Source organism: Ornithodoros turicata, chromosome 3 (assembly GCF_037126465.1).
Source record: "Ornithodoros turicata isolate Travis chromosome 3, ASM3712646v1, whole genome shotgun sequence".
In the NCBI taxonomy this organism is placed as follows: Eukaryota; Metazoa; Arthropoda; class Arachnida; order Ixodida; family Argasidae; genus Ornithodoros; species Ornithodoros turicata.
The window spans coordinates 50,300,511-50,372,599 of NC_088203.1; the positions used below are offsets into that span (position 1 = coordinate 50,300,511).

Below are 72,089 nucleotides of genomic sequence, written 5' to 3' on the forward strand. Positions count from 1 at the left end.
CAGAACGGCTACTAGGCACACGCTTCTCTGTTCCCTGCACGACGACAACGTCGACGATTTACGACTCTATCTACCGAGCATCGCTCCAGTAATCACGCGCGTCCTCGAAGCGTATCCTATGCCTTTTAAATTTTGTCTGTGCTCGAAAGCACTCATGATTAAGAGTAGTATATAGTCAGCTCAACTGGCCCACAACTCACACAGTGGCCTGGACGCCATTAATGAGCAATTAGAGAAATTTGGGACCCCCCACAGTAATTAGGATAATTCAGGGAGTCATTACACTAATTGGGGAGCATCTAGGACGTGTCCAGAGCACTGTGTGAGTTGTGGGCTAGTTGCCCTATTGAAAAATACTTCAGAAAATCTCATAGAAACATACATTCCTTCAGAATTTCTTACAGAAGCGTCTTCGTCTCTCAGAATTTCCCACAAAGGATGCAGATTCGAATACCTATCATCAGAGGCACACCAATGTGAAAACATCCTGTGGGATAATTCAGGCTCTGGCCTTGTGATTTCTATGAGAAAACAGCATGATTCAGAAACAGCGTTTATTCCAACTGCCAGCAAGTTCGTTAGTCTGCTTTGAAACGTTGAAGCGCATGGACGCAGCTACGCATCTCATGCAAATATCGCCAGGAATTCAGGATTTTCGTCGCTTTTGAGGTATATAGCACGTGTGTGTGTGTGGTATATAATCGTCCGTACTACGCATTCTCATGCTTTATGCGTCTTTACCCCTGTTCGCACGTATTCTGAGGAATGGAAGGTAGAATGCAGTGAGATGGTTATAGCAACTGTGCTTTGGGTAAACGGTATGTTACATATTTCTATGCCTATCTCTCACGCACACACATGTTGTTTTAACCGTGCTTTTTAAAATGCTGTTTCTTCTAGGTTAAACTCAGAAGAAGCAGCAGCGAGCGGAAATTAATTGAATTCGTACGTGGTCGTAACCCATTCTCGTCTCGAGAAAGTTGGATGATGCTTTTACGGAAGAAAGCCTACGCGTTCCCAATGTGCGAAACAAAAAGTTGTCATAATCACATAAAGAAATTTATTGGTCGTCATTTCAAGTACGTGTACAATGCGTTGGGTCATGCCTTTCTGAACTTATTGGCTGGGCCACAAATGTTCTGCAACATTCCTTACAGTGACGGCATGCGACTTACTCTCAGCAAGTAAGTATGGGATCCTTCAATTATCATACGTGGCAGTGCAGCTTTCTCAGGATGTTTCTTGCAGGGTGGCCCATTACACTTTCTCACAGGCTTTCTTGCGGGTCTCGAGGCCTGTAAGAAATCCTGTGAGAAAGCCTCACAGGCCACCCTGTAAGAAGCCCTGTAAGAAAGCTGCATTGCCCCTGCCTGTAAGAAATCCTCCCTGGAATCCTACAGGATTCCTGTAAGAAACTCTGAGAGAAATTTTGTAAGATTTAGTCTCATAACCTCATAGAAATTCCTTCAGCAGTCTGAGAGATTTCTTTTGTAAGATTTTCTGAAGTATTTTTCAATAGGGTGAGCTGATAAAAAATAAAAAATAGGTAGAAAATAAAATAAAAAATAGAGATAGAGTGGAGAGAAGGAGTTTAGTTGAAGACAGATGTCGCCATCTTGAAGAAAGCGGTCCCGAACGGCCGCTGACCATCGCTGGGCAACGGAGCACAAAGGCAGGCAGCAAAGTCTCACAGCTGTGGCACCAGTTCTGGACATCCTGTGACGGCAGCTGTGACGTCATCATGACATGTCTGGGCAGGTTAGGACAGCTCTGGACATGCGAGGAGAAAAACACTCGTAATACGGAGGCTGGGAAATCAAGAGTAAATATGCTAACAATCAATAGCTAAAAACAAAGAATTAGTTACACAACAAATGAGCCCACCACAACAGGAGCGCAGAACGATGCGACTGCTCCATCTGACAGCCAGGCAGAGAACTGACTCGTAATGGTTTTTCTCCTGTATAGAGCCCCGCAGCTGCACCCCCTAGTGGTTACTTTCTCAACTAATCTCACGACAAAGTTATGAAGAATCACACCAGCGCTACTCCCGTTCCCAAGGTAGAAGAAGATAGAAAATGGCGGTGATGCCCGGACAACAGCAACCAGCACCCGACGTGCACGGGCATGAAAATCGCAAACAAAGCGGGGACAAAGTTGGTGAAAGCATTAGTTACACAACAAATCAACCCACCACAACAGGAGCGCAGACCGATGCAACTGCTCTCTGCGACAGCCAGCCAGAAACTGAGCGAGCGCGGGGACTGGGGAGCAACTGAGCGCACGTCTGCTCTCCGCGACAGCCAGCGAACTGACTGGGACGCCGCTCTGCGGCGGCTACGCATGCGCGCGCGCCCTTAGCGCCCTCTACGGCGACCACCTGCGAGAGGCTAAGAGAGAAGAGCATTCCTGCGCCCCCTGCAGGCCGTTCTCATTGGTCGTAACGTCATCCTATTGTCTCACGGCTACCCTGTTTTTTTTCCACTAATGCTCCTTTGGACAAGGTCCACCTGAAACAATAGTGCCTCGGTATGACGTCATCATGCACCTGCGTGGCTCAAGGACGCGTGCGCTCTAGACAGGGGACCTATTTATTGAATCACTATCCCAAGATTATTTCCTTTATTCTTCTATAACGATTGCATAGGAAGCTATTGCAGAAGAGCACCATGTATGAAAGCTGGTCGTAGGAATTCCAAAGTCTTACTAAATGAGACTTGCAAAAGAACAAAATATCATAACACGTAACTCCATCAACGGCTAATAAGAGGACTAGGCACCCAACGAATCAACACAGAGTACGGGTAACAAGGAGCGCAGAACGATGTGTTTACTCCATCCGACAGCCATGCACGGAACTAAGTCGTAATGCTTTTTCTCCTCTATAAAGTCATGCATCTGTCCCTCTTGAGGTTGATTTCTGAACTAATTTAATCGCGAAATTATTAAGAATAGCACTATTCCCATTCAGGGCAGCACTATCGTCAAGGCAACAATGTTCCTTGTCAAAAAAGAAAAATACAAAGCGTCAACAAAGGAAAGCATGCATATCGGGGCATGTCAGAACACGTCAGGACAAATTGCACGACTGCCGGGCAACAGAGGAAAACAAACACTTGAACAGAGTGAAAAAGACACTCACCATCATCGGACACGTACACTACATTCCCTCATTGTAAATCCGCTCGTCACAAAATCCACCTGCATCGTCGAACACCATTCACCAGTGACGAACCACACATCCGCACCCCATCAGAGGCAGACAGAACCCCACCGAAGCTACGCTCTTCCACTGACGGCCAACGCAATTACCAGGAGCAGAATTTGTGTATCCACACCCGTCAGTGTCCAAGAGAGAAGTGAATCCTTGCGCCCTCTGCAGGCCGTTCTCATTGGTCGTGACGTCATCCTATTGTATCATGGCTACACTGTTTTTTTCCACTAATGCTCCTCTAGACAAGGTCAACCTGAAACAATAGTGTCGCGGTATGACGTCATCATGCAGGTGCGTGGCTCAAGGACGCTTACACTCTAGACAGGGGACCTGTTATTTATTCAATCACTGTCCCTAGATTATTTCCTTTATTCTACTATAATGATGGCATAGGGAACTATTGCAGAAAAACACCATAGATAAGAGGAGACTGTAGCATTTCATTCCCAAAGTATTACTGTACAGGAAAAAACAAAATAATGGTTCAGCAAGACATGTCCATCCCAGCCGAGAGGCATGCAGATAACTGAATAATAACGCTTTGTTCCTCCTGAATAAAGTCACACACCTGTCCCCCTCGCGGTTACTCTCTGAACTAAATGAATCGCTAAATTATTAAGAATAGCTCAAGTCCCATTCAAGGCAGCACTATCGTCATCGTCAAGAATATTCCTTGCACAAAAAGAAAAACTACATGTAGAAGGAAAGCATGTCAGAACAGGTCAGAGCATGTCAGCGCATGCTTGTCAGACAACAAGGGGGAAAAAGCGAAAAGAAACAAAGAAGAAAACCAGCATCAAACTATTTCTAAGCACATGCACTCCTCTTGTTCAAAAACTGTGCTCATCATAAATCCGTCCAGGACAATACACAACATTTTTTTATTGCTATACTTTTTTCCAGTAACGGTCAATGCATTGCTACAGACTGCGTGACGTCTTCACATCGTGTCTGAAGAAGACAGCGGCAAAGACTCCTATTATTTATTGAATCGCAAGATTATTTCCTTTGTCCTACTCTTAATGACATTCATTCTCTCATTAAAATTCAACAAAAAAGCACCCTGCATATTAACGATTTTCACCCCAAAGGCTCATCATGGTCATTAGAATTACAGTAAACTACCAGTGCTCTTTTAAAATAATAAGTGAGACCACTCAACATCACCTCCAGGCTTATGTAATACATGACCCTTTCTATGCTCATACATTCGTTGTCTGAGGCTACACCTGCGAGCAAAAAGGCGCGAAAGCCGGGTGGGCAAAGTTCCATTCGCGCATTGCGAGCAAAAAGGCGCGAAAGCCGGGGAGCAAAGTTCCATTCGCACACGCCAAAGCACAAGGCAGAACGCCTTTACGGGAACATGATGGCATTCCCACCATATTAATGATTTTCTACCTTGGATTGCAGTTTAGAAAAACTACTACAAAACTATAATTTTAGGAGCCCATTAAAATTCTACTTTCTATGGAAACTATAATTGCCCTATTACTTGGATCGCTATTAATGAAGCGCTTCTATTTTTTCTCTCTTCCCATTTCAGCCTTGTCATGCAGTGAAGCAGACTCACATCCAAAATAATTAATTTACACTGAGGGTGCTGTGCTTCAGGAATTCCTATCCTGCGCTCAGATGCAAGCATTTCTTCACGCATACCTTTAACAGTTGACTTCCTCAACATATCGAGCTCCTAACAACATCTAACAAACAATCAGAGAAACCCTCTCCGCTGCACCATGCGACTTTCTTCTGCATAAAATCGGTGATTTGAGGAAGAGAGCAGCGAAAAATTGCGCGCACTTGTGCTTGACTTAAAAAACCTGAAGCATATGCTAGTAAACTAAGAAAAAGACACTCATGTCTGGTATCTGATAGTGCCACATACACAGACGCATTGCTCTTGCGGAAAGAAAGCACAGGACAGGGATACACAAATTTCCTTAGGTGAGCAGGAAAAAGGCTTAAGACCTCAGGTCACCACACATCGCCACGCGGCTAGCACAACATGGCACCAACAAGATACTAGCAGCGGGAAGAACTGCAACACTGCTAAACAAGTCCAGACATGCCATGATGACGTCACAAATCAGGAAAAAGCACACACATGCACGCACAGAGGACAACGCATTAAACACACGGAGCGCTCAGGAATAATCGTAGCGTTGCCGCTCATCGCTACGAAGCTCAACGTCTAACACAAGACGACAGCAACAAGATATTAGCGAAGGGTAAAAATTGCAACACTACTGAACAAGTCCAGACATGCGACATCGCATACAAAACACTGCTCATCGGGGAAAAGGCCTAAGCCTGCGGCGGATCATCATAGAGCATACACAACTTCATTTTTCTATTTCGTGTAAACTAAACGCGGTCTGCTTGGAAAACGACGTACAAATTTTCTTAGGGAGCAGAGAAATATAGAAATTTCTACTCCGTGCTCAGATATCAGCATTTCTGCTAAAAAAACTGCAAAATTAAGCAGTGCTTACTTCGTCAAGATATTGAACACCCAACAAAATCAAACAAACAACCCAACCTCCAGTGATAGAACACTATTCAGCTCTTACGCAGGAGGCTTTCTTCTACATAAAAGTAGAAAAAATAAGAAAACAGCAGCAGAAAATTACGCGCACTTTTGCTCGCATAGCTATAAGAGAAAAAAAAAGAATAACGACGCACACGCTAATAAACTGTGACAAAGACACCCATTTCTGCTATCAGATAATTATTGTATAATGCTAAATACTCATTTGCATTGTCCCTGCGTGGAGGAAGCACAGGACAGGGATACACAATTTATCTTAAGCGAGCAGGGAAAGTCACTTATACTCGAACAGCTGAATACCATAAAGTCTGGACTTTTGCAAAGAAAATAAAGCTTGAACAGCGCTACGAACGTGACAGACACATACTAACAAACAAACAAACACTTCTATTCATTTCTATTGATAAAGGCGTAAACCACACTACAAGAACAAAGCACACTGCTTCAGGAAAGCGTATCAAATGCAACGCATCAGGACCGGCTCTCATAAAATAGCCTGCCCAAAACAAAGACTTCACCAGGTTCGCGAGGCAATTCCATTAAAAACACTCTCGGTCTATCCTACAGATAACAATGCAAGCGCTGCTACCCTTATTTTTTAAACCACTATTCCACGCAATAGTACATAAATGTATCACTCGTGTCACATGAAAAGGCACACACAAAGAACCTGCTTGGCTTGCCAAGTGGAATCCCTGGTTCAGAAAAGCGCGCGCGCCCGCGCGCACACACAGACACACACTCACATTTTCACACTCACAAACACAGTCTATTTTCACAACCACATAAATCCATATTATTCCTCAGGTCAATAATTATCCTACCATCGTCAAAAGATGGCTCACTCTTTTATGCGATCGCAAAGCGATAGGTCCTCGTTCCGGATGTAATAGGATATCGCCACTCGACCGACGCGAACCAAAAAAGAAAGAAAGGAATGCACGTTCGCTATACCTCCACGAAGAAAACGGTGCCGTGCTTTTACGCAGCGATCATCATACAGGAGTGAATTGTCTTCTTCGTTTTCCTTTTATTTTCTTGCACCCATTTATTTTGCAAGAATACTATAGAGACCCAACACAGCGGTGCGCTCCCATCAACACGCCTTGGGCTGACCTTACACACCCGAAGCCTTTTCTGAATACATTCTGCTGGCGCTGGAATAAAAAGATTTATCACCAGGGTACAACAATGTCAGCTCTGCTTCCGTTTAAGTGATAAAACAGTGCGCCCGAACCGCGCCGCACGCGTGCCGCACGCGGGCCCGTTCTCGAGGTTTGAACACGCGACGCGCGCGATTTCGCGGGCGAGCGCAACTCGGACCCGGCGGTTTGGATGCGCGACGCGCGCGATCCGTTACCGTTTCCCCGAGCAGGTGCACTGTTTTATCGCTTAAACGGCAACAGAGCTGACATTGTTGTACCCTGGCGATAAATCTCTTTATTCCAGCGCCAGCAGAATGGATTCAGAAAAGGCTTCGGGTGTGTAAGGTCAGCCCAAGGCGTGTTGATGGGAGCGCACCGCTCTGTTGGGTCTCTATAGTATTCTTGCAAAATATATGGGTGCAAGAAAATAAAAGGAAAACGAAGAAGACAATTCACTCCTGTATGATGATCGCTGCGTAGAAGCACGGCACCGTTTTCTTCGTGGAGGTATAGCGAACGTGCATTCCTTTCTTTCTTTTTTGGTTCGCGTCGGTCGAGTGGCGATATCCTATTACATCCGGAACGAGGACCTATCGCTTTGCGATCGCATACAAGAGTGAGCCATCTTTTGACGATGGTAGGATAATTATTGACCTGAGGAATAATATGGATTTATGTGGTTGTGAGAATAGACTGTGTTTGTGAGTGTGAAAATGTGAGTGTGTGTCTGTGTGTGCGCGCGCGCTTTTTTGAACCACGGATTCCACTTGGCAAGTAAGTTCTTTGTGTGTGCCTTTTCATGTGAGACGACTGATACATTTATGTACTATTGCGTGGAATAGTGGTTTAAAAAATAAGGGTAGCAGCGCTTGCATTGCTATCTGTAGGATAGACCGAGAGCGTTTTTAATGGAATTGCCTCGTGGACCTGGTGAAGTCTTTGTTTTGGGCAGGCTATTTTATGAGAGCCGGTCCTGATGCGTTGCATTTGATACGCTTTCCTGAAGCAGTGTGCTTTGTTCTTGTAGTGTGGTTTACGCCTTTATCAATAGAAATGAATAGAAGTGTTTGTTTGTTAGTATGTGTCTGTCACGTTCGTAGCGCTGTTCAAGCTTCATTTTCTTTGCAAAAATTCAGACTTTATGGTATTCAGCTGTTCGAGTAGAAGTGACTTTTCCTGCTCGCTTAAGATAAATTGTGTATCCCTGTCCTGTGCTTTCTCCACGCAGGGACAATACAAATGAGTATTTAGCATTATGCAATAATTATCTGATAGCAGAAATGGGTGTCTTTGTCACAGTTTATTAGCGTGTGCGTCGTTATTCTATTTTTTTTTCTCTTGTAGCTATGCAAGCAAAAGTGCGTGTAATTTTTCGCTGCTCTTTTCTTATTTTCTCTGCTTTTATGTAGAAGAAAGCCTCCTGCGTAAAAGCTGAACAGTGTTCTATCACTGGAAGGTGGGTTGTTTGTTTGATTTTGTTGGGCGTTCAATATCTTGACGAAGTAAGCAGTGCTTAATTTTGCAGTTTTTTGAGCAGAAATGCTGGTATCTGAGCACGGAGTAGAAATTTCTATATTTCTCTGCTCCCTAAGAAAATTTGTACGTTGTTTTCCAAGCAGACCGCGTTTAGTTTACGCGAAATAGAAAAATGAAGTGGTGTATGCACTATGATGATCCGCCGCAGGCTTAGGCCTTTTCCCCGATGAGCAGTGTTTTGTATGCGATGTCACATGTCTTGACTTGTTCAGTAGTGTTGCAATTTTTACCCTTCGCTAATATCTTGTTGCTGTCGTCTTGTGTTAGACGTCGAGCTTCGTAGCGATGTGCGGTAACGCTACGATTATTCCTGAGCGCTCAGTGTTTAATGCGTTGTCCTCTGTGCGTGCATGCGTGTGCTTTTTTCCTGATTTGTGACGTCATCATGGCATGTCTGGACTTGTTTAGCAGTGTTGCAGTTCTTCCCGCTGCTAGTATCTTGTTGGTGCCATGTTGTGCTAGCCGCGTGGCGATGTGTGGTGACCTGAGGTCTTAAGCCTTTTCCCTGCTCACCTAAGGAAATTTGTGTATCCCTGTCCTGTGCTTTCTTTACGCGAGGGCAATGCATCTGTGTATGTGGCACTATCAGATATCAGACATGAGTGTCTTTTTCTTAGTTTACTAGCATATGCTTCAGGTTTTTTAAGTCAAGCACAAGTGCGCGCAATTTTTCGCTGCTCTCTTCCTCAAATCACCGATTTTACGCAGAGGAAAGTCGCATGGTGCAGCTCAGAAGAGGGTTTCTCTGATTGTTTGTTAGATGTTGTTAGGAGCTCGGTATGTTGAGGAAGTCAGCTGTTAAAGGTGTCCGTGAAGAAATGCTTGCATCTGAGCGCAGGATAGGAATTCCTGAAGCACGGCACTCTCAGTGTAAATTAATTATTTTGGATGTGAGTCTGCTTCACTGCATGAAGGCTGAAATGGGAAGAGAGAAAAAATTTAAGCGCTTCATTAATGGCGATCCAAGTAATAGGGTAATTATAGTTTCCATAGAAAGTAGAATTTTAATGGGCCCCTAAAATTATAGTTTTGTAGTAGTTTTTCTAAACTGCAATGCAAGGTAGAAAATCATTAATACGGTGGGAATGCCATCATGTTCCCATAAAGGCGTTCTGTCTTGTGCTTTGGCGTGTGCGAATGGAACTTTGCTCCCCGGCTTTCGCGCCTTTTTGCTCGCAATGAGCGAATGGAACTTTGCCCACCCGGCTTTCGCGCCTTTTTGCTCGCAGGTGTAGCCTCAGACAACGAATGTATGAGCATAGAAAGGGTCATGTATTACATAAGGCTGGAGGTGATGTTGACTGGTCTCACTTATTATTTTAAAAGAGCAGTGGTAGTTTACTGTAATTCTAATGACCATGATGAGGCTTTGGGGTGAAAATCGTTAATATGCAGTGTGCTTTTTTGTTGAATTTTAACGAGAGAATGAATGTCATTAAGAGTAGTACAAAGGAAATAATCTTGCGATTTAATAAATAATAGGAGTCTTTGTCTTTGCCGCTGTCCTCTTCAGACAGGATGTGAAGACGTCACGCAGTCTGTTGCAATGCATTGACCGTTACTGGAAAAAAGTGTAGCAATAGAAAAATGGTGTCTATTGTCCTGGACGGATTTATGATGAGCACAGTTTTTGAATAAGAGGAGTGCATGTGCTTAGAAATAGTTTGATGCTGGTTTTCTTCTTTGTTCCTTTTCGCTTTTTCCCCCTTGCTGTCTGACAAACATGCGCTGACATGCTCTGACCTGTTCTGACATGCTTTCCTTCTACTAATTTTTTTTTCTTTTTGTACAAGGAATATTCTTGACGATGACGATAGTGCTGCCTTGAATGGGAGTTGAGCTATTCTTAATAATTTTGCGATTCATTTAGTTCAGAGAGTAACCGCGAGGGGGACAGGTGTGTGACTTTATTCACGAGGAACAAAGCGTTATTATTCAGTTAGCTGCATGGCTCTTGGCTGGTATGGGCATGTCTTGCTGAACCATTATTTTGTTTTTTCCTGTAGAGTAAGACTTTGGGAATGAAATGCTACAATATCCTCTTATCTATGGTGTTTTTCTGCAATAGTTCCCTATGCAATCATTATAGTAGAATAAAGGAAATAACCTAGGGATAGTGATTCAATAAATAACAGGTCCCCTGTCTAGAGTGTAAGCGTCTTTGAGCCACACACCTGCATGATGACGTCATACCGCGACACTATTGTTTCAGGTTGACTTTGTCTAGAGGAGCATTAGTGAAAAAAAACAGTGTAGCCCTGAGACAATAGGATGACGTCACGACCAATGAGAACGACCTGCAGGAGGCGCAAGGATTCACTTCTCTCTTGGACACTGACGGGTGTGGACACGCAAATTCTGCCCCTGGCAATTGTGTTGCCGTCAGTGGAAGAGCGTAGCTTCGGTGGGGTTATGTCTGCCTCTGATGGGGTGCGGATGTGTGGTTCGTCACTGGTGAATGGTGTTCGACGATGCAGGTGGATTTTGTGACGAGCGGATTTACAATGAGTGAACGTAGTGTACGTGTCCGATGATGGTGAGTGTCTTTTTCACTCTGTTCAAGTGTTTATTTTCCTCTGTTGTCCAGCAGTCGTGCAATTTGTCCTGACGTGTTCTGACATGCCCCGATATGCATGCTTTCCTTTGTTGACGCTTTGTATTTTTCCTTTTTTGACAAGGAACATCGTTGTCTTGACGATAGTGCTGCCCTGAATGGCAATAGTGCTATTCTTAATAATTTCGCGATTAAATTCGTTCAGAAATCTACCTCAAGGGGCACAGATGCATGACTTTATAGAGGAGAAAAAGCATTACGACTTAGTTCCGTGCCTGGCTGTCGGATGGAGTAGACGCATCATTCTGCGCTCCTTGTTACCTGTACTCTGTGTTGATTCGTTGGGTGCCTAGTCCTCTTATTAGCCGTTGATGGAGTTACGTGTTAGGATATGTTGTCCTTTTGCAAGTCTCATTTAGTAAGACTTTGGAATTCCTACGATCAGCTTTCATACATGGTGCTCTTCTGCAATAGCTTCCTATGCAATCGTTATAGAAGAATAAAGGAAATAATATTGGGATAGTGATTCAATAAATAATAGGTCCCCTGTCTAGAACGCACGCGTCCTTGAGCCACGCAGGTGCATGATGACGTCATACCGCGACACTATTGTTTCAGGGGGACCTTGTCCAAAGGAGCATTAGTGGAAAAAAAACAGGGTAGCCGTGAGACAATAGGATGACGTCACGACCAATGAGAACGGCCTGCAGGGGGCGCAGGAATGCTCTTCTCTCTTAGCCTCTCGCAGGTGGTCGCCATAGAGGGCGCTAAGAGCACGCACGCATGCGTAGCGGCTGCAGAGCGGCGTCCCAGTCAGTTGTTCGCTGGCTGTCGCGGAGAGCAGACGTGCGCTCGGTTGCTCCGCAGACCCCGCGCTTGCCCAGTTTCTGGCTGGCTGTCGCAGAAAGCAGTCGCATCGGTCTGCGCTCCTGTGCCTCGCTGTGGTGGGTTGATTTGTTGTGTAACTAATGCTTTCGCCAACTTTGTCCCCGCTTTGTTTGCGATTTTCATGCCCGTGCACGTCGGGTGCGGGTTGCTGTTCTCCGGGCATCCCCGCCATTTTCTATCTTCTTCTGCCTTGGGAACGGGAGTAGCGCTGGCGTGATTCTTAATAATTTTGTCGTGAGATTAGTTGAGAAAGTAACCACTAGGGGGTGCAGCTACGGAGCTTTATACAGGACAAAAAACCATTACGAATCAGTTCTCTGCCTGGCTGTTGGATGGAGCAGTCGCATCGTTCGACGCTCCTGTTGTGGTGGGCTCATTTGTTGTGTAACTAATTCTTTCTGTTTTTGCTAGTGATTGTTAGCATATTTACTCTTGAGTTCCCAGCCTCTGTATTACGAGTGTTTTTCTCCTCGCATGTCCAGAGCTGTCCTAACCTGCCCAGGCATGTCATGATGACGTCACAGCTGACGTTAGAGGATGTCCGGAACTGGTGCCACAGCTGTGAGACTTTGCGGCCTGCCTCTGTGCTCCGTTGCCCAGCGATGGTCAGCGGCTGTTCGGGACCGCTTTCTTTAAGATGGCGACATCTGTCTTCTACTAAACTCCTTCTCTCCACTCTATCTTTTAATTTTATTTTCTACCTATTTTTTTATTTTTTATCAGCTCAACTAGCCCACAACTTACACAGTGGTCTGGACAGGTCCTAGATGCTCCCCAATTAGTGTAATGACTCCCTGAATTATCCTAATTACTGTGGGGGGTCCCAAATTTCTCTAATTGCTCATTAATGGCGTCCAGGCCACTGTGTGAGTTGTGGGCCAGTTGACCTGACTATAAGTAGTAAGTACTGACCACGCTTATCCGGAAACGCTACAAGGCTTCTGGACGCCATTAATTAGCAATTAGAGCTAATTGGGACCCCCCACATTAATCAGCATCATCCAATGAGTCATCACACTAATTGGGGAGCGTCTAACTAGTGTCCAGACCACCTTGTGCGTTTCCGGATAAACGTGGTCATAAAAAATAAAAAAATAGATAGAGAGAGAGTGGAGAGAAGAAGTTTAGTTGAAGATCAACGACGCCATCTTGAAGAAAGCGGTCCGGAAAGGGCGCTGACCGTCGCTGGGCGACGGAGCACAGAGGCAGGTTGCAAAGCATTGCAGCTATGACCACCAGTTCCGGACATCCTGTGACGTCAGCTGTGACGTCATCACGGCATGTCTGGGCAAGTTAGGACAGCTCTGGGCATGCAAGGAGAAAAACACTTGTAATACAGAGGCTGGGAAAGCAAGAGTATGCAAACCATCAATAGCTAACAAGAAAAAACAATTAGTTACACAACAAATGAGCCCACCAGAACAGGAGCGCAGAACCATGCGACTGCTCCATCCGAGAGGCAGGCAGAGAACTGACTCGTAATGGTTTTTTTCTCCTGTATAAAGCCCCACAGCTGCACCCCCTAGCGGTTACTTTCTCAACTAACCTCACAACAAAATTATTAAGAACCACGCCAGCGCTACTCCCGGTCCCAAGGCAGAAGATGATAGAAAATGGCGGGAATGCCCGGACAACAGCAACCAGCACTGGCACGAAAATCGCAAACAAAGTGGGAACAAAGTTGGCGAAAGCATTAGTTGCACAACAAATCACCTCACCACAGTAGGAGCGCAGACCGATGCGACTGCTCTCGTCGACAGCCAGGGATCAAGTGACGACGGAGCGAACGACCCCACGTCTTGTCCCAACGAGAGCCAGAGGTGGACTGACGTAAGCGCCACTCTACGGGTGCTACGCATGCGCGCGCTCCTACCGCCCTCTGGGCGCTCCTACCGCCACCTGCGAGAGGCTAAGAGTGAAGAGCATTCCTGCGCCCCCTGCTGGCCGTTCTCATTGGTCGTGAGGCTAAGAGAGAAGAGCATTCCTGCGCCCCCTGCTGGCCGTTCTCATTGGTCGTGACGTCATCCTATCGTCTCAGGGCTACCCTGTTTTTTTCCACTAATGCTCCTTTGGTCAATCTACAATGAAGCCACAGTATGACGTCATCATGCACCTGCGTGGCTCAAGGACGCATACGCTCTAGACAGGGGACCTATTATTTATTGAATCACTATCCCATGATTATTTCCTTTATTCTTCTATAACGATTGAATAGGAAACTATTGCAGAAGAGCACCATGCATGAAAGCTGATCGTAGGAATTCCAAAGTCTTACTAAATGAGACTTGCAAAAGAACAAAATATCCTAACACGTAACTCCATCAACGACAAATAAGAGGACTAGGCACTCAACAAATCAACACAGAGTACGGGTAACCAGGAGCGCAGAACTCAGGGCAGCACTATCGTCAAGACAACAATGTTCATTGTCAAAAGAGAAAAAAATACTAAGCATCAACAAAGGAAAGCATGCATATTGGGGCATGTCAGGACACGTCAGGACAAATCATACGACTGCTGGGCAACAGAGGAAAACAAACACTTGAACAGAGTGAAAAAGTAACTCACCATCATTTTCCCGTTCACAGCATTCCCTCATTGGAAATCCGTTCGTCACAAAATCCACCTGCATCGTCGAACACCATTCACCAGTGACGAACCACACATCCGCACCCCATCAGAGGCAGACAGAACCCCACCGAAGCTACGCTCTTCCACTGACGGCCAACGCCGGGAGCAGAATTTGCGTGTCGAGACCCGTCAGTGTCCAAGAGAGATGTGAATCCTTGCGCCCCCTGCAGACCGTTCGCATTGGTCGTGACGTCATCCTATTGTCTCAGGGCTACCCTGTTTTTTTCCACTAATGCTCCTTTGGTCAATCTACAATGAAGCCACAGTATGACGTCATCATGCACCTGCGTGGCTCAAGGACGTGTACGCTCTAGACAGGGCAACTGTTATTTATTGAATCACTATCCCTAGATTATTTCCTTTATTCTACTATAATGATTGCGTAGGGAACTATTGCAGAAAAACACCATAGACAAGAGGAGATTGTAGCATTTCATTCCCAAAGCCTTACAGTACAGGGGAAAAAAAAAATGGTTCAGCAAGACATAAAGTCACACACCTGTCCCCCTCGCGGTTACTCTCTGAACTAAATGAATCGCAAAATTATTAAGAATAGCTCTACTCCCATTCAAGGTAGCACTGTCGTCAAGAATATGCCTTGTCCAAAAAGAAAAAAACTACATGTAGAAGGAAAGCATGTCAGAACAAGCCCAGGCATGGTCAGCACATGTTTGTCAGACAAGGGGGGAAAAGCGAAAAGAAACAAAGAAGGAAACCAGCATCAAACTATTTCTAAGCACACGCACTCCTCTTATTCAAAAATAGTGCTCATCGTAAATCTGCCCAGGACAATACACACTATTTTTCTATTGCCACACTTTTTTCCAGTAACGGTCAATGCATTACTACAGACTGTGTGACGTCATCACATCCTGTCTGAAGAAGAAGAAGACACCGGCAAAGACTCCTATTATTTATTGAATCGCAAGATTATTTCCTTTGTCCTACTCTCAATGACATTCATTCTCTCATTAAAATTCAACAAAAAAGCACCCTACATATTAACGATTTTCACCCCAAAGGCTCATCATGGTCATTAGAATTACAGTAAACTACCACTGCTTTTTTGAAATAATGATAAGTGAAACCACTCAACATCACCTCCAGGCTTATGTAATACATGACCTTTCTATGCTCGCACATTCGTTGTCTGAGGCTACACCTGCGAGCAAAAAAGGCGCGGAAGCCGGGTGGGCAAAGTTCCATTCGCGCATTGCGAGCATAAAGGCGGGAAAAGCCTGGGAGCAAAGTTCTATTCGCGCATTCCAAAGCACAAGACAGAACGCCTTTACGGGAACACGATAGCATTCCTATACTATATTAATGATTATTGCATTGCAGTTTAGAAAAACTACAACTAAACTATAATTTTAGGAGCCCATTAAAATTATACTTTCTATGGAAACTATAATTGCCCTATTACTTGGATCGCTACTAATGAAGCGCTCCAATTTGTTCTCTCTTCCCATTTCAGCCTTGTCATGCAGGGAAGCAGACTCATATCCAAAATAATTAATTTACACTGAGGGTGCCGTGCTTCAGGAATTCCTATCCTGCGCTCAGATGCAAGCATTTCTTCACGGATACCTTTAACAGCTGACTTCCTCAACATATCGAACACCCAACAAAATCAAACAAACAACCCCACTTCTACTGGTAGAACACTATTTAGCTTTTACGCAGGAGGCTTTCTTCTACATAAAAAGTAGAGAAAATAAGAAAAGAGCAGCAAAAAATTGCGTGCACTTTTGCTTGACTTAAAAAACCTGATGCATATGCCAATAAACCAAAAAAAAGACACTCATGTCTATTATCTGATAGTGCCACATACACAGACGCATTGCCCTTGCGTAAAGAAAGCACAGGACAGGGATACACAAATATCCTTAGGTGAGCAGGGAAAAGGCTTAAGACCTCAGGTCACCGCACATTGCCACGCGGCTAACACAACATGACACCAACAACATACTAGCGGCGGGAAGAACTGCAACACTGCTAAACAAGTCCAGACATGCCACGATGACGTCACAAATCAGGGGGAAAAAAGCACACGCATGCACGCACAGAGGACAACGCATTAAACACACGGAGCGCTCAGGAATAATCGTAGCGTTACCGCACATTGCTACGAAGCTCAACGTCTAACACAAGACGGCAGCAACAAGATATTAAAGGATAAAAATTGCAACACTACTGAAGTCCAGACATGCGACATCGCATACAAAACACTGCTCATCGGGGAAAAGGGCTAAGCCTGCGGCGGATCATCATAGAGCATACACAACTTCATTTTTCTATTTCGCGTAAACTAAACGCGGTCTGCTTGGAAAACGACGTACAAATTTTCTTAAGGAGCAGAGAAATAATATAATAATATATAAGATATATATAATAATATATATAATATATATATAATATATATAATAATAGAGATAATATAATAATATATATAATATAAAAGATTTATCGCGAGGGTACTACGATGTCAGCTCTGTTGCTGTTTAAGTGATAAAACAGTGCGCCCGAACCGCGAAGCGCACGCGCGGGCCCGGTCTCGCGGTTTGGACTCGCGACGCGCGCGATTCCCCGCGGCGCGAGCGCAACGCGGACCCGTTCTCGCGGTTTAGACGCGCGCGATTCCCCGAGTGAGCGAACTGTTTTATCACTTAAACAGCAACAGAGCTGACATCGTAGTACCCTCGCGATAAATCTTTTATTCCAGCGCCGGCAGAATGTATTCAGAAAAGGCTTCGGGTGTGTAAGGTCAGCCCAAGGCGTGTTGATAGGAGCGCGCTGCTCTGTTGGGTACCCAAGCTTGCAGCCAGCGATGATGGAATGATTATTTTATTTTATTTTATTTTGAGTCATTATCGGCTCACCTATTTAGTGAAGACCTATGAACACGGTTTGGTTTGGTTTAAAAATGATTAGAGCTACAGTGTGTAGCGAATGATGTTCACATTTACGCGTCTGTATAATGATCGCTGCGTAGAAGCACGGCACCGTTTTCTTCGTAGCGAACATGCATTCCTTTCTTTCTTTATTGGTTCGCGCCGGCCGAGTGGCGATATCCTATTACATCCGGAACGAGGACCGATTGTTTTGCGTAGGCATACATGTCTGTGCCGTCTTTTGGCGATGGCAGGATAATTATTGACCTGAGGAATAATATGGATTTATGTGTTTGTGAAAATAGACTTTGTGTTTGTGAGTGTGAAAATGTTAGTGTGTGTGTGTGCCTGTGTGTGTGTGCGCGCGCGCACGCGCTGGGACCCCACTTGACAGGTAAGTATTTGCCTTTTCGTGTGACACGAGTGATACATTTATGTACTATTGCGTGAAATAGTGGTTTTAAAAAATAAGGGCAGTCGCGTTTGCATTGCTTTCTGTAGGATAGGATGAGCGTTTTTAATGGAATTGCCTCGCGAACCTGGTGAAGTCTTTGTTTTGGGCAGGGTATTTTATGAGTGCCCGACGCCGATCCTGCTGTTGTTTGTTTGTTTGTTAGTATGTATCTGTCACGTTCGTAGCGCTGTTCAAGCGCTATCCGCCTAGCGATAAGCGGCGATTCTCCGATTATTCCTGAGCGGAACGACTTAAGCCTTTTCCCTGCTCACTTAAGGAAATTTGTGTATCCCTGTCCTGTGACACAAATGCGTGTAATTTTTCGCGGTTCTTTTCTTCTTTCACTGCTTTTACTCAGAATGTTGGTGAGGGGGGAAAAGTCAGCATCCAGGTAGAGCAGGAGAAAGCCGCTCGGCAGAGGAGAGTTCATCAGAATGGGATTTGTTTGTTTGTTTGTTTTTTGTTATATGTTGATGAGTGTCAGTATTCACTAGAGGTGTACGAATATTCGAAATTTCGGATATCGTTGGAATATTGTTGATATTCGAACCCTATTCGTATTCGAAAATTTGATAATCGAGAAATTCGAATATTCGAAAATTTCAAATAATAGAGCACAAGCGCCAGCATTCCCGCTAAAATGAACAGAATTCCAGGTATTGTGATTAATTTTGTGAAAATTCCACGTTTGGCACGTCCTTAGCGCGATTTCCAATTGGAATCTGACTTCATGTGCATCCAGCAAAACCGCAAGTTGGCTTCACAGCATGCTTCCGCGCATTGCATGCAGCCAACTTTAAGGCACAACGTCTGGTAGGCTACCTAGCCGATTTGATTTTTTTGCGTGCTTTCGTTATTTTTTAAAGATAATACAGACTCGAAGAAGTGTTTGTTTGTTTGTTAGTATGTGCCTGTCACGTTCGTAGCGCTGTTCAAGCTTTATTTGCTTTGCAAAAATTCAGACTTTATGGTATTAAGCTGTTCGAGTAGAAGTGACTTTCCCTGCTCGCTTAAGATAAATTGTGTATGTCTGTCCTGTGCTTTCTTCACGAAGGCACAATGCAAATGAGTATTTAGCATTATGCAATAATTATCTGATAGCAGAAATGGGTGTCTTTGTCACAGTTTATTAGCGTGTGTGTCGATATTTTATTTTATTTTTCTCTCTTATAGCTATGCGAGCAAAAGTGCGTGTAATTTTTCGCTGCTCTTTTCTTATTTTCTCTACTTTTATGTAGAAGAAAGCCTCCTGCGTAAAAGCTGAATAGTGTTCTATCAGTGGAAGTGGGGTTGTTTGTTTGATTTCGTTGGGTGTTCGATATCTTGACGAAGTAAGCAGTGCTTAATTTTGCAGGTTTTTGAGCAGAAATGCTGGTATCTGAGCACGGAGTAGATATATTTCTCTGCTCCTTAAGAGAATTTGTACGTCGTTTTCCAAGCAGACCGCGTTTAGTTTACGCGAAATAGAAAAATGAAGTTGTGTATGCTCTATGATGATCCGCCGCAGGCTTAGCCCTTTTCCCCGATGAGCTGTGTTTTGTATGCGATGTCGCATGTCTGGACTTGTTCAGTAGTGTTGCAATTTTTATCCTTCAATATCTTGTTGCTGCCGTCTTGTGTTAGACGTTGAGCTTCGTAGCAATGTGCGGTAACGCTACGATTATTCCTGAGCGCTCCGTGTGTTTAATGCGTTGTCCTCTGTGCGTGCATGCGTGTGCTTTTTTCCCCCCTGATTTGTGACGTCATCGTGGCATGTCTGGACTTGTTTAGCAGTGTTGCAGTTCTTCCCGCCGCTAGTATGTTGTTGGTGTCATGTTGTGCTAGCCGCGTGGCGATGTGAGGTGACCTGAGGTCTTAAGCCTTTTCCCTGCTCACCTAAGGAAATTTGTGTATCCCTGTCCTGTGCTTTCTTTACGCAAGGGCAATGCGGCTGTGTATGTGGCACTATCAGATACCAGACATGAGTGCCTTTTTCTCAGTTTATTGGCGTACGCTACGGTTTCTTGCAGTTACAGCTATTGGAGCGCAAATGCATGTAATTTTTCGCTGCTTTTTCTTATTTTCTCTACTTTTTATGTAGAACAAAGCCTCCTGCGTAAAAGCTGAATAGTGTTGTACCAGTGGAAGTGGGGTTGTTTGTTTGATTTTGTTCGATATCTTGACGAAGTAAGCAGTGCTTAATTTTGCAGATTTTTGAGCAGAAATGCTGGTATCTGAGCACGGAGTAGATATATTTCTCTGCTCCTTAAGAAAATTTGTACGTCGTTTTCCAAGCAGACCGCGTTTGGTTTACGCGAAATAGAAAAATGAAGTTGTGTATGCTCTATGATGATCCGCCGCGGGCTTAGGCCTTTTCCCCGATGAGCAGTGTTTTGTATGCGATGTCGCATGTCTGGACTTGTTCAGTAGTCTTGCAATTTTTATCCTTTAATATCTTGTTGCTGCCGTCTTGTGTTAGACGTTGAGCTTCGTAGCAATGTGCGGTAACGCTACGATTATTCCTGAGCGCTCCGTGTGTTTAATGCGTTGTCCTCTGTGCGTGCATGCGTGTGCTTTTTTTTCCCCTGATTTGTGACGTCATCGTGGCATGTCTGGACTTGTTTAGCAGTGTTGCAGTTCTTCCCGCCGCTAGTATGTTGTTGGTGTCATGTTGTGTTAGCCGCGTGGCGATGTGTGGTGACCTGAGGTCTTAAGCCTTTTCCCTGCTCACCTAAGGATATTTGTGTATCCCTGTCCTGTGCTTTCTTTACGCAAGGGCAATGCGTCTGTGTATGTGGCACTATCAGATAGCAAACATGAGTGTCTTTTTCTTGGTTTATTGGCATATGCTTCAGGTTTTTTAAGTCAAGCAAAAGTGCACGCAATTTTTTGCTGCTCTTTTCTTATTTTCTCTACTTTTTATGTAGAAGAAAGCCTCCTGCGTAAAAGCTAAATAGTGTTCTACCAGTGGAAGTGGGGTTGTTTGTTTGATTTTGTTGGGTGTTCGATATATTGAGGAAGTCAGCTGTTAAAGGTATGCGTGAAGAAATGCTTGCATCTGAGCGCAGGATAGGAATTCCTGAAGCACGGCACCCTCAGTGTAAATTAATTATTTTGGATATGAGTCTGCTTCCCTGCATGACAAGGCTGAAATGGGAAGAGAGAAAAAATTGGAGCGCTTCATTAGTAGCGATCCAAGTAATAGGGCAATTATAGTTTCCATAGAAAGTAGAATTTTAATGGGCTCCTAAAATTATAGTTTAGTTGTAGTTTTTCTAAACTGCAATGCAATAATCATAAATATAGTATAGGAATGCTATCGTGTTCCCGTAAAGGCGTTCTGTCTTGTGCTTTGGAATGCGCGAATAGAACTTTGCTCCCAGGCTTTTCCCGCCTTTATGCTCGCAATGCGCGAATGGAACTTTGCCCACCCGGCTTCCGCGCCTTTTTTGCTCGCAGGTGTAGCCTCAGACAACGAATGTGCGAGCATAGAAAGGGTCATGTATTACATAAGCCTGGAGGTGATGTTGAGTGGTTTCACTTATTATTATTTCAAAAGAGCAGTGGTAGTTTACTGTAATTCTAATGACCATGATGAGCCTTTGGGGTGAAAATTGTTAATATGTAGGGTGCTTTTTTGTTGAATTTTAATGAGAGAATGAATGTCATTAAGAGTAGGACAAAGGAAATAATCTTGCGATTCAATAAATAATAGGAGTCTTTGCCGGTGTCTTCTTCTTCTTCAGACAGGATGTGATGACGTCACACAGTCTGTAGTAATGCATTGACCGTTACTGGAAAAAAGTGTGGCAATAGAAAAATAGTGTGTATTGTCCTGGGCAGATTTATGATGAGCACTGTTTTTGAATAAGAGGAGTGCGTGTGCTTAGAAATAGTTTGATGCTGGTTTCCTTCTTTGTTTCTTTTCGCTTTTTCCCCCCTTGTCTGACAAACATGTGCTGACCATGCCTGGGCTTGTTCTGACATGCTTTCCTTCTACATGTAGTTTTTTTCTTTTTGTACAAGGCATATTCTTGACGATAGTGCTACCTTGAATGGGAGTAGAGCTATTCTTAATAATTTTGCGATTCATTTAGTTCAGAGAGTAACCGCGAAGGGGACAGGTGTGTGACTTTATGTCTTGCTGAACCATTTTTTTTTCCTGTACTGTAAGGCTTTGGGAATGAAATGCTACAATCTCCTCTTGTCTATGGTGTTTTTCTGCGATAGTTCCCTACGCAATCATTATAGTAGAATAAAGGAAATAATCTAGGGATAGTGATTCAATAAATAACAGTTGCCCTGTCTAGAGCGTACACGTCCTTGAGCCACGCAGGTGCATGATGACGTCATACTGTGGCTTCATTGTAGATTGACCAAAGGAGCATTAGTGGAAAAAAAGAGGGTAGCCCTGAGACAATAGGATGACGTCACGACCAATGAGAACGGTCTGCAGGGGGCGCAAGGATTCACTTCTCTCTTGGACACTGACGGGTCTCGACACGCAAATTCTGCTCCTGGCGTTGGCCGTCAGTGGAAGAGCGTAGCTTCGGTGGGGTTCTGTCTGCCTCTGATGGGGTGCGGATGTGTGGTTCGTCACTGGTGAATGGTGTTCGACGATGCAGGTGGATTTTGTGACGAGCGGATTTCCAATGAGGGAATGCTGTGAACGGGAAAATGATGGTGAGTTACTTTTTCACTCTGTTCAAGTGTTTGTTTTCCTCTGTTGCCCAGCAGTCGTATGATTTGTCCTGACGTGTCCTGACATGCCCCAATATGCATGCTTTCCTTTGTTGACGCTTAGTATTTTTTTCTCTTTTGACAATGAACATTGTTGTCTTGACGATAGTGCTGCCCTGAGTTCTGCGCTCCTGGTTACCCGTACTCTGTGTTGATTTGTTGAGTGCCTAGTCCTCTTATTTGTCGTTGATGGAGTTACGTGTTAGGATATTTTGTTCTTTTGCAAGTCTCCTTTAGTAAGACTTTGGAATTCCTACGATCAGCTTTCATGCATGGTGCTCTTCTGCAATAGTTTCCTATTCAATCGTTATAGAAGAATAAAGGAAATAATCATGGGATAGTGATTCAATAAATAATAGGTCCCCTGTCTAGAGCGTACGCGTCCTTGAGCCACGCAGGTGCATGATGACGTCATACTGTGGCTTCATTGTAGATTGACCAAAGGAGCATTAGTGGAAAAAGCAGGGTAGCCCTGAGACGATAGGATGACGTCACGACCAATGAGAACGGCCAGCAGGGGGCGCAGGAATGCTCTTCTCTCTTAGCCTCACGACCAATGAGAACGGCCAGCAGGGGGCGCAGGAATGCTCTTCACTCTTAGCCTCTCACAGGTGGCGGTAGGAGCGCCCAGAGGGCGGTAGGAGCGCGCGCATGCGTAGCACCCGTAGAGTGGCGCTTACGTCAGTCCACCTCTGGCTCTCGTTGGGAGAAGACGTGCGGTCGTTCGCTCCGTCGTCACTTGATCCCTGGCTGTCGACGAGAGCAGTCGCATCGGTCTGCGCTCCTACTGTGGTGAGGTGATTTGTTGTGTAACTAATGCTTTCGCCAACTTTGTTCCCGCTTTGTTTGCGATTTTCGTGCCAGTGCTGGTTGCTGTTGTCCGGGCATTCCCGCCATTTTCTATCATCTTCTGCCTTGGGACCGGGAGTAGCGCTGGCGTGATTCTTAATAATTTTGTTGTGAGGTTAGTTGAGAAAGCAACCGCTAGGGGGTGCAGCTGTGGGGCTTTATACAGGAGAAAAAAACCATTACGAGTCAGTTCTCTGCCTGCCTCTCGGATGGAGCAGTCGCATGGTTCTGCGCTCCTGTTCTGGTGGGCTCATTTGTTGTGTAACTAATTGTTTTTTCTTGTTAGCTATTGATGGTTTGCATACTCTTGCTTTCCCAGCCTCTGTATTACAAGTGTTTTTCTCCTTGCATGCCCAGAGCTGTCCTAACTTGCCCAGACATGCCGTGATGACGTCACAGCTGACGTCACAGGATGTCTGGAACTGGTGGTCATAGCTGCAATGCTTTGCAACCTGCCTCTGTGCTCCGTCGCCCAGCGACGGTCAGCGCCCTTTCCGGACCGCTTTCTTCAAGATGGCGTCGTTGATCTTCAACTAAACTTCTTCTCTCCACTCTCTCTCTATCTATTTTTTTATTTTTTATGACCACGTTTATCCGGAAACGCACAGGGTGGTCTGGACACTAGTTAGACGCTCCCCAATTAGTGTGATGACTCATTGGATGATGCTGATTAATGTGGGGGGTCCCAATTAGCTCTAATTGCTAATTAATGGCGTCCAGAAGCCTTGTAGCGTTTCCGGATAAGCGTGGTCAGTACTTACTACTACTATATACTACTATTAAGGACGGAGCCGACCGGTTGACTTCTCATCTCCTTCACATGAACCTTCACATAACAATGTTTCATAACCGCCAAGAAATCCAAGGCGCGATAAATGCTGCCATCGCAGAGTCCTCGAAACGCATAGAAAACTATACGAGAGAAGGGTCTGGTTTCACCACGAACGACGTCCAATGTGTCGACTTAAAACTAACGCGCTTAAAACCGAAGCGGATTGGGAGCATGACCGAGCTTCCCTAAATGTTGAAGAGAAAAACAAAGACTCTCACAAACGTTAAACTCCCACCGAATTACGAAAACGAGTGTTTCAAGTATAGCGTGCTGGCACTCTTGCATCCTTTGAAAAAAAAACCTACGATTATGTCAGATACCACAAATACACGAATCCTTCGAATCCAGAGACGTGCGTAACGTAGTGGCCACCCTGCTTCCCAGTGACTCACGAAGACATTACCCTGTGGGAGAGAAAAAACAAAATCTCCGTGTACATCTCCGTGTTTGAAGAGCAGACGAGTTCCCTATCTACTGGACGGGTTCCCTGCACGCTCTATAAAGGTGAAGTCCACTTGCTCGAGGTTAGGGAGCATTTCTATGGAATCAGAAAATTTAGCACATTCATGGGGCGAGGTGACAATTTGATTTTGAGAAATGCACTAGCGGTTATAGGACGAGAGAGGCGTTGGAACAAAACGAACGTCTGTGCCGAGACGTAAACGAAGTGATTCTCGAAATGCCAAAAGCGGGGGAGAGCGTCTCCTTCACTAAGATACAGTACAGGCATCCCTACCTTTATTTCGCGGTATTTGACACGGCACGCACACTGGGAGAAGGATGCGCTCGTTAAGGACGCCTGGAGTGTGCACAGGATGAGCTCGTATGGCATCATTTTAGTGAGAAGTTGCGATGGGAAAATAATGGGCGTAGATAGGTATTTGGAATCCAGCGCAGCAGAAAAATGCTTGCTCGCGTTCAAGGGATTTAGTAAACAAATCGATAGGCTGAACCGTCTTCCCTCACCGTTGGTGATGAGTGTGGAAGACCTTGTTCGACACGAGTGCGCGACGCACTGCGGATTTTGTGGGTGCCAATTTAACCGACATACGTGGAAGACGTCCCATTACGATCACACCCGTTTCGTAGAGCCCGGTTCCTCGAATTTTGGCGCGACGCTGTGTGGTACGTGTAACCTTACGTGTCGTAGCACCAAAGAACTCTCCCTCTCCGCCAAATGCACGTTCTAAATATGGGTGAACCGTGCATCTTAGCGTCTACTACAGAAAAAATATGAGGCTTCAATATTGGCGAGCTCTATATCCGCGATACCACGCAGCTTTTCAACCTCTCGTTGTCTAACCTGGTAGAAACGCTGCTCGCCAGCGGTGCAGAGAGCGCGTTTCATTGCTCCTGTCAAATGCTTGGTGACCGTTTTCGTCGGCTTCTCAAGAAGGGAATTTACCCGTACACCTTCGTCGACTGTTTCGAAGCCTACAATTTACCCACGCTACCACCAACAGAAGCTTTCAAAAGTGACCTGAACGACCAAGAGATCACGGACGAGGACTATCAGTACGCTCTCGAGATTTTCGAATTGTTCAAATGCAAGGACCTAGGAGATTACACGCGTCTCTGCGTCACGCTCGACAACTCCCAGCAAACCAAAGTCAGTACATGCGAGGAACGATGGATCACGAAATGCGATGATGCGATCGCATCTGGGACGTGCACCAATCCCCAAAACACCCGTGAAAAATGCTCAACTTGTCCGCGGTTTCGAATTCGCTGTGTGCTCCCACGGGTAACCCGTGGGGTGAAGTTCGGATCATAGCGCGCGCGTTCTCCGGAGCAGCCACTGCATTCGGCGGGGCATTCCTGCCATTCGCACCTTACCGCAAGAAGCTCCGCCCTGCACGCCGCGCAAAGGCAGCGTGCAGGGCGGAACTTCCTACGGTAGCGTGTAGCAAGGTGTAGTTGCCAAGAGGCAGAGGATGCTCGTTTTCCGATGATAAACGAAGGCCAGATATGAGGCATAAAACTTGTTGGAATCGCCATACTTGCCGTCATTCCAATGATGGCGTTCAGTCACTGCTTTCATTGTGGCAGCCTACACAGAGCGTCGTGCGCAGCGAGAATATGCCCACACCGGGCTGTACATGTTACATGTAGTCACAGTTTGTGGTTGCTATGAAAATATTTATTTCCATAAAACCTCAAATTAGAAAAACGACGATCTCTCCGCTCTCACTAGGCCTGCCGGCCGAAGACCCAATTGAAATTGGCCGACGGCCGACTCTCGGCAGAAAGTCTGAGACCAGTTGGCAGCCAACTAAGTCGGCTAGCCAGTCATGTTCTAACGTCTGGCCAACGTTAACTGCCAACTACATCGGTGAGGACCTGGCCAGTGACGTTGGGCCAACAGCCCGTGCCGACGGGATGCCACCGTAGCTTGCCGTCAGTCGGTTACCGAACTCATCTTCACGTAGTACCAAGGTAAGTGGCCAATGATGTCTCTTTATGACGATCTCAATCAGTCCTCGGGGATGCACATATTACCTAAGATTGAGACAGTCACGTAGACTCTGTTGTATCGTTGAAACTGTCACAGAAGAGCCATATATACGCCACATGAAAAAAGAGAAAGGGTCCTGTAACGTCCTCTATATGTTGCATTGTGATAGGCAGAGCGAGGTTTGGCAAGCCGTCGGCCAGGGCAAGTATGTAGCAAGAAACGAGCTCGTTGGCCAAGCACTATAACCAAGCACGGCTCGGTTGGCCAGCCAAGCTCTTGCCAAGCTTGGTTCAATCTCGGTATGTTGCCTCGGGGAGAGGGAACGCGGAATGGTGTAGCACTGCATAAGTTCAACTTTCGAGTGGCCAAGTGATTGTCTCAAACCAAAAGCAGTAAGAAACAGAGACATTATCTTCATGGTGAGCTAATACGACAAGCAATTCCTCATTTCAGTGTTGTTTGTGTACGCATCATATTAAACTTAGACACCTCACCCTTCATTTTGACTCACACGCGAGCAGGACTCTCGAATTCGTGGAAGCTCGCAAGACAAGCCTATGTATAGTATCTGCTGTTCTTCCTCAGGAAAGAAATGCAATTTGTTTTCTTTATACTGACCTGTTTGATTCTAGTGATCTCGGGCATATTGCGAGCTCTTACGATTCTCCCCTACGCTGTTACACTACCCCACGAGAGAATTGAGTGAGTTCGGTCATGCATTTTTTTGCAACGGGCCGTTGTTGGCCCATACACAGGTGTTGTTTCATGGGCCATTCAAGGGCCCACGTTTCAGGTCTCAACTTGGTCAATCAATCAGTACCCAAGCTTGGTTCCTTATTGGCCAGACATCGGCCCTACATCTGTCAGGTCGGCACTGTACATTGGCCCGAGCTTGTGCCGGCTAAGTCGGCCCGAGTGAGGCCATTGTCAATCCCCAACTTTGGCACAAGCTTTTTTTGCAAGCTGGGCCCGACAACTTTTAGGTTGGAAGCAGACGTCGGCCCAGTGTTTCGCCAATATTGCTTTTCCCGCTGGGAAGCAGCGTTGTCATGCAAAATTTCTCACTGGGCCGTGATAGGGCCATATATGGGTCAGCGTTGGCCAGGTTGGCCAGAAAGGTTGGCCCTATATTGGTGGCCAATGGATGGCCAGTCTCAGGCCAATGTCAATCCCGAAGCTCGGCCCAACCATGTTGTCTTAGCTTGGGCCAAGGTTGGCTTAGTTGGCCAACTCCTCTCACCCGACCATGGGCCAAGCACGGTTTTTCACTTGGGGAGGTCCCGAAATTTTCATGCACATCGCATGTTCTGGAGCCTGTGGAGAACGTTTGTAACATGTGTCCGAGACATTTGGACCTCCTTCACTGGCACAAGCTAAAACAAGTAGGCTTTCATTCACGCGAGCACTGACGTTGCGTCGGAATGTGCAATCCGACCTCAACATTGTTCAAATTACAGTTGGGGGCGCGCAGTTGATGAATCCAATTATATGGCACGGAAACATAAAGGTGGTACAGGTTTAAAGGAACCGACACTTGCCGTTGGTTGACATCCTTCCACCACCGTGGCGACAAAGAAAGGGGCGGTGTCACGAGCATCATCACACGGCACCGGTCAGAACACGTTTGAACCTCGCGGACGCTGGACGTTGTACCACGGTGACCGTTTCGTATGTGCACTGCGATCTAAACTCAATGTGTTTCTGCGTAATAATGTTGCAGTAACATAGCAAACAACTGTAATTGCAGTGTAGCACTCGCATCAACGCCAAAATGGTTAGGTAATTTTATAGTCACCACAGTTTTGCACTACCTCCTCGCCCTCAAGAGTTGAATGCTCGCATTTTGCTCTCGGGTGCATGGGTGTGGGAGCAAGAGGTTTTAGTCGCGGACGGTGCTCGCAAGGACGTGCATGGATCGTCTCATCCGGGTGTGAGCATTGAGATCAAAATGGGCTAATCGGTGGACGATACATGTTTGCTGGGCTGTCAGCTGTGCGACGTCGTACTGTATTTCAGAAAGATTGCGCTAGAGACGGATGGGATAGATATCTTACGAACCATGTCCCTCGCCAGTTACGCGTGGAGCACCAGAGTCAAACTCGAGCTCATAAGCTACCAAGAGATGTACGAAACGATCGAGAAGGGAATCAGGGGAGACATTTGTAACAGCTTCCACAGATACTGTTGGGCTAATCACGAGCGGTGCGACGATTACGACCCCCCACCCAGCAAACCATGAACATCCAAGAGATATCTCAGAAAGGTCGCAGATATCACACACATCACAGGGATGTCCCCTGAATGTTCACGGTTGGACATCCAGAAATATCACTTTCCTTCCCAGGCAAAAGTCTAGAGTGGGACCAGCCCAAAGTGGTTTTTTTAGACAGGTCTCATGCTGGTCTCCACTCCCAGGTGGTCCCAGTAGGGAACCACTCTGGGATGGGGATTGCTTGGGACCTGGAACCAGTCAGGAAGTGGGACCACTTGACGGATGGGATTTCAGTGGGACCCGTCTTGGCCCCGATCCCAACCAAGGCAAAAATCTGGAGTGGGACCACTTAGTGACTGGGACCAGTTGAAAGTGGAACCAGCTTCACGATGGTCCCACTTGAAGTGGAACCAGTGGAATTGATCCAGTGGTCCGGGATCCGGCCACTTAGCAGCTGGGACCACTGAATACATGAACGAAAATAATGCATAGAAATGCACATATTACTCAAGTAAATACACTTTATTTTGCTAAGAGCATGCACTGAGCAGAAAGAAATAATCAATACATCTCTACATGTAAATACTACGTAGTATAAGTCTGATCACTCACTGTGTCTAGACAAAGCATATGCATGACTGTGCCGTGCACTCACGGACCACAGGGAGCTTGCGTTCGTTGGCCACGTGACATCTTGTATTTTCTCAGAGAAGATGGCACATGACACTCCTGTTTTCCATGGAGGTCGCGACATACACCCCCTTCCCACCGTACGAATCCCACCGAATCCCCACCGAATCCCCTTCCCACCGTTCAGAATCTTGTTATCCTGTTTCTCTTCAAGTTCCTCCTAAGTTTCTTAAATGAAACATATAATTAATAGTAATCAAAACATCACGGTCATCACTCATACCTGCAAACATTCGCGACGTGCAGTCCGATTGGCGTTTCACAGTGCGTTCTTGCCCCTACGCCGTTTACGTCTTCTTGGAGTCAAAACTCTTCCAGGAAGTCGACAATGTGTTGCACAGAAACTACTGTCATCGCATTGTCTTACAAAGCGCACTAAAACACACGCAAATACTGCACAGGAGGGAGGTACACCATCCTTGCGACGGCAACGGAACGGAAGACAAAACCAACTTGCCGCGAAGGCGTCCAAGTTGCCACCTGCCAGTCTCGCCTCTCTCCCTCTCCTCTCTCTCTCGGCTCTCGCCGAGCCGCCGTGGCTTCTTCACATTCCATCAGCCTCTGCAATTACCTTTTCTTCTTTTTTTCGTTGTCTTTCTTCTAGTTATTTAGTTTAATTTTTGTTGTTGTTGAGATGTATTTTTTGACATTTCTCTGGTACTTAATATGTTATGATATTCATGCACCTTCAGATGAGAATATGTGCACGAATTGGAGTTACAGGGATATAGCGTCTTCAATTCATCCCGGTGAAGATTCGTGTAGCTCTAGGGCAGGTGTCAAAATTACAGTGACTCAGTGGTACTGGCTTCAAGGCTTCAAAGTGGTTTCCAATATCAAGTGGGACGGTGCAACACTGGAGCCAGACCCCCCCCCCCCCCAAAGGAACCTGGCTTCAAGTGGGTTGGTAGGTTGTGCTCCCAGGATGGACACACAGTGGACCAGGCATCCCACTCTAAATACCACAATAGGACCTGACTTCAAGTGGGATGGCTGGACGGGGCCCAGCGTGGAGGCACATTGGAACCACTCATGCTACCCAAGCATCCACAATGGGACCTGAGTATGCCACTCTGGAACTGGCTGGGACCGTCCTGAACCCAACTGGAACAACTGTGGTGCCAGTCTGGGACCATCCTAGATTTTTGCCTGGGTTATGTTGCATAGACGTCCCAAGACATCGGTTCTGTGACTTGCAGCTTTGCTGCTTGGTCTTTGAACAAGCACAGAGGCGAGAGGGACATCATAAGAGGAAGCATAACCTTGTTTGTTGACCTATATATCAACTCAATTAAGTATGTTTACTTCATCACAATGGTTATTGCATGATATTGCATCGCCATTGTTACAATGCATCAAGAGAGCCCAGTAAGCACTTCCAGGTATTTGAAATAACAAGATTAATTAGCAACAAGATATGTTATATCAGTGACAAATAATATTTCACAAGGAAACATTTTTTTAAAAGTTCATATTTGATAACACAGTAAACTAAATGCATAAGAACCCGCAAACACACACATTCCATTTCCATTGTCAGTACGATTTACGTTTGTTCCATTCAAATACACAGTGTTTTGTACAAAGGTTTTTATAGTTTATTGCTGGTCGAATGATGACTACTTATGATTCAGTAACTTTGTCAAAACTTAATGTTTCGGCACTGAGTCCCTGCCAGAAATATACACACATTATGGTAGCTAAAAAGTTATTCGTTCTCAGAGACTGGATAGAAATGTGATTTATATCTAAGCTCCCATAATCTAGTTGGCATATTACAGTGTATGTACATAGGTGTATGTATAGCAGGGTAAGTAGTCCCTAGAAAGGAAATAGCCTATAAATTTTGTAATAATATTTCTTATTAATGAGAGGCAGAAGCAAATGAGAAGCAGATGTGAGAGACATATCGCTCCAAGCTTGGAAACGTTTAATGAGATTTTACTGGGACACCATCTAACCGAGAAGTGAGCGAGACCAGTTTACCCTTGATCTTGTGTAAGACACAGGTATTAACCATATTAAAACAAATTGAACAAGTATGAAAATTGCTCCATTCTGATATATTCTCTTAAAAGGCCTTGTGTCAATTTTGTAGTGTACATTTTTGTACGTGACACGAAGTGACAATTCACGTTCCATTGCCTCATTCTGAAATATTGTATTAAAAGGCCTTGTGGTAATTTTGCAGTGTACATTTTTTTACATGTGACACAACACGTTACACCAAGTGACATGTTATGACAATGCAAGAGGAACAAACCTTGGCATTCCTCCCAGCACCTACAAGCACTTCAAATGAGACAGCAGCATAATGCAGAGGGATTATAAATGAGTATAAGATACCTTTTTTTATTGCGTGGCTGATGGTAGAATTCTGGCAACATAATCTGTTACACCATGTATGGCAAAGTGATTTCCAGAGAGTGAACAAGCAACTGAAATCGTATGTTATGATGTCCGAAGGTATCAGGTAACACACTTTTTTTTCATGTCGAAAACTTTTCAATCGTACATAATTAATCACCTTTTTAATGAACCACAGTAGTTATTTCAAGGACACAGTTTGAAAGAGTAATGTTTTCAATTTACAAATTACACTGTCTGAAAAGGCAACTTCACATTTTTTTAACAACCCAATTCTATCCCGTGAACTGGGCAAACAAGGGGAAGTCTGACATGGTGCCAGGAGGACCTCAATGAAGCATGAATATGCTGGTACATTTACATAATGCATTTCCTAAGAGATATGTATTTCTCCATTACCATGAAGCTGTCATGGTACCAAGGCAATTTCATTCTTTTATAACTCTCAAGCTTTCCGCAAAGCCACTCTTAATAAAGTACAGTAGAACCCACTGAAACATTCTACAACACGAAACACAACGCACATCGGTTGCTTCTTCACACCCCTTCAGATGAAGCGTGCAGTCCGAAGTCAAAAGCGGTTTATATAAGTATGATTAAGGCCCGGTTTCACCAACACTTTGAAACGAGATCAAGGGCTGTTAAAACTTGAAGTTAAACTGAAGTAAAACTTGAAGATGTTAGTTAGTTATGTGATAAATGTTTCAGTGATGATAACTCCCTTTAGTGAAGCAGAGTTAAGCGTCAAGTTCAAGTTAAGGGACCGTTGATCTCGGTTCAAATGCTAATCGGCATTGGTGAAACTGGGCCGAAGCGAAGTGTGTTTGTGGACACATTAGCGCATGAAAATATTATACAGGTGTGCGAATAAACTGCGTAACAGCCATGGCACTACGACCTCACGCAATGGTTGGATGGATGGATTCGTAGCGGCACTCCTGACGGGCCTCTTTGTAACGAGGGTCCAGCATTCGGTAGCCCCGAGATTCGGACATGGCAATTACCTACTATTTCTTCATTGTCTTACAAATGCATCGATTTTCAGCTTTCCTATTCAATTTGTGGTGCATGAGATTTCCACTGCGTGACACTGGCTGTGTTGGCGCTGTAGTTGTTGGCGCAGGGTATCTTCCATTGGTCCGGTGTACTACTATTGTACTACTATTACTCAGTTCTGTACTTCCTTCGTCTCAGTTCTTAGTTCGTGATGTTTTTGAAGAGCCCATTGTCCTAATCGGTGTTTTGTGGTTGTCATCTCTGCTTCGTTGCAGTTTCCTGACAGGAATCCGAGTGCATCATGTATAGAGCACCTGCGCGGCGCCTCAGTGCTGTGCACTCAATTATCATATGATATGTGGACCCAATCTGGCCTGTCCCGCATAGTTGACATTGTGCATCCGTCGGTTCGAATTTGTTTCTCCACTCCCATGTTCGCAATGTGCCACTTCTTGCTTCAAATAGTAGGCCGCTTCCTCCGGAATTATCGCAGAGTCCTAGCCCGTTGGCTATATCTGTTTTACTTGATCTCTACACTTCTAATGCTGGTTTGTTTTCCATTCGGCGTTTCCATTCTTCCGTCTCTGCTGTTGTAATTTGTTGTCGTAATTCTTTGTTGCTGGGTCTGTGTGAGGTGCTGTCCACAAGCATTACAGGTATGTGGTACTGCTCTGCTGGTTTTTCTTGTTCGTTGATTCCATTTGGTCGTTAATTCCATGAGTAGTGTAGCTTTATATATTACTCGTGGCCACCTGGTATCTTCTATTTCAATAAGTCTACTCTCGTAGGATAGTTTGCTATATGTTTCTCTTGCTTCGAATGAGGAGAGACCAAGGTCTCCCATGACTGCTTCATTAGGTGTCGATTTGAGGCTTCGTAGTGCCATTCTTCCAATTTCGCGTTGCCTTCTCTCCAGGTGTTATCTTGTTGTTGATAAATGCATATCACTCCGTTTGCGTATGTGATACCACGGACTACCACCATTTTCCATACTTCGCGTACCACATATGTGTCAACAGTCACTGATGACGATACGGAGCTCGTTGAGGGTTGAAGTCCACTCAGTGTACTAAGCCATGAGCCTTACAATATGGTCAAAAAACTTCCTCTAGCAGCTATATAATAGTGTATACCATTCTTCAACATCGAGCATTATTATTTTTTTCTTTTGCCATGTTTTCTGCACTTAATAACATCGATCTCTAGGTGGCGCAAATTTTGTACCAACTATGTGCTGTGTCAACTAGCCAAGTCAGGCCGGGCCTCCTAGCCGAGCGGCCGTTGCCGCCTTGCCGCCATTTTATGATTTGATAATCATTTGTGTTGCTGGACAGCGTGGAGCGGCTTTTGGGACGATGAAACCGGGAGCAGATGGCGTAACTATTCTCACTGTCCTCTCTTTTGCCCTGTTCTTGGTTCACAAGCTTTGACTGTGTCGGGGTGTGTCAAACAATTGTTGTTAGGCCTAACGCGTATTTTGGCGGATTGCAGCTCAACAATGCCGAAGTATAGCAAAGGGTATTTGCACAAGAAGGCGGCGCGAGAAGTTCGGGAAACAATTTCTGCACTTAGCGAACAATCTGTGTACACACAGTCGCAGAGTGTGCATGTAGAACCGCTTCGAGAACCGCAGTGTGTGCATGCAGGACCGCTTCGAGAGCCACAGAGTGTGCATGCAGGGTCGATTCGAGAACGAGATTCTGTTTTTCTTTCTGATGAGCATTCAAGTAGTGATTGTGGTCCATCTGGCTACACGGGTGCGTCCGTTTCAGAGGTAAACCTTGTTGCTGAGAATTCCGATGCAGCGTCGCAGTTTCATATGCCAGATGCCCCTTTTCGAAATATACACGACACAACATCCGAAAGTGATTCTAGCACTCCGAGCGAGCAATGGTCCCCACAGAACTTCGCTTCAGAGCTGCGATCGTGGGCCGCGCGTGAAGGTATAACGGAAACCGCCCTGACTGGCCTTCTCAAGCTACTGCGCAAACACGAGTGCCACTAGAACCTTCCGATGGATGTGCGAACGTTTTTGCAGACTCCTCGGTGTAGCGCGAACCACATCATTAGCATGCATCCAGGGGAATACTGCCATTTTGGGTTGCTTGAATGCCTTAAGAAAACTCTGGAAGGGATAGATGTTGTACCACAGCATGTCTTGCTCATGTTCAATGTTGACGGCCTGTCTCTGGCCAAGAGCTCAAAATCTGAATTGTGGCCTATTCAATGTGTGATCAAGGATATAGAAATGACACCTTTCGTTGTTGGAGCGTACTGTGGAACCACGAAACCACACTGCTCTAATGATTTTCTGAAAACATTCATTGATGAGCTATCTGTAGTGCTTTGTGAGGGCATCTCAATCAGAGGAACAGTAGTACAGGTGAAGTTTCGTGCCATGATTTGCGATGCACCTGCACGTTCCTTTATATATGGAATCAAGGGGCATACTGGACATGCAGGCTGTCCCAAATGCACTGATGAGGGGGATTATTACAAGAATAGAATATGATTTGCCACCACAACATCCTCTCTGCGGACAGACAATACCTTCCGGGCACAGGCTGACCCAGATCATCACCGCCACTTGTCAGTAATCACAGAGTTGCAGATTGACATTATAAAAACTGCACCTCTGGATTATATGCACCTTGTGTGCCTAGATGTGATGAGAAAACTGATACTTCTTTGGGTATCAGGTCCTCTAACTGTCGGCATTGGACCGCCGCAAAGGGCAACCATAAACATGATGGCTGCGGACTTGCAAAATTGCATTCCGAGTGACTTTGCAAGGAAGCCACGTGGTGTAGATGAGGTGGACCGGTGGAAAGCCACAGAATTTAGACTATTCTTGCTTTACACCGGTCCTGTGATACTTGAGACAGTGCTTCCGAAACCACTGTTTCAGGACTTCCTCACACTACATGGTGCCATATCTATTCTGGCTATGGAAGGGCTGTGCCAACAGCAGAATGAGTATGCTTCAGCATTGCTTGAGCATTTTGTGAGCGCATTCGCTGAAATCTACGGCCACGAGTTTGTGTCGTATAACGTACATTGCCTCCTCCACTTGACAGACGATGTAAAGAATCTTGGGCCCCTGGATTCCTTTAGCGCTTTTCCATTTGAGAGCAACATGCAAGCGCTCAAAAACAGCTCAAGAAACCAGGGGCAACTCTATCCCAGTTGTACAACCGTTACAGTGAGAAACAGCTTGCTCAGCTGGAAGTTGTCAGAGAAGAGAAAAGATTAGGCTTCAGTAAGACACACAACCGTGGTCCACTCCTTGATTTCTGCACTGAGCCACAGTATGACACCATGAGGACGGGCACCTTTGTTTTAAAAACGAAAGGACCTGACAGCTACTGTTCTGTGAATGGAAATATTATATCCATAAAGAACTTTGCGACATTGCACTCAACAGGTGAACCTTGTGTGATTGGGTACAGGTTAACAGCCGTAGGTGACCTGTACTCGAAACCATTTCCATCACCCTTGATAGGCACTTACATTGTCAATGAAGAACCGCACTTGAAAGCTTGGCCTTTGGTGAATGTCCAAAAAGTTGTATGCCTGTGTTATGGCACGAGAAAGGTAGCAATGTCACTAATATATCTGCAGTGCTAGTAAATTGTGATTACTCATGCTCCTCAGGAACCAACCTTCACCCCATCAGCAAGGTCTGTTCACTCTGAAAGTATTCCCGCTCTCTAGCATTCAACCACTATCTAAAGGATCTGTAATGTGAATGGCAAACCTATAAAAACACCTGTATGCTTTTTTGAAAGCTTGTAACGCGAGCATAGATCAACATTTCCGGCCCAGAAACTACTCACAATCATCTGGTAAGGCATGAGTAGAGCCGCGGCTACGAACTCACACGAAGGTCGATATGGTGTATTGCTGAGCTTGATCATGACGCATATTAGTGCTCTTACCACGTAACGTACTGAGCAAGTGTGATATCTGGTGAGTGCACTAATATGCGGCATGATTGAGCTCACCGACACGCCATGCCGACCTTCACGTGAGTTCATAGCCGCGGCTCAACTCACGCGTTGTCAGATGATTGTGATCGTGGGTTCCGAGGCTGGATTTGCCGAGCTATGCACGTGGCACGCTTCGGATATGTAATAGTTCTGCGGTATATTGAGCATTTGTTCAGCAATCGAATTTCACATGTTCCAACACAATCATGTGAACTGTTTAGACCAAACTTATCAGGAGTTGCTGCCCTCCTTCAAAAAAAGTGCAACAGTAATTAGGAAACGCGTTACGTTGTACTGCAGTATCACGTGATGTCTGTCCACCTATCTGAAGCCTATCTGAAGCGTTAACTTTGGCAAATGTTGAGGGTCACCACTTTCCAGTTTCTAAAGGTGTCCAAAACTGTTTAGTGCAAGAAGTATAAAGAACTGAGAGGTGATGACTTGTGTGTGTCATCGAACAGCCTAGTTCTGCATAATGGTAACTTGAAACATTGTGGTTATATTTCACATTACAATTCCTTTAAGAAGTTTCCTTATATTTCTGGAATGATGGGGTGGGGTTTTCGGGTTCAGATGTATGGATTAAATTAGGCCCTTCCTTCTGTGAATGAAATTAACATCTCTGCTCTGCAACTCTGGAAAGTTAAAGCAATGCAGACAAGGTTGATGTTGATGCCACTGTGACTGCATGCAGCATAGCCCCGTCCAACATGAGCTCCTCTTGATCATTGTGAATGTAACCCCTGATTCATGGTTCCTACGGGGCCCGTTGAAATGCACACAGGAATGCTGAATTGCTAAACGTGTTTCTGCCCTGCATGCACTCTACAAAAACCAATACGCAGGTGCCCTATGCAATTGTGCATTTTGAAGAGCATAACGAGGTGGAGGTGGTGCCTTGTTCATGGCTCTCCGGCAACGCATGCAAATGGCCCACCTTGCCTACTTATAAAGTCGAAAGACTCATAAGGAAGGGTTGTCATCCCGGTAACCAGTACGAAGAAATGGAAGTTGTGGTCAAAGGAATTTTCAGTAAGAACCCCTTCATTTGAAAGTGAGAAATCGTTGTTGATTTTATTTTCACTTTCAGAGTGCTATGAAGATGCACGGAAAATGTTACCTCTGTCACAGTACACGTCCGACCTAAGCGCAACTGAATTGCCTCCAAAGAGGGTTAGGCGAGCAAGAGTTATTGACAGTGATGAAGACGATGAGTTTCCTCCTGTACCCTCCAGTTTTGTAGCAAAAGGTACTGTTCGTACTACGCTATTCTTGTAGCTGTTTTTTAGGGTGGCTGCCAATCAGCACCTGCACTCACTGCAAGCTTATTTCAACACTGCAGATACATCTGTGTGCCTCACAAGCAGCTCTGTCATGGACGAAGCAGGGTCCAAGGATGCTATCGATAATGCAAATGAAAATATGGGTGCAGTCCAGCTAGGTGAGTTGCGCACAGAAGGGTTTGTGAATCATCCAATAATGAACTGTTTCGCACCTTTGTCTTTAGACGCAAGGAATTCTACAGTGTCCTGGGCAGAAGCCGATGACGATGCAGGTACTTGTGAGAACATAGTTATCTGTAAATGACTGAAGGAATTCATGTGAAGCTAACCTTGCAGCCTATATTAGTGGGCAACTTTTGGCAATTGCTCGATTGTGTTCATATTGGAAGTACAGGTTACTGCGCAATCTAATACTGTGACTGTCCTTGTGCAGATGTATTTGCAAGCGGTACTTTTACGCCAATGGTCGGGGCACAGCAACACAAAGTGCAAGGTAGAAATGTGGTATTACCAATGTTAATAGCAAATAATCACCCGTAAAGGACAACTGAAAAAGGCAAAAGCTGCATGTTTGCTCTAGGAAGCTGAGTGGTGCACCTGATACAAACTTATGTCACACAGTCTTATATTATCTGTTAAGAAACAGCCTCTGCATTGAGTAGGATCCCCAGAAAACAGTATAGGAACATTCCATGCCAAACGTTCCAGACATTGCGCTCAAATCCCAGATTTCTTTCAAATACATTGTGGTTGATTGTCCCCACACAGCCAATCCTCTCCTGGCATATTTTCCCCGCAAAACATTTTTTGTGCTGTCGCTGCCTCTTGAAGAATGCAATGGGGCACGTGACCCACCTTGTGAAAAAAATTCAAAGAAACCAACTTTTTCGAAAATTCCAATCAAATCTCTTGTGAGTGAAGGCAAGGCATAACGCTTCCGAACACTGAGCCGGGACTGTGCCGACCCGGAACGCAGGGAGTACAGCACTCATTTCGTGTGAGAGCACCTCCTGATTTGCGGTGATGGAGATGGTTGAAGTAGGTGCCGATCTGATGGCCAGATAAGCCTCTGTCGGCGTAGATGATGGGCTCTTGAGGTAATGGCGTAAATGCAGGCTACCTGGTGGATAAATTCCATGATGGGCAAGCCTGAGCGATGGGCAGGACACGTAAACAGACACAAACACGAAATATTGAGCCTTTTGTGTCCTGCCCATCGCTCAGGCTTGCCCATCATGGGGCTCTTGAGGTGCACTTTTTCGGTTTTGGCTCATTTGAAATCAGCTATGGATATTTCATCTCATGCGCCCTTTTCTGAATTTATAAGGGATAGAATGGCTTTCAACAAGGATTATCTCCCGTTCTGCTGTCTCTCTTTTGCCTAAATTCCCTGGATAATAATGAGGTAGAATTCTGCAATTTTTAGAGCCATTTAAACTGTTCAGCATTTCTGCTAGGAGGCATAGAACTTGTTAAAAATAATCTGAGGTGCATAGACTTCAAAGGGTACGCAGAGAAATATTATGAATTTTGGAAATATTGCATTTTACCACATACCAGAATTCCGTAAAAGATTCCTAAGGTTATTGAAATTTTGCAATTTTCTTGGGGCATAAACTCTCGATAAGAAGTGTTGATCAACCTACAGCAGTCTTGACACAAAAGTATTGTGCTTTGCCTTCACTCAGAAGGGATTTGGCTAGAATTTGCGAAAAATATATTTTGTTAGAATATTTTTTCACAAGCTATGTTACATGTCCCATTGCAACCTTCAAGAGTTATCTACGGCGTGAAAAAAAAGTCAAAAGCTACAATTTATTTAATGGAAATCGGGAATGGTCCTGAATGGAGTGGTGTAATTTGAATAAGGGTCAAAACGCAGGCTAACTGGTGTTACATGATGAATATCAATAAACCTGAAGACAAGGAATGTTCAATAAAAAGAGTTCGAACAAGAGAGGGAAGGAGAAAGACTGTGTTCCAGGAAGCGTTCGCGATAGTCAGTGTGTTCCTCCTTGAAGCGAAATGTATGTTTAAGATTCGTTTTGCTACAAACTATGCAGGTTCTTCCACTGGTCAACTGATGTCCAATGCCCACTTGCAGCCCGCCCAGCAACATCATGGAAGGGGAACGGCAGGACAAGGTAAGTAATGCCGAAACATGACTGCATTGCTCCGTATTGTTGCAACAAAATGGTTGTGCATGCAGGTTGCTCGTCAGTAACGTCTGCTCCTTCTGTTGCCACTGCTCACGCATGGCCACGTGAAACGATGATGGAGGAGTATGGTAATTGGAATTGTCACCATATGCAATTATGTTCTGGTTCTCAATTTTATTATATATGGTTCTCAACAGTGCCCATATGAATTCCACAATACAATGTACCTTACTACACAGGCTATCCACCTAGAACTGCTCCTTCAATCCTCACATCTCTGCAGTCTCCAGGGCAGCAACATAGACAGGGAATGGCAGGACAACGTACGTATTTCTGGGGCATGACCGCATGTCTTCCTCATGTCACAGGCAAATGGTTGTGAATGCAGGCTCCTCATCTGTGACATCTACTCCAGTGCCTACTGCTTGTTCATGGCCACATGAACAGTTGATGGAAGAATATTGTAACTATGCAATTTTGTTTCGTTCTGGTTTAACAGCCCACCTATAAAGCACCTATACATTATAGCTTACTACACAGGCTGTTCACCTACCACTACTGTTCCTGGCTCATTTGCGAAAATGAGCCAGGTCCTTTGGACGAGGTTGGTTATAGGTCTGGTGTGTTGGTTATAGGTCGAGTGGTCCTTTGCAGCCTCCTGAGCAAACAGACGTGCGGATCTCAGAAGCTGGTACTATTCAAAATTACCTATACATTGGTCCCATATGTGGCAGTGAGATGTTTGTGTATACAGGCTGCTCACCCGAGCCATCTGCTGCTTCGGTGCCAAATGCTCCTACACGGCCAACAAAACCAACACGAAAAGCATCTACTTTTTCAGTGTCGAGTGCTCCTTCACGGCCATCTAAACCATTGTCACAATATGGTAAGAGAAACATTGTACCCATGATTCAATTGTGACAAATGGCTGTAGAGTTCCAGGAGCAAGTCCTCGTGCAATTTAGAGTACTGCGTGCAACATTAATGGAACATGGCGCACTACTTGAAGGTCTAGTGCCACTACGGACCACTCTTATTGAGGAAACAAAGCTCTTGCCTCAGCCAATCAAGACTGTAGAGGAAGTGGATGAGTTTGAGCACCAGCTCACACCTGACCGTGAAAAGCAGCTGGTGAGATCATTAACATTGTACAGAGTAGTAGGCTTTTTCTTTACACCTGTTTGGTTTTGTCATTTCTGTGTTTGGAACCCGTTTTTCCCACTTGTTTTGTACCTATTTTGGCTGTGACTTCCAAAGATTAAATGGATACATGGATTACAAAGGATACATCAACCATATCTGGCTCATTCCATTTCATATCGTCTAACATGGGAAAACAACATTTTTTTATGTCAATGCAGAAAACATCGCCAGTGAGAGAGTGGGACATCTCAGACACAGGCTCTCGCTCTTAGTTTGGTGGCCTCCCACTGTGGGTTGGCTCTACATACAATTCTTCAATGTGGCACACCAATAGTACACGAACTTCAGTATACTGTAAAAGTGGTCAACCATATGTGATACATTAGATTAAATTAGTTATACCAGTCGACAGAGGGTTCTAATGATATTACAATCGGAAGTGTATTCCAACCTTTTATAGCAACCAGATGAAGAATTTGCCAAATATTTGTTAGTGTGTTTTTATTGGTACTACATCAATATATACCGAAGTTGGTATACTGTTCGTGTGCCACATTGAAGCATAGTAGGGGGAACCATCCCACACGGCTGTGAACTCCTGTAGAAATTTCAGTGTGAGAACTTGCCTTGGAGAGGTTCCACTCGAGCATGGTTGATCGCTTAAGGCTCAGATGTGCGTCTTTCTCGCTTGTTTGACACACTGTCCAACATACATATTTTCATTCATTTAAAAAAATATATATATTACTCTCCCACCTTGGTCGATTTCAAGTGGTATTATTCAAGTATTTAATATCATATCTCAATAATCTTCATAATAGTACTTCACTGATCACAGGTAGGCGAACTCTCGCTGCTTGGAGGAAACACAGTGAAATCTTCCGTGAGACGGATCATGTCCCACATACTCGCAGACGAACTTGTGCAGCTCTACAGTTGGGAGGGGCGAAAAGGAAAGCTCAAGTTCCTGGAGCTCAAGTTTCCCAGCATAATCCTGCGTAAGTGTTGCCTATGTGCGATTTTTGTTCCTCACTGCTGCTGTGCATAATACATCTTTGTCAGAGAAGTGCATTGTCTAAGAAGTGCTCAAAACTGTGTAGTGTAGTGCTTTGAGGGCAAGTTTACCACATTGTGGCATTGACATAGCACACACATTACAACATGTTTCTGCACTCTCTGTCAGTCAAAGATGACACTGAAGCATTCATCACGCACCAACTAATGTTTGTAAACAATAATTGAGTGCTAACTTCAATATTTAGTAACCCTTGATCTCAGTTAAAGTTTGTGTTGAAACCCACGTCCTCCCATAAAGCTAACCAGAGTTGGTGAAACTGGCCCATAGTTGCATTTTGCTTAATTCCAGTGTCACAGGATTGTAGAGTGCATGAGTGAAACAGGTTCAGGGTAATGTCATGTCTCTACCTATAATTCAGTAATGTGTTCATAGCCTTCTGATTAATGCTAACAGAGGATTTTCCTGGTTAGACTCTGTATGGAATGCTCAGTTCTTGTGTGTTTTTTCAGGTGCACTGCACACACACAAGAAACTGTCAAAGGCTACAGAATTTGAAGTAGAAGCAACAATCAAGGAGTGGCTGCGGCATGCGCCTCAAAGATGCAAGCGAGGGCAACCAGGGTGCTGAATTGGGTTTGCAGTATGTTATTTGTTGTGCTAAAATTTTGTGCTTAATGAACAGTTGCTGACAAGTAGAGCATAGCTTGTTATCAGTTGCACTGTGGGTAGACAAAGATTGGTTAAATTTTTTCTTCAACCTGATAAATGATTGACTACCTTAGTAATGACCAACATTCAGACAGTTTCTATTAAATGAAAATGTCTCACTGGGAACGGAGCGATGCTCCTGTAGACTACCTTGGACAGTACAAAGCACAAACCCCAAGAGAAAACGAGGACGAAGGAGACAGCTATGCCACTGCATTTTGACTTACAGGGAGACTCTGGGACAACATGCAACTGGGTGTTTTCACGTCAGATGAGCCAGGGTGGTCTGGACCAGACCTCCGATTTTTCTGAGATGGCACACTATACCCCGACACCTATTTAGTGCGTTCGTACCAAAAATATTTCAAAATATGTAATATTTTGTTTTCTCAAAAGTGCCGAAGTTAAGACGGTATGGCATGCATTCTTTTTCTGCTGCAGCAAATCCTGAATTCCGCAGCTGAATCCTGAATTCTGCTAGCTCCTAGTGTGGAGGAACATAATTACAATTCCAAAAAAACTTTTGTGACTTAGCGTAACAAGGTACATTGTGCTTTCTTCTGAGAGACACACAGGGGTATTGACAGCTATGGACACCAAGGTAGGGGTCAGCATTTGCGTTCCACTTCAGAATCCCAATATGTTAGAGGGTTGTTCCAGCACACAGATGGAGCCATATCATGGCCTGGTGGCCTTATCCCGTTGGCACATTCACACTGTAATGCAAGCCGACCCTGTGCGAGCAAAATCCGTTCATCTCGCACATAAACTGAGTTAAGCACGCGGTTTCTACAAAATTTTGCGCAAAACTTCATATTCCGCGGCAGACCCACAATTTCGCAAATTTTTGCAGAATCGCGGAATCGCAGAAAAAGAAGGGCCTTAGGCATGCACTTTCCAAGTTTAGCGTTTTTTGGCAACTTTGGGCACCCGTATTGCAGAGACTGGTCCTGACAAGAGAATGAAAATTAGTAGGATAAATGACACCCGCCTTCTCCCTCTGCCGCTCCCGCTGCAGAGCTCGCGGGTGATTTTACAGAAATTTGCAAACTTCGAGAAAATTGAGGTTTTCTGTTAAGTTTGACATTTAATTCCTCCAAACACATTGGATGTTTTTGGATGTGCTAGTTATCGCTTAGTGTGCTAGTTAGTGCTTATTTTCTTCGGGGGAACACGCTCATTCTACTCGTGTGTCTTCCTTCACTGAGCAAAACTGTTTCTGCACCTGGGACTCTCCTAACGGAGCCACTCAGCGAAAATTTGTAAGATTGAGGCGCCTCGTTCTCAAAAACACCCACATCGATTTCGTTGAAATTGCTCACTATGCTAGGCGAATGTGTCAACATTAATATCTGAGAATCAAAATTTGCCATAAAGCAGCCGGAGGCGAAGCGCAGCCATTCCAGTGCACACTATCCAAGCACTGCGTGTGGGCCTGTGCGCTGAGGCGCACTCGAGAGACCGTACTGTTCTCCCTCTTATTTATTCCTCGAACATGCGTCATTATTGCTTGTAAGCGGATTAAGATAAACGAAAAGCTCCGAAACCAAGGCCCTGAAGAGGACCTAGTTTTCTTTCTTGAGAGGAAATCGGTGAAACCTTGGCCGCTGGCGTTCGATTACACTTACTTCCGAAAGCGTCATCAGAACTGCTATTGGCTTGGTCAGCGCGGTTACATTTCACTAAAAAAGTGACAGTGAGACAAAAATATCATGAAGCATGCACGAGCATGCGTTCAACTTTATTGCTTAACACTACAGCTTTCTAGAACACCTTTTTAAGATTGCTCTTTGCGGTCCACGCCGTGTACACCTGGTGTGTCAAGTTGGTCGCCTTACATGACCATATATGGAACATCAGTATCCCAGGAACACCTTTTATGACCTCCCACTCCTGTTTCTTAGGTGCACAAAACGACAAAACATGCTCTGCAGGAAGAAGGAACACGTATACTCCTTTTAGCTTCGCTGAGAGCCGACAGGTGATGTCCTGAGGCGTCGTGATGGTTTTTTGTGGTGGCGATCTCAAGTTGTGAAGTGTAGCATGGTGCTTCAGGACACCCCCTACTCCATCACATGCACTTTTCCGATATCCGGCGGCTGTGAAAATCCATCTTGCTTCAACAAACACAGTGTTTGAAAGCTCATACAACCTGGAACTGTTCAAAAAATGGTTCGCTGCACCATCCGACATGTACACCGCATGTACACCACATTCGTGGGAATAGTTCTATTTTCGCCAAGCCACTCCTCGATAGCTTACGTTGCAAACAGTGCATGCGCGGAGTAACGAGAGAGGTCCCTGCTCACTGCAGGAAAGCACAGTCTTTCAAGTTGTGTGGTTACAACACACGTCCTCACCTCGTTCCTCAGCCCTGTGAGGAAAACAGACGCCTCCACTTCCTTCTACACCAGTGTTCCGCCCTCCCAGGTTGACACTTTAATTTCCTCGTCTTCTTCAATATTTAGACTTTGCAGTGACATTCTGCTCTCGCCTGGGCAGTTATTACAATTCTTCGGGAGACAGGCCTCCGAAGCATCACTGCAGAGGTAGTAGGACTTCATTAAGTCCCCGCTGAAGGATCGTCAAGTACTGTTTCGGATAGCAGAGATGCAAACTGGAAATTAGCCCAGTGCACACAAATGCACACCTATTGCTGAGGGTTCGCTTTCACCTATTTTGGACATAGTGAGTAAAACGTTGTTATGCCCATATTCATGTACTGGTGGTGCTCCTTGAGAAGGTGATATGTCTCACGTATCGAGCGTGTCATGTCATGTATCTCTTCGTCACCTCGATTTTCTCATCGTCAATTAGTGCAGTCACTATGTCCTTTCGATTAGGGCTCTGCAATGTGCATTGCATGTCATCATCTGTATAGTACTTCACTGCTGTGGCCACATCTTCTTTGAGCTTCTTTCCTTCGTACCTATCGGGCTCTGCCCACATACCAGTCCTGCTTTTCAGCTTGCGAGCCTTGACAACCATATATTTTGTAGCCTCAGGAATCAGTCTTCTAATGTCGTTCATTGACAGTTTGTCTGGGATCAGAGTGCAGAGGTGACAATGCTCTGCAACGGTAATGCGGGCCAACAATGCTTGACGAAAGTTGTTTACCCATTCCTTACAAATTTTGCGAGAGGCGTCTTCCGACTTTTCGGTACCGTACACGGCACTTAGCTTCCGAGACAACCTGTGCTGAATTTCACGGCTTTTACTTTGGGTGTACGACACACGCAACTCTTTCTTTATTGCACCACAGGGTCTTAGAGGAGTAACATCGATATTCACTACAGGTAGACTACGGTTTACATAAGTGAGAATATCATCTTGCGAAAAAAACGTCCGATCTGATAAGGGATTACTGATTTCCTCATTTACTGCAGCAATCTTTTGCTGGAAGCGCCGAAAACAATTCTGACAGATGTAGTCCTCGTCGCTCACCTGTAATGCTTGCCCAACTGTTAGGACCAACTTGAGTGATGCCACGTCCAAGTCAGAGACATTCCTTCTCCTTCTTTTCTAAAGCAGCATCTTCTTCTTGTGCTTTCCTTCACAGTCCGCACAAAATACCGTCTGTACTGTACGCCCATTCTGAAGCGCGGGTATGAGCAAACTCCTCAGGAGAAGACACTGTGGGTTTGAAAGTGAGTGTAATCGAATGCTAGCGGCTAACGTTCTGCCGACTCCTCTCAAGAGAGAAAACGAGGTCCTCTTCGGGGCCTTGCTTTCCGACCTTTTGTCTATCTTAATCAGCTTACAAGGAATACTGACGCATGTTCGAGCAATAAATAAGAGGGAGAACAGTACGGTCTCTCGAGTGCGCCACGTGCAGTGCTTGGATAGGGTGCACTGGAATGGCTGCGCTTCACCTCCGGCTGCTATATGGCAAATTTTGATTATCAGATATTAATGTTGACATGTTTGGGCCTAGCATGGTGAGCAAAATCAACAAAAATCGAAGTGGGTGTTTTTGAGAATGAGGCGCCTCAAACTTATGAATTTTCGCTGAGTGGCTGCGTTAGCAGAGTCCCAGGTGCAGAAACCGTTTTGTTCAGTGAAGGAAAAGACACATGAGTAGAATGAGCGTGTTCCCGTGAATGATAACTAGCACATCCAAAAACACCCAATGTGTTTAGAGGAATTAAATGTCAAACTTAACAGAAAAACACAATTTTCTCGAAGTTTGCAAATTTCTGTAAAATCACCTTCGAGCTCTGCAGCGATTAAACGTCACAGGGTGAGGGAGAAGGTGGGTGTCTCTTACTCTACTAATTCTCATTCTCTTGTCACGAAAAGTCTCTCCGATACGGGTGCCCACAGTTACCAAAAAATGCTAAGCTTGGAAAATGCACGCCATACCTTTTAACTTTGGCACTTTTGAGGAAACGAAATATTACATATTTTGAAATATTTTGGTATGAATGCACTAAATAGGTGTTGGGGTATTGTGCGTCATCTCAGAAAAATCTGAGGTCTGCTCCAGTCCACCCTGGCTCATCTGACGTGAAAACATATCCAACTGTACACTATGAAAGTAGGCCAGCACTTTGCACAGCCCCTCATCTTTTCCGTTTCCCCAGCCAACACCACCTAGATAGAGAAAGCCTGTACAGTGCCTCCTCTTCCTCCTTCAATCGAGTCAGAATTCGTCTGCTACTGCGATTCACCGTTCTGCGAATTCAAGAACCTGCAAATGATTGCAGCTCACCTGGAACCTGCAGACATAAATATTTAGAGAAAAAGTGCAAGACGCTTTCCAGAATATCAGTTTTGAGAAAGATTGGGACTGTTTTGCACTTTATTTCAAAGTTTTCCAATTTAGTACGTGGGGACGTTCAATCACAACTAGCCGACGTCAGTGGTTAGTCTTCACGGCCACGACTACTGGCTACTGCCGTTGAAAACACGATCCTCATTGGCTGACTCTTAATACTTATGTTGACGAGCAAGCAGGCTTTCTCTCTCTAGGTGTTGTTGGTGAATGACCCCTTATTGCTGCCTTCTGAGTGGACAGACTCTGTCATGTGTTTTCTCCTAACTTTCTTTCATGCGCAGAGACGTACTGTCATTGCGTATTATAATTGCTTTGCAAATAAGTTCAATACATTCTTCTGAAATAAGAAATAAAGCTAGCTTGGCATTCAGGGTCTCGTTAGTTGAGAAAATAGCTGCGAAGCTCAGAACGAAACAAACTTCTAAAGGTTCCCTCTCCTACCTCCTGTAACATGTGTAACGACACTGTTGTCTCGTGTGGGCCACCGGCTGTGTTTCTGGCACGTGCTTAGTAACTTCTTTGTCCAGACATCTGCTTCATCGATTGCGTTCTAAAATATCGCCAGCGGTAAAAGCAAAACCGACGGAAAGCTGTACAGGAAAAATACCTCTGCTGCTCAGGGACGGGAAATCGTATTCACTGGAATATCATACAGTACGGATTGATGTTGCACTGTTACTTTAACACTTTTTTGGTGCGGGATCACCCTTTAATGAAGTGCACTTAAACAGTGTTCCTTGCGGTTTCGCTCTAGCCTAACTGTTTTTGCGCAGCAGCTATGTATTTGAATATATTTGGTATGGAGGAAGCATTTGATTCGGTTCCAAATTTGAATTGAACATATAAATACTCGCTTCAGATATTCGAAAAATATTTGCACGGCACTATTAGAGTTGTGGCCAAGCACAATAGCCAGTTTATCAGTTTGTTACCTACCACCAAACGCAGAAGTGCAATCAAACACTCCAGTGATTGATGCATGCCAAGCAAAGTGCAACTTCCACTGCCGAATCGTGTCCTTGCTTTCAGCAGGGCTTCTCCTTTTTGATTAAGCTTTGTGTTTTGGAATTGCCTAAGTTGTACAATGTAGAAATGGCTAGGAAGCAAGCAAGCTGATGAAGATGATGCATTATGTAAAACCCCGAGACAAGGGAACACTATAAAGTACAGACACAACACGAAGTCTCAGTGAGACTTGGTGTTGTGTCTGTCCTTTCGGGTTCCCTAATCTCTGGGTTTCACATTATGCATTGTACAATGTGTCTGAGGCAGAACAATATGAAAGACCTGAATGAAAGAGAGAACTTGTACTTCTTTGGGTGGACTGATCCACATTTGTTTGTCTTTTCAGCTCACAAGAAGAAACACGAGGCAACTTGAGCTGTTTCTACAGAGTCATGACCTATTCGTGTGCACCAAATATGTTGGCATCCTGTACTTTCTAATGACTCAGCCTATGATTGTTGTAAGCACTCATTGCATCAATTCACAGTTTCACCCATCATCACTTTGTTCTCTTTTGCTTTGCTGTTGTGATGAAAATAAAGGACTCGTGAAGTAACGTTCACGAGGCACTTCGTGCTAATCGTTCAACACGGGCAGTCGTTCCTCGTTTCCGTCTTGGCTCCGGAGGCTCTGCTATCAATGGTTATGGGCCCAGTTTCAACAATGGTCCTATTAGCCCGTTCAGCTAAACCATTTTGCTCTGGAGAATAGGGAACGGTCCGTTCGTGTATGATGCCCTTCTTCCTGAAGAAATCCTGTAATTGCTTGCCTAGGAATTCTCCGCCGGTATCAGTCCGTACGCGTTTTGTTTTGTTCCCAGTTTGGGTTTCCGCCATACGTATGAAATGTTCTATCTCTTCAGCTGCGTCGTCCTTGTGCTTGAGAAAACGAACAAATATTTTCCGGCTGTGGTCATCGACGGTAGTGAGAAAAAATCTGCTACCGCCTACCGAAGCTTCGTGAAAAGGACCGCAAATATACATGTGTACAAGTTCCAAAGTGTTGTCTCGTCGCCCTCCTACGTTCGGGAATGAGCTGCGCGGTTGTTTTCCGTGGAGGCAATTGATGCAGGTAATGACATCTCCAGTCAAGTTTGGGAGTCCCCTAACAGTATTTAATCGTTGCATCTCAGTCAACGTCGAGTAGTTGACGTGCCCCATACGCTTGTGCCACAAATTCTTCAGGTCTTCTCTAGACGCGCGGGCATGTTCTGGGTCTGATGGGATGGCCTTGGCATACAGCTTGTAAATGCCGTATCTGTCCTCGGCGCTGAAAACAAGTTCCTCTTCGCAATAGACTTTGCATAGGCCGTCGCGGAAGAGAACCGTGAACCCATGTTGTGCCAGTTTAGATACGGAGATAAGATTATCAGCCATCCCTGGTACATGAAGTACGTTCCTTGCTGTCAATGAGTTAACCTTTCTTCCAATCGTGACTTCGAGTTTAACGTCGCCGACTCCCAGCGCTTCCATTACTCGTCCGTCTGCGAGTGTCACTTTTCTCTGCTCGCTCTTGTAATTCCAAAGCACGTTCAGGGATCCTGTCATGTGACTGCTTGCTCCAGAGTCGACCGTCCAACAGTCGTTGGACTCATTATTTTCGCAGGTACCGAAAGCATATTCGCTGCCTGAGCCTTGTGTTGGGACTTCTTCACTGGGCGGACGCTACTACGTGACTCAAACTTGCCAGAAAAATTTTGGGCTGAAGCAATGAACACTGCTGTGTACGTCAGAAATAAGAAGTCGTCAGTAGAAGCTAAGCGAATACTAGACGGGATGGTACCCGAGGAAATTTGGACCGGGCGGAAACAGTCTGTGAGCTACTTTAGAATCTTCGGTTGTATCGCCAACGCATCGGTACCTTCGCAGCTTCGACGCAAGTTGGACTCACGAAGCAAGTCCTGCGTCTTTGTGGGCTACAGTGATGACCGAAAAGGGTATAGGCTGTACGACCCCTCGAAAGACCAAGACTTCTTCAGCAGGAAACCTTTCTTGTGGGAAGATAGACGAGGATCAGAACTTCTGCAACAAAGTGTCGTTGGAGATTCCAGTACGGTTCCATTGACAATATGTCACGAAGAACTACAAACCGCACCCGAACCTGACATAAGGAACTCGCAAAACGACATTGAAGGTCGAAAGTCCAAGAGACTATGCAAAAAACCGGACCGATTGACCGTAGATCCAACAAAGCCGGACTACTGTCGTAAAGCTAACGACACCCCAATTGAACCGCAGAGTTTCGAAGAGGCTTTATCCTCACCAGACCGCGACAAATGGCAACAAGCCATTGAAGAAGAATTGAGATCCCATGAAGAGATGTGTACATGGGAAAAGGTTCCCAGAAAAGAGGGAATGAAAGTGGTAAAAAGCAAATGGGTCTTTCGTATCAAGAACGAAAGTAACGGAAGCAAAAGGTATAAGGCAAGACTAGTAGCAAAGGGATTTACACAAGAACGTGGCGTGGACTATTTCGAAACTTTCTCACCAGTTATAAAATTAACCAGTCTACGGACATTGCTAGCACTCGCTAACGAACGAAACATGGCGATGCGCCAATTGGATGTTAAGACAGCTTATCTCCACGGTGAACTGGAGGAGGAGGTCTACATGGAACTACCCCCAGGCACGTATCCAACAGAAGCCCAACGGGAAGTCTGCCTCCTACGCAAGTCTATATACGGACTCAAGCAAGCAGGTCGAACATGGTATCGCACACTGGATAAAATACTGACAACAGCAAATTACCGACGATTGGAAACAGATAGGTGCGTCTATGTACAAGAAAAAGGTCAAGACAAAGTAATACTTGGAGTCTATGTGGACGACATATTACTTCTCGCTAACAGCGACAAAGTGCTGCAGACGGCATTGTGCTTTCTAAACCAGAAAGTCAGGTTGAGAGCCCTGGGATATCCTACAAAAATCCTCGGCATCGAGGTCCATCGAAACCAGGACGAGAAGACAATTAGTATTAGCCAGACGAAATACATCGACGAGATACTGCATCGGTATCACATGGACGAATGCAGGCCTATTAAGACGCCCATGGAAACCCGCCAAGAAGACACCGTCAAGAAACAAAAGGTGGAAGAGAGGCCGGACGTTCCCTACCAAAGCCTCATTGGAAGCCTCATGTATCTTGTGCAGGGCACAAGGCCAGACAAAGCATTTGCGGTCAACTACCTCAGCCAATTCAACACGTCCTACACCATCCAACATTGGAAAATGGCAAAGCGAGTGTTGAGATACTTACAAGGGACAAATAGTTTTTGCCTACAGTACAAAGCGAACAACGACCGGTTTCACGGGTATTCGGATGCTAGTTGGAACTCAGATACGGCATGTGGAAAATCTCAGAGTGGATTTGTATTCATAATGTCGAGAGCGGCAATCTCTTGGAAATCCACGAAACAAAGAATAGTCGCTTTATCGACCTGTGAAGCTGAGTATGTGGCTCTGTGTGAAGCCATGAAGGAGGGGAAGTGGTTCAGGATGTTTTTATGTGAGCTGGGATTTGACTCTCTATGCGAAGATGCGACAGCACTATATTGTGACAATCAATCTGCAATCAAGCTCTCTGAAAACCCGGTCCAACACCAAAGGTCCAAATATATCGGCCTCAAATATTTGTTTGCTAGGAAAGAAATAGAAGATGGACTTTTTCAGGTATCGTTTATCCCCACTACAGAAATGGTAGCCGACTACCTGACGAAACCGGTATCAGGAGTCAAGAACAACTTTTGCGCCGTACATTGTGGACTTTCCATTTCACCGTGAATTGACGAATGAGCGTGAGGGGGAGAATGTTGTAAGCACTCATTGCATCAATTCACAGTTTCACCCATCATCACTTTGTTCTCTTTTGCTTTGCTGTTGTGATGAAAATAAAGGACTCGTGAAGTAACGTTCACGAGGCACTTCGTGCTAATCGTTCAACACGGGCAGTCGTTCCTCGTTTCCGTCTTGGCTCCGGAGGCTCTGCTATCAATGATGACTATCATGGTGTCTGCAGGTAGAGCTCATGGGTAGGTTTAATTGTGCAAGCAGTGAACTGAACAAGCAGACAGTGAACTTCAGATACAGCGACCAGCAAGCTGCCGGGGTTTTTTGCCACTCAATAACTGGCCTTCGAAATGTGATCTCCGGCCCTTCTGGGACCTGCTGTTCTCATACTTGGGATGCAGGACAAGAATTTCAATCATTTCATTTGTTAGATGGTGCAGCATGATGTCCTGCCTCCTTGCGGACTGCCAGTGTTGTGGTTTCCCCATTTGAGTTTCTCAAGTTTCTTGCTCGCAGCGCTTAATGAAATTTTGCTTGACTATATCTACCAGTAAGCTCTATGTACAAATACTAATTGTCATTGTGTTCAAAGTAATTGCAAAGTTCTGGATACAGCCTTAGTAATTTTGTACTTGTGCCACAGTATGCCTTAAGGGACCAGGGCAGTCTGCATACCTGTGATATATACATTGTATTGTACCTCTGTTTTATACGGGTGTAATTTTATAGGTCTCCACATCAAAGTTTGATAGTTCCTTTTGCCTTAGAATTTTTCTTCAATGCACTAAGCATGCCTTAGGACCAAGGCAGTCAGCATACCTGCGATGTATGTTTACTATAGTACTTCTGCATGGTACGGGCGTACTTAGGTCCGCCCACCTTTTAACAGTTGCTTTGTCTTAAACTCCTTTTTTACTTGTGCTGTAGCATGCCTTAAGAAAGCAAGGCAGTCACCACATAACTAATATAAATGCTGTTGTACTTATGTACCTGCACAGCGTGCACAATGCCTGTGATATATATACCTTCTGTTGTTCCTCTCCGGTGTTATATAGATTGTCACCTTGAAGTTTAACAGTTTATTCTGCCATTGATCCATTTACTTGCGCTGTAACCGGCGTAACAGACTCCTATTTACTTGCACTATAGCATACCTTAAGATCTAAGGCCATCGGAATACCTGTGATATATACTTTTGTAGCTGTGTGATATACGGGTGTATTGGCAGTCTGCATACCTGTGATGTGTACTTACAATATTGTACCACTGTGTGAGATGGGTGTACTTAGGGTCACCCAGTTTGTAGCAATTGCATAGACTTTGGCTCCTTTTTTACTTGCGCAAGAGCATACCTTGACAAACCAAAGCAGTTGGCTCTACCCCTGTACCTCACGTCATACTTGGATGTTTGTGCCAAAAATAAAAGATTACTTGTTTGTTTAATTGGTGTGTGTCGCATTTGCTAGTGTAGACTATCAATTGCTAATTGATCCAACAGAAAAACAACATAAATAGCATAAATTTTAAAATATCCCCTGAACATCCAAATCTCCAAAATAGATATCTATGTGACAGTCATGGGATGTGAAAACAGTAGGAATATGGCAGTCGCATGGATGTACCTTCTACGTAAACGGGCTCTCTGCGAAGCTCGCATGGATGTCCGAACATCACATTTGCGACATCGCCAGGATGTACCTGGGATATATATGGTTTGCTGTGCAGCAAGAAAATACTTTTATCCAGTACCTCGACGTGAATAGTTCGTACCCGTACGCAATGACTTTCCATCTCCCGACAGGGGGTTTTGAGTGGGTCGATCCTTCGAGGTGAAGCGAGATCGATTTTCTCAACATTCATCACGATTCGGAAGTGGGTTACGTCCACATGGTAGACTTGTCGTATCCCTAAGAACTGCACGCGCTCACCAGGGATTCTCCCCTGGCACCAGAACACAGGTGCGTCGACGAGAGCAAACTCTCTCCCTACCAGCAGCACTTGAAAGATACGTAAGCGCTGAACCCCCTCCCTCAAAGAAAGTCTTGCTGACGTGTTACAACAAAGAACGCTACTATGTTCATTATGCATTGCTCGCACTGTACGTGAGGTTGGGCATGAAAATAAAACGTGTTCACAGCATTCTCTCATTCCGCCAAGACAACTTTCTGCAAACCTTCGTGCAGAGGAACGTCGCGTTGAGGAATGCCGCGTCCACGAAATTCGAGCGACTTCTGTACAAAACCATGTCAAAGACTACGTTCGGTAAGTCTATACAAAATGTGAGACACATGAGAAACTATGCCCTAGCATACGACAAAGAAACCGCACTCCGAAAAGCTTGTTCCGTCGACTGTCAGCATTTTCTCATTCTGAGTGATAAGTGCATCTTATACGAGATGAAACAGCATCGCATCAAATGCACGCACCCCCTTTACGTGGGCTTTGCCATTCTAGAAATATCCAAAGTCCGAATGTACAGCGTCATGTACGAGTCACTCTTTTCTCGCTTGATGTGCCCAGTACAATTTATCTATAGCGATACGGACAGCATAATTTTTTCCCTCACGTGTGAAAGCCTGGAAGAGCAGCTGATGAAGATTGAGAGTGAGTTAGATCTGTCTTCCTATCCGCCGGACCACCCGCTTTTCAATGACGAGCATGCGAACCAGATGGGGTACTTCAAAGACGAGACGGGAGGTGGTTTTATTCAGGAAGTCATAGCCATCTGAGCGAAAATGCGGAAAAAAAAGAGATCGCGAGAGCGAAAGGAGTTAAGAAAGACGTGGTGAGGAAACATTTATTGCACGAAGTGTACCGAGATTTTCTGTTTAATGAAAAGACAGTCTCTCAGAAGCAGTGCATGATCCAGAGTATAAAGCAAACAATGTACACCATTTTGAGACTCAGAAGAGCTTGGTCCTCTATGACGACAAGCGCTATCTCGTGGATGCCGTACACTCCTTCCCTTACGGAAGCTGCAAATATAGTAGGCTGTGATCGTAATTTGACGCATATAGGATAGGATTACGATAGTACTCTTTCTTTGTGCAGCATTTGTGCCGGAAGACAGCCCGAGAGCGTCGTCGTCAGGCATCGAGTGACCGTGGAACAAAGAGCAAGTCCTTCGCGCATGCGCATATAATTGGGAATAAAAGTTCTAGCCCAGATATGCTTCTCTCTCTCTCTCTTTCTCCCTCAGGCAGGAGAAGCACGGGTCGTCGTGGCAGTGTGGTAGCGAAATGTGTGTATGGAAAGAATGACCATTCCGTTATCGTGTTGGTACTGTGACCTGCGCAATGATGACGTCACGATGAAGATTCTCCTTCCATGGCACGTCTGATCATCTCGTAATGTTCTGTTCGTGAAATCAAACAAGACAGGGAGGGTGTAGGCATCTATCATCCAGCTCCTGTGTTTGTACTCAATAAAGATGTCTCAGTGAATGAAAACACAGAGTCTCGTCAAACTTATTTGGACCATTTAATATGTTGCATGTCGATAACCAAGCGGTATTTCAATAAATCAATGACAGAGTTCGCGATGTAGACTGCTTGCAAATGTCGCTGCTTCCACAGGGCATACTTAATATGAGCAATGGCACGAGCGAGAAGGTCCAAGATGTCTGCAGCGATGTAGTTGAATTCTGCATTGGCAAAGCTCACAAATTTGCTCATCACTCCCAGGGGTCCGTCCGGAACTGTTATACAGACGTTCTTGTAGCGGGCGTAGATCCGATGCACCATCTCCTGCAGCGGCCCCGGCAAGATCTCCCCTCTATTGCCAAAGCCTACCATGTCTATCACGTAGCGATAAGCAGTGATGGAGTGGACGCACTGTCGCCGCAGGGGACAAAAGTGAGTGATTTACCATGCTTGATGTTTGCACGTTGCTGTTTCCGCCCTGTGTTAGGCACGTAGTTTTGTGCGGTGACGCTGTGGTTAGGCCTTTTCTCTAAGATGCCTAAACTTGTTGAGCAGTGTTGTTGTGCGGTGACACTGTGGTTAGGCCTAGCCGGTCGCCTTCTCCCCAATGTGTACTGTTTTCTCCATGTTGTTTAGTAGTAGCGGTGAGGCCTTCTCCCGCATGCCTAGACTTGTTGAGCAGTGTTGCAATTTTACCTGCCGCTAGTATTTTGTTGTTCTCTGTCTTTCTCGCATAGAGCTATGATGGTGGCGCCATCTGCTGTGATGCCTTGCAACCAGGTGGCCATCTGTCGTCGATCTCTGCAACTACCCGACGCCAACAAGCACTGGTCACCCCGGAGCAGTTTCTTTGCCACGGCATCGTTGATTTTCGAATAAATTGTTTCTCTCCTCTCTATTTCTATCTTTTTATTTTATTTTCTGCCTATTTTTTTATTTTGATCAGCTCAAGTAGCCGGCAACTCACACAGTGGTCTGGACACATCTTAGATGCTCCCCAATTGGTGTAATGACTCCGTGGATGATCCAAATTACTGTGGGGGTCCTAAATTGCTATAATTGCTAATTAATGGCGTCCAGATCACTGTGTGAGTTGCCGGCTTCTCGAGCTGATCATATACTACTGGTGGTACTTTGTGGGAAAGCATGCATCATCAGTGCATGATGCTACAAAAGTCGCCCTCATCCCTTTTTTCCCACTCTGGCGCAGGAATGATATCATTCGGGACAGTGATTGGTCCTTAACGAGTAATTGGCAAATGCTCTGGTTTTAGTGTGCAATAGTGGGAACCAGTAGGAAGAAGCTGGTTCAAGGTCACAATCTTCCGCGTTGGGCTTTTCACGAAAATGCTACTCGCGTAAAGAAGATAAATACGGAATTTTTAGTATAAAGTATAAAGTAAAGTATAAAGTACCCGAAATTTTCTAACGTCATGACCGTCATAACGACCTCGACATGTTTCAAGCTGAAGTGAAACACGTCGGTTCATAATGAAATGTAAGACGAAAATGGACACAAATGGGGGGTTGCTTATAAGCCAAATATGAACTGAAGCAATAAGCTACTTATAAGACAGTGAGAAACTGGCGTAGTTGGTAATTATTGATGGGAACCATGAACGCGCTAGGCATAACGGGGACAACTACTGTCTCTGTCTCTGTAATGCCTGGCGCGTCCATGTTTCCCATTAATAAAGATAAGAAGTTGCTTAAATAGCTATCCGCTTGGAAAGGCATTGCGTTTCGTATTAACAAGACGTTTAAACGCTTCACACTGACATAACGTTCAACCGCTTCATTTTAACAAAACGCTGAAACGGTTCACATTAACGGCACGTTTAAACGTTTCACATTAAACGGGGACAACTTCTGTCTCTATCTCTGTAATGCCTGGCGCGTCCATGTTTCCCATTAATAAAGATAAGAAGTTGCTTAAATAGCTATCCAATTGGAAAGGACACTTGTAATTTTGATTGTAGTCGTATTGATTAAGAATATCTTATTTGATTAAATGTGGTGTCCATAGTAATTCTGATTCGTTGAAAACTTGTGTGTATGATTACCGTTAAGAAAAAATATTGTGTTTGATGTGTGATACCTCTTCAATGCTATTGCATGATACCTGTAATATGTATAATCTTTGTACGTGTATCGTATTGTGTTTCTTCTGCTTCAGGTTTTTGGCTGGGTTTTTCTCCTTTACACAGAGTCACAGCATAATTCCTGGCACTATTGACTTTAATAAATATATTTTCTCTTGTACATTTTGTGTATGACTACTCTTTGCATGTTATAACTGCTAGGACAAGCCTCCGCACACGCGCCGCAAGCGAAATACGCAAGCGAAGTCGGCCCAGGGGTCAATAAACGCGCCGGAAACTAATGACGGTTTTGCCTTGGCATGCCCTTTTACTACTCACATGCTGCTGTTCCCTCCCTTCCGGTGTGTGATCCAGGCGAATGAACACTTAATTGACAGCCGGATGCCTGACACGTAGAGCACATCGGTGCACTGTTCCACAACAGCTACTGCTGCAGCTCCAGCACAACTGGTCCGTAAGACAGCGATTCCAGGCAAAATAATGGGAACTATTCCGGGAACTAATCACGCTTTTGCTTCGGCATGCCCTTTTACTACTCATGTGGTTGTTTCTACACGAGCTGTTACTTTTGTTTGACGTGGTAGACTCTGTGGTTTTACCTCGAAAATGATAAGCAGCTAAGCGCTAAATGCAACCAAAATGATTCCACATACAGTGAAGGTGGCGGGGTGTCAGTCAGCGCAGTCAGCACATAGACACACAGCCGCTTTCACCTTATGTGGAATCATTTTGGTTGTGTTTAGTGCTTGGAAACGTCACCCATGGCTGCTCTCTATCTAGCAGCACTCCTTCACGTAACGTGCGAGGCAAGGAAATACGTAATTGACAGCCAGATAGCTGACAAAGAGCACATTGGTTCACACCGCTTTGCACAAAAAATATGTAAACAGAAAGTAGAAATCAATTTCGCAAAAATCATTAATTGTGGACACGTTTTCCACGGAAGGTCTTTATGCACAAAACAGGTACTGAAGGCGTCCAAAATCAAATTAAAAATGTATAATGCTTATTTAATTAGTGAGCGTATGCAAATGAACTGCTCAGTTCTTAGCAACTTTCCAAGGATTTTTGCAAGGATCTTACTGCTTTCAGTTTTGTGGGATGAAGGCACGCTTATCCAGCACATTTGTAGTGTCAGCTGCTAGAAAGAGTCTGCAGGCACAGAGTGAAGCAGATCCTTGAACAAGTCTGGTAAATGGAGGATTCCCTCTTGCATCCCAGCAGCTGGTCTTCCGGCGCATGGATATTGTTACCCAGGCTACCTGCAGAAAAAATTTTAAGGAGCACTAAGCAGCTAGTCATATTGCACACAAGCATTCCAGCCGATACCAGCCAAGGGGCATAGCTCGACCCTGTTAGATTTCACTGAAAAGAAAAAGAGTAACTGAATAAAATATATGCACTTGTGTACTCGAGAATTAGTCCGCTGATAGTAAAACGAATCCCTGAAAGCTTTCTCAGATGTTGGAAAGCGTCGACAGGAAGCACCGCTGCAGCAGCGTCCACGATGTACAGCGGGTCCTCAATCAAGTCTGATAACTTCTTTGTAAAATAACAATTTCCTCTTGTATCAACCGGTGCAACCGCTTTTGCAGCACATGGACACTTACTCAGGTGACAACAACAACAACTCAGTTCTAGACAGCATTCAGCAGCTAGCCATATTGCACACAATAGCAATCCACCAGAAACATGCACGGGTGTAGCTAAGCGCTCTTAGATTTCGCTGAAAAAAAAAGTGGGCATTCCCTTAGGGTCAATATAGCTCCTCTTGTGCTGATCACACGAGTCCCCATATCTATTGCTACCTATACGCCATGTAATACGTATTTGTTTAACATACCTGTTCAGACGTTGACAGAGGGCGGTTACACTGTATGAATGAGTAAGGTTGGCCTGTGCAACTGCAAGCATAACGAAGACAAGTAAAATCATTTATTACATAGCAAAAAGCGCCGAAAACTACGAAGGAGTAATGCTGAAGAAACCCACTAAACTGTTCCACAAGATTCTTGATAAATGTACCACGAACACGAACACGACACATATACAGGGTGTCCCAGAAAACGTGTCATTGAATTATAATAAAAAAACTACGCCACCTAGAATCATGCGGTCAACGGCATTTGTTCTTCTTAGGTTTTTGCCACCTCCTAATGTGAATGTCATGTACTCCAAGTTTAATTATGTAAATATTTGCGAACTGAACTCGGAAATTTGCCAAGTAAAGGTCACTTTTTTACCCCACCAATCGCTCTCAGTGCGACGAAAGGAGATTCCGAAGCCAGCCCACAGAGTGATAGTAGAAAAAGTAACAGTTCCTAAAATTGGGAGAGGGAAAGCATTAGCCCAGCGAAAGTCGAACGTGATAAGCCGTGCCTGTTTTATCTCTTTCTGCGATGTCGGGGAGGGCTGGGAGATTGCGCTGAAAAATTCATCGTGCGCTATTCTGTGCGACCTCCGTAGAGCATGATGATTTTTTCCGATGGGATAGCTCCTGAATGTCCCTGTCAATTATCATTCATCTGAGTAAATTAGACACGCTCTTCGCATTGGTGGGGTAAAAAAGTGACCTTTACTTGGCAAATTTCCGACTTAAGCTCGCAAAAATTTACATAATTAAACTTACGTTACACGACATTCACATGAGGAGATGGCAAACACCCACTAAGAACAAATGCCATTGACCGCATGACTCTAGGTGGTGTAGTTTTTTTATTATAATTCAATGACACGTTTTCTGGGACACCCTGTATAATGAGGTTAACATTTTGCTCGGCAGGTAGTAAACACCCAATGCGGGAATCATAGTTTCTGAAACGGGGGAACAAAGAAAGGCAGCTAGGGTAATTGCATATACCGTCGTACCATTTTGCTATGAGTGCGCCGCCGAAGGCGGATTTAATTCATTTACACAGCACGCTACGATGTCACCTAAAGAAACTACTTGATGAAGTTCATTTACCCTGTGGAGTACGTAACCTACGTAACCTACGTAACGGATACTGAGTCGCAGTCGCCACTACATACTACACATCATCACTACACATTTGATATTCCACACTGCACTGAAACAGCGAGTTATGTTGTAAAGTAAAGCACTCACCTCCTGGTTGCACAACATCGGCGACGTAGAAATGAAATGCAATCACGAAAGGCCTCGGAGCTGGCAGGGCATCGTATCGCTTTGTCCGCTTTGGAAGTTTGAAAACGGTTAACGATACGCGGTTTCAAAAGGAGACAACAGATGAGGATTACATTGCCTACACGCGGCTTTTTCATCCCTCTGAACAACTGCAACCATCACCGAACCAACTGAACTAACATAATTTTAAATCCACTCTCAGCATTGTCATAAAATGTAAATTAAAATTTGAAAGAGGAACCGTCCTATTATTGAAATCTCTTACCCCAGAACTAGCGGACTCCGCAAATGGCAGGCAACTGAGCGACGCGTAATGGCGGTTTAATGAAATCATAAGGATCGAAAGGTGTTCTGTTTGGTAAACTATGGTGAACTAGAATATGTACTCCACACTCTCAGAAATGAATCGCCTAAAATACCACTTACAGCATTTTTAACGCCTATTTAGATGCAAAACGCGACAAATTTTAGTCGTCAGGCTTACTCTTGCGTTTACTAAGAATAAAATCAGGCGGTATAAGCGTTAGGACTTTCGCGTTAGGCGTAATATCATTTATTTTAGCCGTCATTTCCAGATTGAAGCGTCCTTACACTTAAATTATTACACCTAAAATTTTCTGTTGTTGGTTAAATGCTCACAAAAAGCCAGAAGGCGTCTTCACTGCATAATCTCCTTGCCTTCCCCCTTCACCGTTCCTCTCTCTTTCTCCCCTAAACAAATCTCGCTTAAACGTTACAGCGAGAGTTTCAAATTTGAGCTCCAATGCCTCCATCATGGCGTCGACGCCGAACTGTGATCCTGCGAACTGCTTGGCTGGTGTTTCATAGGACAACCCAGACAACACAGGACGTCCATAGGACGTCCTATGGATATCTGTTTGGGAATACAGGATATCCATGGGATGTCCAAACATATCCGGCGGACATCCGTGGGACATCCCGTTGTCTGCAAAAAAGACGTCCTATGACCTTTCCTGGGGACATCTCGTGGGACAAGTCTGGGATATGATCAGGCTTTGATCGGATATGTCATACCGTGCCTTCACGGTATCCGATATGCTTTAACACTAGCTGCAGCGAATAATTTTCACGTGATCAGAGCAGTTTCAAAGCTTTCATGGCTTCTTTATTTCAAGGAACTTCAAGTGATGTATAGCTACACAATGTTAAATATTACACAATATGCATAAAAAGAAAATGACCTTTGACTTGGATGATAACAAAGCAGGTAAGTGCTCAATGCATGAACGCAAAAAAGCTCTAGAAATTACATCACATCAACATCTGAAGCTGCTGAGAGGTGAAATCAATCTGTAGTCTGCATTTAGCAGTGACGAGCAGAAACCGTGTTCTCAGTCATTAAGCCCACAATGCGTGCTTTGGAATTAATGGTGGCTGGATGGCTTACAGGGTCTGACCACACTTTGCCTTGTATACAGGGAAAAGCTAAACGATTCTTGCGCCAGCAGTTAGAAATATTCATAACGCTAAACAAACAGTCGATATGCTTATTTGGACCGAAAATGGCATCCCTCTATCTAGAAAAATATCTGTAAATGTGCACATGACATATGGAACTAAGGGATCATCACCTTGGTGCTGTTATTTAACGTCACTACATCAATGGGCTGAAGCACCATTCAGCATAAATGAGTAAATAATGTCATCGCATTAATGCGCTGTAGCACCTAGCAAACGCCGTCATCACATAATTGGTTAGAAGCACCTCCTAGCAAAAATGAGCAAACACCACAAACCCACTTCCGTGCAGTACACATCAGATTCATGTAGAAATTCGTCATTTCAGTCGAGGTAAGTTGTACCATGAGCCTTCAAAAGTGCCTTCCACCTTTGTCATCTGAGCAAAACCATTTTTCACAATCCCTGATACAGATATTTGAGTCTTCTTTAACTGAGCCGATGAACATTATTTGGCTACAATAATATGCACAAAAATACCAAACACTTCAAAGAGAACCTTATTTACTCCCTTCTGGATAGCGTGGTCTCGTCACAAACAACCCGAACAAGAAACATGTATCAGGAGTCCGATATGACAATGCGAGCCAAGTGCAGTCTTTACAAAATACATAGATGAATAAAATGAATAACGTCATCTATACGGCACTTCACACTTCATTCTTCTGTAGTCTACAGTTGGCCTCGGCCAAGATGAAATGTAAGGAGCCCAGTTTGGGTGTTCAAGATAACACTACAAGAGCTGCAATGGCAGCTGCAAAATATAGCACGGAATTTCAAGCATTCTGCGCATTTCCGGATTACACAGCATGCTCATGAATGAAATAAACGCACCATCATGACTAGTAATCAGGTTGCAGAAAATAAGCAGAGGTGTAATTTGGCCTCTTTGGAGTTTGCTTGAAACAAGTGCAGTCTCCGAGGGGTCACATATGCAGGGAAAAATTCCTGGTGTTTCTTTTTTTGTTTTTTATAACGTATACATACAGGGCGCTTCACCTAAAGTGATAAACGATTCTAACTGGCAACGTACCTGCCGGAGGATTGTGGCACTTTCTGCAATTACCTTCTGGAATCTTTTGCTGCCATTTTGGAAAGCTTTGGACAATTTTTAATTCAGGGATCTTTTCAATGAAAAACTTTGAAAATTGCCAAGCGATCCTACGAATAACCGCAGACCGAACGAAAACTATGCACAGTATAGTGGCTGAAATAGTTGAAAAGTCTTAGCAAAAGTGCTGCTATAGCCCCACCAGCTTTATTGTTGCAAAAATGCGTGCGCAAAATGTGCAGGAAGAGGACGAAGTGTTCCCACCTTGATTTTTTTTTCGTTTCTTTGTGCATCAAGGTCAAACCAGGGAAAAGAAAGGTGAAGCAAGAAGCGCGGATACTTCTTCCCTGCAACTTATCTGCTGGCTTTTTGCAACAATCAAGTCGGCAGGACTAAAGCAGCACTTTTACTTTTTTCTACCGTTTCTGTTAATACTGCGCATAGGTTTTGTTGGGTCTGCGGTCATCCGGAGGGCACTTCTTATTTCTGTTAAAAAATAGGGGTGTGCTTGTCAATTTTCCTAATTTGATTGAAAACATAAATTTCCATCAATTAAAAATTGTCCAAAGCCTTCCTAAGTGTCGGGAAAAGTTGCCAGAGGGTACTTGCCGAAAATCCCACAATCCTATACGGCCGTGTACGTCTACGGTTAAAATTTATCACGATAGGTGAAACACCCTGTATGTGCGGCCTTCGACGTTGCAAAGTTATATCTGGCTCTATTGTCGTCACCTTCCAATACACACGAACACAAAGACAACTCGAACAATATTCGAGTTGTCTTTATGTATTATTATTATTCACAATCAAGCTCATTACCCTCACCAAAAAGTTATTAAATATTTGTCACAATTATGGTCTGCTCCCGAGCTCTCTACACATAATAAACTTTAACATAATCCCACCTTCTGTTTCATGAGCTGATTTTTTTTTTGTCCAACATTATACATGGAAAACCCATTAATATTGTCTATGTGTATTGCATGGAGATGACAATGGCATAACACTTTTCATTTTGAAGGCAACACCTGCATAGCCCTCAGACTGCAGCCAAATATACAGAGGAAAGAAATGTGTATCTACCACACTCTCAGAGAACGCACATTGTTTTTCTCTCGTGAAATCTAGAGTCAAAGCTAGGCCTGAATAGTTTCGCACGGATTGGCCCAGCTGTCGCCGCTGTTCTGTGTAGTACTCCGATCCCTTATCTTTTGTCGACGTCCTGTCATGAGGTTCTTTGGCGTGCCTCAGCCAGGACTTTATGTGATGCTCTGCTTTACTGCGGGTCACGTCCTTGAGCAGCCGGTTTGACATTACAGTGCCTATAATTAAAAACGTCACTTCACTTCAGAAACACAGGTGACAAGTCAGATATACAGAATATGCAAATACAAGTATTTTAATACTTACTGCAGCATGAATGCAAGGATGTGGGAAAATGCTTATTACTGACAACAAATTGTTCAGCACTATAGCTGCACATGCATTCTTTATAGCAAAGTGGGACTTGTAGCCAGCACTGTAGTTAAAACTTACCATATCACTATTCGAGTCCAACTTAGATACATCGCAGTAAACCATGACGAGGGAGTTCACAAAGATGAATAGGATTGTATAAGAACTTATGGAATCTTACAAGAACTTACATCACAGCATAACAGGTCGCAGAACTTCATCTTCCCCTTGCCTGACTGCGAGCTGGAGGAGGTTGCTACTTTGTCCTTCATGAGCGCTTGTAAAATTCTCAGTTTCTCAGGTGAAACTGATTAGCAGGCCACGCCACTCATCTTTTCACGTAAATATGGGACCTCGAAGAGCAATTTTTTTCGCACCAGTCGCCGCTGCCCGGAGAAATGAACTTCTGTTAGAGAAATGTTCAAAGTCAAATTTGCTCCTCGCTCAAGTCTATTATCACGAAGTTGGAACACCAACATGCCTTTCTGGTATCCTCAAATGTTAAAAGCTTCGGTTTTTCACCAGAAAATTCTACGGTGAAAGTGAAGAAACCCATCAGCCATCTCACACTTTTATCGGCAACAAATAAGTATAGAGAAGCTGAACAGACTAGTCACTTCTTTGGGCAATAGAACAGGCTACGCCCGAACCAGCCTGCCTATTAAACGAAATTACCCTAGAAGCAAACCTCGGTAACATCAACGTTGGGAGATAACGAAATTAATGGCATTGTAAGTACAGTTAAAGGTCAGCTATGCCGATATCCCAAATAGTCGAAACGGTTGTGATATTCTGAAAGCCCACATCCAGCTCTCCGCAAAACGCACCTTCATTCTCTCAGTTCGGTACAGTACCATGTCAAAAAAATGGATAATTCATTCCGAAACACACATGGGCGCACCCATTTTTATGACGTAGATGCACCCGAACGGGCATTGTGACGTGTACGCGCCTTCGTACTTGTCAGTGGATTTCAGCTACGGCTTCTCGCGGCTTCACGTATCTGCTTGAAGATGGCGGACAGCCGGGTTCCACCGTTCAGCGCGTTCCGCGATAAGTAGACAGTGCAGCAGCTGCGAACTCACTTGCCCATTGTAGAGACTGACGTTTCGACAGCCGTGTTAGCAAGAAAATGCCGACAGCGTTTTATTCCTGCAGGAAAAAAATGTGCTATGTATTTGAGAAACCGCATACTGCTGTGGGACAAGTTTTACGTACGATTTATCAATGTGCAACAGCGCGACGATGGTATGTAACGACGAGAGACGTAAAACGAAATACAAATCACATTTTAAACTTTTTGTGGGATTCCGTGCATTTTCCAGAAGCTTTCTTTGAATCACACACTCGCATGTCACGCTGCGTTGTGTGGCACGCTACAAACTACTGCATTTTATGTCTAACATCTGTATATTGTTTGTAATGAGCACCGTCGCACAAAAACATGCACACAAAAGCTCCAGTAGCCATGTGGTTGCACACTATGCAGACGCAAAAGAAGTACCAGAGCACATATTGCCACTTAGAAATGGTGTTTTTAGAAATGTAGTGTCTCAATATTTAGGGCATAGCATAGATCCTAGAAATCAGGTGCACCTTATCCTTCTGTAGAGTGCTCTTTCAATTCACAACTCAACCCATTGGGTGTAAAAGTGTTAGAGGCAATTATGTGATTTGTCGTCCTGGGTGACATCACTGGCCAGCCTCGGAATTAATTCCGCCCTCAGGAATTATTGTACAAATCACTTTGTATGTAGGACATGATAAGCAATGTGTAAGTTGCAACCTTGTCTGCAGCATTCTCGATTGCCTCTTACTAGAGACACGTTACCAAACCATTTGCAAAGCGCACTCTTACAGGGGCCGTGTAACTTGAGTTTTTAATTTGTAAAATTTATAAAACTATAAGTATACAATATGTCATATGAAATTTATATAAAATAAAGAATAACATTTATAAAAAGAATTTATAAAAATAAATAAAAAGGCTACATGGAAGCAATGCGTTAGCATACCCATTGCACATGAAGCACAATTATATATGCTTCGACATCATCTAATTAATCTTCTGAACCATATGTGTGGCTGCATATGACATTTTTTATGCGCATGCTCTACCTTCCTATTCCTACATGTGCACACGAATATATGTGAAGTGGCAAAAAGCAACGCTAGACTCTACCATCATTGTGCCCCTTTAACTTTTACACATTTATGTCTGGTGAACAGGGAATATCTCACTAGAAAAGAAGACATTTGTGCATTGTTTGGCAAGCAAATAAATATATTTATTTACATTTTCCATCAATCAACAATGTTGTGACCTGGTGCAAACATTAATGTCAACAAGGAAAGTACTTACAAATTATTCCTATGTGCTCAAATGCACATATGACAATTCTCTTTTTGTACCTCAGCACAGTACAGTTTCAAAATTAACAGACTGCACAGCATCAGCAATCTTATTCTGTATCTCAAGAGGGGAATCACATCAAGTTCCAATAATAGACTCTGCAAACAAAGCTAAAAAAAAACAAAGTACTTCAAGAAAATCTGAATAATCGTTGCCGTTGTGATATATACTACTATGGACAGTTCATGAATGGGACATGTTACCTCATTGCATTGCCTCCATGTGAGCACTAGAACAGGCAGCATTTTAGGTCGCTCTTTTCGTGTTTTTCTATTGTCTTTTTTTGTTTTCTGTTTTTGCAATAGCAAGCATGGCCATAGTGAAACACAAGCAGCCAAGGACAGGATGAGACATCTACAATGAGACTGCTAGCTCTAAACTGATATATTTATTAGCAGACTCTGGAATATAGACATATATGCTGCTAAGCAAATGACAATTTAACCAATAGAATAACAGACAAGAAAAAAGGGTTATATATCTTCCCCTCTTCTCATTCTATTTCACAAGCAGCCCTAGTATCATTCTGAGTGTGTCTGTGCGTTCCCTTTGAGATAACGTATCTCGGACAGAAGCAAATCCAATAGCGGACTGCTTACACATGTAACTGTCTTGGATTTCTCTAGCCACTTGTTATTTAACCGCTGCCTTGAGCTGCGTGTTCTGGAAATTTAGGCAGCATCCAGAGTCCCTGCAATGTGTTGCCATGTTTCTCGAGGGCATCAAAAGTCTGCCCTTGGCTGCCTGTGTTTCACTATGGCTCTCAGATACAAACTACCCCATTTCAACACAGTAGAAAGCACAGGTTTGTAAACAGCATCTGTTGATTGCACTGTACATACCCCCATATAAAGGATCATAGTGGATACTACACCTTGTGCGATAATGTCAGGAACACAAAAAAGCTAGATATGAAACCACTCTTGCGTCGTAGTAGTAGTATTTATGTGAAGCTATGCAATTCCTGTCCTGCAAATAATATATAATATATATAATATAATATAATTTAAACCATATGTTTCATCTGCCAGCGTGATGACCCCCGAAAAGCAATTCACACTTGGCCGGAACTACCGGTCCTGAAACCTATCCCTGACATGTGTAGCCATCAGGGAGGAAACCCAAGGGCTGCAGTGGAAAAGACAAACACACACGGGCTATGTTCTCACTGTGTATCAGCTGCTCTGGCTACTAAGAACAACATGTTCCAAATTAATATAACATGGCTTGACATGATACGCCGGCGAAAGCTAACCAATAAAATTAGTAGTTAAACGCACAATACGTAAACACTGGCCATAACATGACAGTTTCCTTCCTGCATTCATGCGCTACCATTCAACCCACATAAACAGTGTACTAAATTTTTTATAGCATTACACGTCGTTTCACAGAACTTGAACAAGATTATATAGCACACGATAAAAGTAGAGTGAACATAATGTGCAGAAAAAATGGCTAGGAAGCAAGCGAGCTGGTGAAGATGATGCATATGTAAAACCCCGAGACTAGGGAACACAATGGGACATGTTGGTGTCTGTCCCTTCGTGTTACCTAGTTTTGGGGTTTTACATCATGCATAATGTGCAGCTTTCCATTCACGCTTAATGGCCGTAGCAGTAACGCATGAAGGCCACTGCTAAGTTGTGTTGAGAAACACCACTTTATGTTTGCCATGTGTAAATGAAACGTACCTGACCTGATCCAAATTAACCGTTCTGAGTCTGGAACACAGAAAGAGAAAAACGCAACACACGCCACAACATTAACAGATAGGCAAATGAGCTGTGGCGAGCTCCACCGTGGGACAAAGTCAACAGGTAATTCACCAAAAGTCAATGAGCGCCTGAAATGTAACATCTCTGACTGGTAGCAGGACGGTCCATGTTCAATTCCTGGTGCTAGCACTGACTGGCTTTTTCATGAATTATTTGTTGAAGTTTTGATGTGCTTGAGAACCATTCGTCAATCATTGTGTCCTCATGAGGTGATGAGGGTTTGTCATCCCAAAGAGACTCCCTTTCTGGCATGTGTCCTTATGGATGCTCATCACTGCAGAAAAAAAAAAAGAAAAAGCATTTAATGACAAGAAATGGATAGTCCTATTTACTGTATAATGATTGTGCACAACAGAAGGAAGACTTTCGCACAGAAGGCTGTACTTCTCGAGGTCTAAGGTCAAGTTACAAAATTCCAGAATATATCAGACATGTTGTAAGGTCGAGAACAAGTAGAGTTATTGAGTTGTCGAGTTGTGTTGAGGGGGGGTGTCGTACCCCCTTTTTATTTTATTAGATATGATTGTATAATTATTTTTATGTCTGTACCAACCCTCGCTCTCTACATTACAACACGTTTTATATATTCTGGGATTTTGTAACTTCATGTTAGACATTAACAAGAGCAGCCTTGTGCACGAAAGTCTCGTCTCATTAAAATTTAGATGCTCTCAACAGTCTTCTTTCTGTTGTGAATCTCTATCGCAGCATACCTGCACATTGCTGTTCTACGTACTGTGACTTTGCACTAAGAGTACGGACTTTGGGTAAAAAGACTACACAGCACAGCTCAGGTATTTTTGCCTATCGAACAGTATGTATGGATGCAGTATGCACACAGTATTTGTACACCGGACCCACTAAAAATGTAATGAATGTGGCATTGCCCACGTTAATGCACCAAGTTCAACACAATTATTGTAGAATCCAGGTATTTTAGCTTACATGTCAACCCAGTACCATATCCAATGTGAAGTTGTGACAAATAAATAGTTTCCATTTTTCTTAGATCTCAGAACACAGACAGTGAATTAATAAGAGTAGACAATGTTAACATGAATTCTGGGCTATTCTTCAATTAAAGATTCATAGACAGTAAAGGCACCTTCCTCAATGGACGTTGATGACACGTCGAAAATGTTATCAGAGGCGACATCAGCTTCTGTGTGTCAAAGGATTGTATGTCCAACAGTAATCCAGCTAACAGTAACAAAAATGTGCAAAAGACAAATTAACTGAACTAATGTAACGTACCTTCTATATCAGAGTGTGAAGCTTGTAACAGCCCATCCACAGGAACCAGTGTCCAGACAGCAAAAATGCTTGAACTGGGAGATAGCAGCTAATCGGAATGGCGACTTTTGTTTTCCATCCTGAAAGCACAGGTTGTAATTTTGAGGGCAGATTTAAAAGTGGTGTCAAGATGTCTGCATGCGAGTGCACATGAAAAGTTGAACATTGGTGAATACTCAAATTATAACATCACATTGTCATACCTGTTGGTGGAGGTAGACTGCAACTAACGTGTCAGCAATTTCTTCATGCACCAGATGCAAGCCAGATCATGCTTCATTTCCGCCTTCAGCGTGCACCTGTGATAATTCAGAAGTTAGATTATCAATACTATTGTGTTGTTAATCGTGGTTATATCAGAGTAAGCGCAGTAGGACAGCTGCACAATCGATTCATTAAGCTTGCTATTTTTTATATCTGAACCTCGACTTACCTTTTTTGCTCTCGTTTTCTGCCTTGATCCTCCGTGGCACGTTCAAAATGTTGTGCGCCGTGCACCTCAGATTTTCATCAGACGATTTCGTGCCGAGATTCCAAATTGCCTCTGGAGTCGCGCGTAACCTATGACAACATTCGTGGACGAAATCCTTGCAGTGGAAATTAGCAGGCACCACTGTCAGCCAAGAGCTTCGCACTGCTTGGTCTTTTCGCAGCTTATAATAGGTAACACTTGAATGCTCCGATGAATTGTTCTAACAGCGTAGCACCGTCGCATCTTCGACAACTTCGCCGTGGCATATCACAGATCATATCGCTCCAGCCCATAAAAGGCAAGGTCAGAACAAGGAAGTGCACTTTCCAAACAACGCCGTGCAAAAAAAAAAAAATATTCACATGCTTTGTTTCCGGCTTAGCAACAACATAACAGCTGTTCGCTTATGTACGATGCACAGAGCACACAGAGGACGAAACGAAAGAAGCCAAGCGGCCATGCCAAGAGTCCATGCCAAGCCAAAGACAGATAAACCGAGAGCAGTGACGTCGGTGCGCCCGTGCGCAGGGTTTGCCGACGGTCTGACGGCCGGGCGTGGGAACTAAAAAAACTGTTTCCTAAAAAACTACGAACAGTTGGAGCAAGATATTTCGCACACATATTCAGTGTT

At 44.4% G+C, this 72,089-nt stretch overlaps 3 long non-coding RNA genes across 3 annotated transcripts; all 3 read left to right on the top strand.

The window, feature by feature from the left end:
• The first annotated feature begins 38,681 nt into the window (after positions 1–38,681).
• Positions 38,682–40,546, top strand: LOC135387039 (uncharacterized). The gene is made up of 3 exons (XR_010420802.1): positions 38,682–38,746; positions 40,317–40,397; positions 40,463–40,546. It is a non-coding gene; the product is annotated as an uncharacterized LOC135387039 (long non-coding RNA).
• A 104-nt stretch (positions 40,547–40,650) lies between these two features.
• Positions 40,651–41,477, top strand: LOC135387040 (uncharacterized). The gene is made up of 5 exons (XR_010420803.1): positions 40,651–40,735; positions 40,801–40,875; positions 41,048–41,103; positions 41,167–41,298; positions 41,347–41,477. It is a non-coding gene; the product is annotated as an uncharacterized LOC135387040 (long non-coding RNA).
• A 40-nt stretch (positions 41,478–41,517) lies between these two features.
• LOC135387041 (uncharacterized) lies at positions 41,518–43,157 on the top strand. The gene is made up of 3 exons (XR_010420804.1): positions 41,518–41,543; positions 42,394–42,553; positions 43,083–43,157. It is a non-coding gene; the product is annotated as an uncharacterized LOC135387041 (long non-coding RNA).
• The last annotated feature ends 28,932 nt before the right edge of the window (positions 43,158–72,089 follow it).